This window comes from Melanotaenia boesemani, chromosome 15 (genome assembly GCF_017639745.1).
Source record: "Melanotaenia boesemani isolate fMelBoe1 chromosome 15, fMelBoe1.pri, whole genome shotgun sequence".
In the NCBI taxonomy this organism is placed as follows: Eukaryota; Metazoa; Chordata; class Actinopteri; order Atheriniformes; family Melanotaeniidae; genus Melanotaenia; species Melanotaenia boesemani.
In genome coordinates this window covers 21,167,949-21,240,037 of record NC_055696.1, presented here as the reverse complement: position 1 = coordinate 21,240,037, position 72,089 = coordinate 21,167,949, and positions in this window count along the sequence as shown.

The window sequence follows — 72,089 nt, the reverse complement described above, 5'->3', positions numbered from 1 at the left end:
AATAGATTATATTTTAAATAGTAACTCACTAATGGGCGACATTTCAGAGACTCAGATACATCCAATCAGCATCAGCGATCACGCACCAGTTTCATTCAGTCTGAGAATCAAAAATAATAAACCGATTGGTAAAAGCTGGAGATTTAACACCTCTTTATTGAAAGATCCTGAGTTTATTGATTATTTTAAAAAAGAATGGTCAATTTATATAGAAAAAAATGACATGCCTGAAACTTCAGCGTGTCTCCTTTGGGAAGCAGGAAAAGCAGTAATGCGAGGGAAAATAATTTCCTTCTCCTCACATAAGAAGAAGAAGGAAACAGCAAGAGTTTTAGAATTAGAACTCAGGATTAAATCATTGGAGGAGGCTTACCGCATTTCCCCCGAAGAGCACACAATGAATAATATAAGGAAAACTAAATTGCAGCTTAAAGAAATTATAGATAAAAAAACACAGTTTTTAGTGCAAAGACTTCGCTTGGAGAACTTTGAACATAGCAACAAATCTGGAAAGTTTTTAGCAAATCAACTAAAAACAAACAAGGAGAAAACAACAATCTCCTCTGTTAAAGATCAAGACGGAAACATCAGCCATGACCCAGACAAGATAAATGACACGTTTAGAAGCTTCTATAAAACATTATATGAATCACAGATTAATCCAACAGATGAACATATTGAACAATTTTTAAACAACATTAATCTACCAAAACTAAAAAATGAAAATAAAATAACTTTAGATGCACCTATTACTGTAGATGAACTCCACGAAGCTCTCCAACATATGCCCAACAATAAAGCCCCGGGTCCAGATGGTTACTCAGCAGAATTTTACAAGGAATTCTGGACAACGCTAGCTCCTACATTTTATAATATGTTGTTAGAAATACAGGAAAAACAAAAAATACCGCAAAATATGAACTTAGCTAATATAACACTATTGCTAAAACCAGGCAAAGACCCCACACTTCCATCCAGTTACCGTCCCATATCTTTAATAAATGTAGACCTGAAAATAATTAGTAAAGCTCTTGCCAGAAGGATAGAAAAAATAACCCCTCTTATAATACATCCGGACCAGACAGGTTTCATAAAAGGCCGACATTCATCTACTAACACGCGTAGACTAATTAACCTCATAGATTACTCTACTTTACATAATCTAGAATCCACAATCATTTCTCTAGATGCAGAAAAAGCCTTCGACAGGGTAAACTGGAAGTTTCTATTTGCAACACTAGACAAATTTGGGTTTGGACCTGCTTTCATAGAGTGGATTAAAATATTATATAATAACCCAAATGCATGTGTGAAAACCAACGATCAAACTTCTCCAAGCTTCCGCTTACAGAGAGGCACCAGACAGGGCTGTCCACTCTCCCCTTCACTTTTTGCCATATTCATAGAGCCGTTAGCGGCTGCTATTAGAAAAAATATAGAAATTAAAGGAATCCAGGGCAAAAATATAGAACATAAAATAAGTCTTTATGCAGATGATGTATTACTCTTCCTTCAGAACTCACAAACATCACTCTCTGAGACAATCACAGTTATTAATAAGTTCTCATCAATATCTGATTATTCTATTAACTGGTCTAAGACTACAGCCATGTCCATCAACTGTGACCTACAAAACATCCCTAATATCAAAATACAGACAGGAAACATTAGATATTTAGGTATAAATATTTCCCCCAGATTATCAGATTTAACGAAATTAAACTATGTTCAGCTACTAAAAACAATAGAAGATGATCTCTTACGGTGGAGGCGCTTACCCATCTCACTAATGGGGAGAGTTGCCACCATTAACCTCCTGAGACCCGGGAGAAAAAAAGTTTTTCTTTTTTAATCTTTTTATGACAATTCAAGTATTGTGGTCACAAGAAACATGCTGCAACATTTTTTTTTCAAAAACAATGTTTATTATGTCTTGCTTAATACACATTGTTATGGTGCAGTTATAATAGTGTATTATTATTTGCATGGATTTTTAAAAACATCCTTTCATTTAATGACCACTTAACAAGATTAAGACAGTAAATGAAGAAACATGAAAAACGTGAAAATTGAAATTCCCTCCATTTTGAAAAGACACTGCATGTGCTTTGTTGGCCACACCCCCACAACAGGGGCATCAGAAGAGAGTTCAAGATGTTTTCTTAAAGGAAAAGTATTAATCACACACATACTATAAACAATGCTTGACTTAGAGGTCTGAGACTCATGTCCTTCACAGAGGACAAAAATGAATTGTCGGGTCTCAGGAGGTTAAGATGATGATTCTACCTAAAGTTAATTATTTATTTTCAATGATACCCACTAAACCCTCCACCAGTTGGTTTAAATATCTGGACTCTTTCATATCCAAGTTTCTTTGGAAAAACAAGCCGTCACGTATCAGTCTTAAAACCTTACAGCAGACTAAAGATAGAGGAGGACTGGATCTACCAAACTTTAATCACTACTTTATAGCTAACAGACTGCAGTACATCTCAAAGTGGCTCAAACCCAGTTATCTGGATGAGCCGTGGCTAGATGTGGAGCAGGCTTTGTGTGAGGACTTAGTCATCTCTGACCTGCCGTTCATCAGCTCAACCATTAAACCATATAAGTGCTTTAAAAGCCTTAACATCCGTTTTTCCTTAATGGCTTGGTGGGAATTCTGTAAGATAACCAGATCTTCCCTCTTTCCATGTAGACTTACACCCATCTGGAACAACCCTGACATCCTGCAGAACAAAAAGATGATAAACTTCACTCAGTGGAAGACTAAAGGAATACAACAGTTTGGACAGATAATAGAAAATGGAAACTTTGTATCTTTCAACAAAATTGTCTCACAGTATGGAATCAACAGCAATAAATTCTTAGAGTACCACCAACTAAAATCAATTATATGTAAGAAGTATACCCCTGTACAGTTAGACTTGCAGCTTCCTGTCAGAATAGCAGAATTCTTGAATCTTAATACTCCAAAATTATTATCAAAAATATATAGATTATTTGCAAAGCTAGAAGACAGGATATCTCTCCCAACTTCAAAATGGGAAGATGATTTATCTAATAACTTTGATCAGAAAAGATGGTCACAAATATGTTTAAACACGTTTAAAATGACTCAGAATTCAAATATACAACTAATACAATTCAAAATTCTCCATAGAACTCATTATACAGGACACAGGATGTTCAGGATGGGCCTTTCACCATCAGATATCTGCCCACACTGCTCTGAGAACACTTCTGATAGCTACATCCATGCGCTGTGGTCCTGCACACCTGTCCAAAGGTTCTGGATTAAGGTGTGTGAAGATCTCTCAAAATGGTTTAAAACCAGTTTTTCTGCAAACCCCACACTTTGCCTACTGGGCGACCTGGGTGACACTAACATAGGAATACACTCCATAAACTTGGTCCTCGCAGTCTTATGCATCGCAAAGAAAACTATTCTTGTGAACTGGAAAGATAAGAATAATTTGTCTATCCAGCAGTTTAGAAATCTCCTGTTAGATCACATCAGCATTGAGACAATGTCTGCCTCCTCCAGGAACCAATCAGATGACTTTCATTCCCTCTGGTCCCCTGTGACTGGCTACATCACCTAATGTAGGTGGAGGATTGCGGCGTCGCTGGGATGGGGGTGGATATGGGTGGGGGGTCCCTGGTGGCTTCGAGTCTCCGGTTGTCTCCTGGGTGGGGATCTCGGCCGCTCCGCTGCTGGGTCGGCTGGGGGTTCCGGTCTGGGCGGGCGGCATTGGGTGGGCCCCGGGGTGGGGCTGCCTCGTGGCGGTGGGGGGTGGCTGCCGGGGTGCCTGGGTCGGTGTCCGTCGGCCCCTGGCCGGGTGGCTGGTCGGGCCCGGGGTGGGCCGGGTGGGGGCCCCGGCCTCTGGGGTGTCGGGTCTCCCCCCGCTCCTGGGGGTGGGGGGTCTGCCGCTGCTGGGGGGGGCTGGGCCCGTCTGGATGTGCCGTGCCGGGGGTTGGTCCGTGCCCTGGTGCTTGGTCGCAGCCCCGGAACCTGGGTGGGGGTGTGTTTGTATATAGGTGGGTGTGTGTGTGTGTGTGTCTGTAGGTATGCTGGTGTGTGGGTGGGTGTAGAGGGATGTGTGTGCTGTATGTGTGTGTGGGTGTGTATGAAGGTCTAGGTGTGTGCGTGTATGTGTGTGTGAGTGGTGTGCGGGTGTGTGTGTGGAGGTCTATGTGGGAGGTGTGTGTGGGTGTGTGTGAAGGTGTGTATAGATGAGTGTGTGAACGTGGAGGTCGAGGTGTGTGTGGAGGAGTGAAGGAGTGGGTGGAGGCGTGAGTATGTATGGAGGTGCTTGTGTGTATATGCAGGTATGTATGTGAGTGCGTATGTAGTGGTGAATGTGTATGGAGGGGTATGAGAGTGTGTGTGTATGTGGGCACCGGTGTGTGTGTTTATAGGTATGTGCGTGAAGTGTGTGTGTGGAGGTATGTGCACGTATTGAGGTGTTGGTGTATAGAGGTGTGTGAGAGGGTGTGTGAGTGGCTGGGGAAAAAAAAAAAAAAAAAAAAAAAGAGTATGTGTGCGTTTGCAGGGGGTTAGGACGTGTCCTCTGGGGGGCGCCCTGGCCGGGTGTTGGGGGCGTGGGCCTGGGGTTCCCTTCCTTTGCCTCACCCCCCTCCCACTCAGCAAGAGCAAAGTGGTCCCTTGGGCTGGTGGCTGGCCCCGGGGGGGTTCGTGGCGTGCCTGGGTTGGGGTGCCTGCTCCGGGCCTGTGACGCCCTTCGGGGCCAGCGGGGGACGGGGGCACCCTAGGCCACTGGCGGGTCGTCTTCCAGGGGGGAGGCCTACTCCCCTCTGGACCTACATCTCCTGACCCCTCCCCTCCCCCACTCTTCACTACATACACAGGTAGGGCTGTGGGAGGTGTGCTTGTTGCGCTGGGCGGGGCAGGGGGGTCATCATAGTGGCCCCGTTGCTTCGCCGAGCGGCAGCATGCCTCCCAGCTTTTAATTCCACTTAGTCACTGAGCACAAATAACATTTGCAACATACAAACACGTTTTGGGGGGTGGAACATGCGAGGTCAGGTGGGTGGGACTGCTCAGGTGGCCCCGCCCCCTCCTCAATGCAGTTACTGCCCCCCAATTTTAACCCTCTTTTTTTAATTGCAAACAGCACATAATATATTCCATCACTAGTGGGGGAGGGAGGGGGGATGGGGTCTTCAAGCGCCCCTGTCTCCATGGATGGCCCGGGGGCGGGGCGGGCCAGGTGGCCTGTCGCGTTGGCCCGGGGCGTAGGCGGGCTGTCCCGGGGGGTTTTGGCTGCTGGCCCTGGGGGGAAGGTGCTGTTTTGGGGGTGGGGAGTGGGGGGGCGGGGGCGGGGTGGGGGGGGTGGGGGCCTGGCTCGTGTCTCCTCGCCTCCTGGCTGGGGCTGTCCCCCCGCGGCGTGGGGTGGCGGGAGGATGGTGGTGGGGGGATGGTGTGTGGAGGTGGATGCGTGGTGTGTGGGAGGGGGGGTGGTGTGGGTGTGGGAGGATGAATGGTCGAGGGATGATGTATGTGTGGGAGGATGGGGTATGTGTGGGAGAATGTATGGTGCAGGGATGGGGGAGTGTGTGGGAGGATGGATGGTGGAAGGATAGTGTGTGTGCGGGAGGATGGATAGTGTATGGGAGGGAGGATGGTGTGTGTGTAGGAGAATGATGTATGTGTGGGCCGAGTTCTCCAACACATCCACACAGGTTTCTCTGCGCGTGTTCTTGAATACAGCAGTTTCACTTATATCTATTATCATATTTTTTTTTCCTTTTTTTTTTTTTTTTTTTTTATTATTTCTGTTCTTATTATTATTATTACTCTTACTCTTATTATTATTATTGTTACTATTACCAACTAGCTGTGTAATGACCTACTGGCTAGGATGATCTTAGCTATATATGTTGTAAGTAGTATGGATTACATGGTCTTCTGTATGATGTTTCAAGTCCCCACCCGCACTCCCCACACCCTTTCTGTCCCTCTCTCTCCCCTCCCTCTTCTCTCTACTTTCTTGTCTCTCTCTCTCTCTCTCTCTCTCTCTGTCCCCTCCGGTCGAGTCCAGCATTAAGAGTCTGATTTAATAAAGTTTTTCATGTCATCAAGAGGGACTTTATACATGTAGTATAAATCCCTGCTTGATAGAGTAAAATTGCCCAGCATCAGACGGCAGCCAGACAATCATTCTGTTTGCAACGATGCTGGACAAGACAGGTTAAAAAAAGAAAAAAAAAAAAAAAAAAAAAAAAGATTTGGTGATTTTACTTGTTTTGAATATCTTAGTTTTATTTTAAGGGGCATTCCTAAAATCCTATTTTTAATCATCTACAGACATCCAGGACACTGTAAATTTTATTGATGAATTTTATGAGTTATTGTCGGTTATCTCTACTGATTTTAACCATTTCATCTTAACTGGGGATTTTAACATTCACATAGATAACATGACAGATGGTAATGTCAAGGAATTTTCATCCATATTGGACATGTTTGGTTTGTGGCAACATGTAAAAGAACCAACCCACATTCGAGGTCACATTCTGGACCTGGTTATTTCAAAGGGTGTTGATATTTCTTCTGTTGCGGTCACTGACTTGGCCTTGTCTGACCATTTTTGTATTTTGTTTGATTTACTGATCACTCACAATGTCCAACCAACCTGCTCCTCGGTTGGGAAGAGGTACATTAATGAAAGAACAAGTGCTAAGTTTGTGGAGGCCATAGCTATGTTACCAACAACCAGTACAGAGTCAGTTGATACACTCCTGGGTCATTTCAATCTGAAAGTCTTGAATGTAATGGATGCTGTTGCACCGATAAGAATCAAGAGCAACTTGAGCAAACAGAAAACACCATGGAGAAACACCACTGTTTAAAACATATAGGCAAAATATTAATTCCACACAGTCAAACAAGAAAAGTAGTTTGTCTCTAAATCCCGGACATAATTCTGATGTTATGACGCAATTTAAAATGGTTGATTTAAAAATCTGAAATCAACAACACTCACTCTGGACATGATACCATCTGACTTTTTAAAAAGTTTTTACCTCAGTAGAAAGTGATCTCTTACTGATAGTTAACAGCTCACTGGCATCAGGCATTTTTCCAAAATCACTAAAGATAGCTGCTATTAAGCCACTCCTAAAGAAAAGGACTCTAGACGCCTCTATAATGAACAACTATAGACCTGTCTCTAACCTCTCTTTTATTTCCAAGATTATTGAGAAAGTTGTATTTCACCAGCTTAATGACTTTTTAAATGAAAGTGGAAATCTTGATAAATTTCAGTCCGGCTTCCGACCTCATCACAGCACTGAAACAGCTCTGGTCAAAGTGTTAAATGACATTAGGTTGAATACTGATTCTGGTCAAGTATCAGTCCTCAGTTCTGCTATCAGTTCTGTTGGATCTCAGTGCTGCGTTTGATACTGTAGATCACAGAATCCTGTTGCACAGGCTGGAAAACTGGGTTGGACTTTGGAGCGGTCCTTAACTGGTTCAGGTCCTATTTAGAAAGCCAGAGTTATTTTGTTATGATCGGCAGCTATGAATCTGAGTGAGTGGTCATGACTTGTGGAGTCCCCCAGGGGTCAGTCCTTGGACCTCTTCTGTTCAACTTGTATATGCTACCTTTGGGTCAAATATTACAGAACTGTAGCATTAATTATCAAAGTTATGCAGATGATACACAACTTTATGTGTCTCTGTCACCAGATGACTGCAGTCCAATAGACTTAATGTGTCAGTGTCTGGAGCAAATAAACACCTGGATGAAGGAGAATTTTCTACAATTAAATGAAGATAAAACTGAGATTATTCTGTTTGGAACTAAAGAGAAGAGGGTCAGCATTGGCAAACACCTGGAGACTCGGGCTCTTAAAATCACTGACCGAGTTCATAACCTTGGAGTGTTGATAGACTCAGACCTGAATTTCCGCAGTCACATCAAAGCTGTCACTAAGAAGCTTTTTACCAGCTCAGAAACATCAACAGAATTAAAAGTTTAGTCTCCCAGAAAGACCAGGAGAAACTCATCCATGCATTCATCTCCAGTAGGCTGGATTACTGTAATGGTCTTTTAACAGGACTTCCTAAAAAGAGCATTAAACATCTGCAGCTCATCCAAAACGCTGCTGCTAGAGTTTTAACCATGACTAAGAGATCTGAACACATCACACCAGTTTTGAAATCTTTACACTGGCTTCCAGTCAGTCACAGAATTGATTTTAAAACGCTTCTGCTTGTTTACAAATCCCAGAATGGTTTAGGCCCAGAATACATCTGTGATATGTTCAGAGAATATAAACCTAGCAGAGCTCTTAGATCCAAAGACTCTGGTCAACTAGTCCAAACCAGAGTCCAGACTAAACATGGAGAAGCAGCATTTAGCTGTTATGCTGCAAACAAGTGGAACAAACTGCCAGTGGAGATTAAACTTTCACCAAATGTAGACATTTTTAAATCCAGGTTAAAAACATTTCTTTTCTCATGCGCCTATGCATGAAATCTGCATGTTAACTTTTTTTTAACTTATCTTGCTTTTAATCATTTTAATGTAATTTATTATTTTATTGTGATTATGTGTTGATGCCTTTTACTATTTCTAAATATCTGTAATGCCTGCATTTTTCTGCTTTAAGTGCTTTATCCCATGAAAAGTAGTCCTTTACAAATTACTGAAGTAATATAATTACATGCAACACATCCAGACAGTTTCCCATTAATCCATTTTACAGAGTTTCGGCCTAGAATTAACTGAAGATCTGCTTGTAAAGTTTTTGCTTCAGTTTATTTGTGTGTTGTTGATCCATACTGACTAAGCAGGTGTTCAGGTGCCCTTGGTTTGAACTTGACACTCCCCTCATAAATCAATCTCCACTACAGGGTTATCTAGACATACTGTGGGGCAGTAGTGTGTGTTTGTGTGTGTATGTGTGTCTAAGAGGCATGGTTAAGACTTGCCAGGAAGGTATTAACTTCTGATTGATTCATTTGGCTTTAATCCACCTTGGAGCAAAAAGGTGCAAGTTCGCCTTTCTCTTTTTTTTTTTTCTTTTAAACGAAAAAAACATTATTCACTTACACTTCTCGCATTCTTCAGAATAGAACCTAAAACCTAATTCTTTTGCAGTTTTATATCTCCTTTATTTTATTTTATTCATTTATTAATAGAGCTTTGCTGGTTATCGCGGCTGCAACTTCTCGTTTTTATGTCAGCATTCAGAGAAAACCCGCAAAAGTTGGAACATTTTGGTATTTCCTCTGTAGAAACACCTCCAAATATTTCTTTTCTGCAGACTTAAGAAGACTGCTGCTGTAAACTGATGAAGTGGAAAATGCAGATTGTATTTTCCTTATCTTCACTTGCTCATGCTGAGAGCAATTAAAAAGAAGGAAAAGCAGAGATAAGGAGAAAAGGGGAACATTAAAATGCACAATCTTGTGATGTTAAATTGTGCAGTTTTTACCTTTTGTTGTGTATGTTGTAATGTATTAAGAGGTGGGTGAAATATGTGGAGTGAAATAAACTCATTACAGTTCCAAATATGTAATAAATGATTTCTAAACTGTGGAAAGCGAGATGGAGTTTATTTCTCCTTGATTATAGAGAGAGGTGGATGGATGGATTCTATAACAGCTTCTGCTAGAAAGCACTTAATATTATATGATCCAATGTGTCTTAAAATCAAACAAAATGCAGACATCTGAAATGTCTTGTTTCAGTTGAATGTATCCGTTTCTACCAAGGGGCAGTGAAGTCTTCTGCATTGGAAAGCATTCTCCCCACTTTAAAATAACAAGGAAGAAAATGTGATTTAAAAACAGATGTCCCAGCTTTCTACTATCACTTAAATGCACCATGTATTTGTGAATCTGCAGCCATGTTTACATGGATTCAGATTAAAAACTTCATTGGAATTAAAATGCTTCATGTAAACATATATATCAGAATAGTCTGATCCAATTGCATGCATATGAATCTGGGGTGGGGTTATGCAGATTGTAGTCTGATCACATTTAAAAACAAATATTCCAAATGTTGGAAACATACCTGCAAACTCAAAAGTGTAAAAAACTAAACCCCTCTAGATTTATACATACATATATATATATATATATATATATATATATATATATATATATATATATATATATATATATTCTCATGTAAATTTAACATTCAAGTTTACTATGAGAGGACTATCAAAAGGAAAAGGCAACATTTGTATAGATTAGAAAGCATATTGTCGTGTCGATTCGTGTTGAACTCCATTCACCTCAGTGTTTAACCAGGTCCAGATCTGTTTGCACCCCAGCCCTGAATAAAATGGCTGAATTCGCTCATCCACGTCATTCAGCTCTCAATACCTGGTAACGAGCCATTCCCTTCACTCTGGTGTGTTCGAGAAAGGATGCATCATGTTGGCAGTTTTAACACCCAATAATTTCTCTTACAAGATGACGTCACCCACTTGTCATATTCCCATTTCTTTGTTGCAGTTTTCTTCATTCTGTCATGATCGATGGGTTTTGGTTTGGGCTGCTGTTGGATTCACTGTCATTGTTTAAGTTGCTGTCCCTGTTTCTTGTTTTATTTTGGAGGTTTTTCCCCTTCTGTAGTCTGTTCAACTTACTTCCTGTTCTCGTCACACCTGGTTTCATTTGCTAATTTGCTTCACCTGCTCCTTGTTTAGTTTCTTCTCCTCAGTGTACATTTATTACCCCTTGGGTTGTCGCCAGCTCCTTAGTGTTATCTTTATGTTTGTATGAGTCTGCTTCTTTTCCAGCCCTGTTATTTTTTTTAGTTATCCTGCCTTTGCAGCGTCTTCAGTTATTTTCATTAAAATTTTTATATCTGTCTGCCTTCTACTTCTCCACTCTGCATTTGGGTCTTCATCCTCCACACACCGTGACACATTCAGCTTTCCGTTCTTTACCTAATGTTACTAATGTTGCTTAGCATTAGACAACAGAGTGTAATTTCATTGTTACACTAAAACTAGTATATATAAAGTTCTTTTTAACAAGAAGTGATGGCCGTATCTACAGCCACACATTTAAAGGCAGTAACTCCCACTACACCAACACATTTCAGTTATGTTAGTCTGAGTTAACACGATTTTGTTTATATTTGGTTTAAATTAGGTTGAAATGCTTTAGATGTCTTTTGTTAGCGCGCACATTAGAGCACCATTGTATTTTCATCAATTCTGTTTAGGTTCTGTGTATTTAACATTTATTCTTTTTTCTTAATGGTGCTGGGGGAGTCTTATGAACGCTTGGGGGCAGAAGTGAGCTCAACTGGTAGAAGCCAAGGAGCAGGAAGTGCCATGGGCCTAGACCAAGCCAGCTCCTTCCAGAAGGGAGATCAATTGCCTCCATATCTTTAAACATTTAGATTTGTTGTTTGGATTTTGATGAGTTTGATTGCTTGTTTCATTTTTGGTAATTCCTTTTGTTAAGTAAAAAGTAAAGTAACTGTTTAGGTTTTGTCTCATTGTTTAATGTATTTGTTAGTGTTTGTTAACCCCTCATGTGTTTGACTGGTCTGATCAGCCAGTATTTAAGTGCCCCTTTGTTTCATGTAGGTGAGGTCAGTTTGGTTCTTGTGTTAGTTTGGTTTTGTTTGAGTTATGTGTTAAATAGTTAGTTTGAAGTTTTCTGAGTTAGTGTTATACTTTTGTTTTGTTTTTCACATTTGACCTCTTTTAAGGGCCCAAATTGTTTCGTGAGTATTTTTTTGGGTAAATAAAACCGGTTCCTTTTTAAAACCAACTGTGTCCTTGTTCTTCACCAGCTCGGTCCCTCACACAAGATGACTCACTAAAATGGACAAATTTTATCCTTTTCTATTACATGTAGTAATCTCACCAGCCTGTATACAAGCACACCAAACATCCTATCTTTTTACCTGGGGGGTATTCTAGAGAGGAGGTTTAACAAATATTGTGGTAAAATCTGTGCTTGAGCTAAATCCTCTAACATCTTAACTTCGCTGTTTGTTCCAAAATAGCTGCTACAAATTAGGTATCAGAACCCTGCATTGGAGGTGTGTGAACGTTTACAGCAAACCTATAAAAGGCATCAGTCACTGAGCCCCGAAAAATGGCGAAACGGACAATGGCTTATTTTTCTCAGACCGAACTACAGATCCTCCTTGAAGCCTATGATGAAGAGAAAAATATGATTTAAAAAAAGCAATATAACTGCATCTGCCACTGCTTGCTGTGTCACTTGTTGGATGATTACCAGAAAAAGTCAATGTGTAAGTGGATGTTAAATGCACGGTAGCCTACACTGCAGTTGACGTCTCATGTAATCACTAAATTTAATAGGCCTCGGTTATATTATGAACAGATGTAACCCATCCAACTCCAAGCATACCTGGATTCAAGTGAAGACAAAATATATGAACGTTCTTCATACTGGTGAGAATTTCTCCTCTGCACCTTGAACAAAATTCCTCCAATAGCCTATAATTTTCATTGATAATGGCTATAAAGGGTATACCTATTTCCCAACCAATAAGAAGACGGCGGAGGGGTGGAGACAGGCTTGGGGCGACTGCAACAACCTCTCACCACTGTTGAGGAGCTTGCGGTGTGCATCAACTGGGACTGCCAGATGATGGAGGGCATCCCGGGGGGTACATCATCAGAACCTACATCTGGTAGAATGTTTCTACTCGCTGAAAAACCCAACACTACTTTCTAATACAAGTAACCATACATGCCTAGCCTACTGGATAGTTTGTCGTCAGGATGTGTTTTATACTTTGCTGTGTATACAAAACCTCCAGTGTCCTCTTCAAATCAAATCAAATTTAATTTATAAAGCACTTTTCACACAAAAAGTAGCACATAGTGCCCCAGGATTTGGGGCAGGGCATAGGGTGATAAGATTTGGGATGGTATCATCGATCTCCCAGGAGATGGCCATCAAGTTCACCTGTAATTGGACATAAAACATCAAGTTGGAGTGTTTCATACTTTTATAACACACCCTGTTGGAATCACTGTACATTCTTGCATTATGTACTGAACCTGGCCATCTCGCCTCCACGTCTGTTATTAGGTTAAAAGCATCACATATAATCTGTTAATTACTGAAAGAAAATCTTGTCAAAAAGAACAATTTACAAGACATCCTGCAATAAATGTGATCTATGTAGTGAAGACCTACTTGTACATTTGTGCTGTGGAAGCTTTTCCTGTTCACATAATCCGCCTCATTCACAGGTGGTGTTCTTATGGGCACATGTCCCATCAGTTATGCCGATTATGTTAGTAAAGCCTGTAAAATGCCATTTTAGGTCCATATCTACAACCGTTTCAATGTGCATTTTGACATCTTTAAAAAAGTCATGCTGACCTGCAGGTTGGTGAAACTCCACCTTGATGAGCCTCCTTGCTTTGAAGCTACGCAAGAACCATTTCAGGTATGGCACACTTTGCACAATTTTTTCTGCACCTCCAAAGTTGTACAAGAAGCTTCCATAGGCAGAAGATCAGAGAGCAGTACACAACGTTTGGAGATATGTTAGTGTAGCATGCATAAATTTGGCAATATACTGATCCAGAAGTTTTGTTGGGTAAATTAGTGACTCCACTCTAAAACAATAATGCTCTCCAGATGAGCCAGATAAGTTTGGCATAACCTAAACAAAACCAACCCCAAGGCTATTTCTGTATTAAACCTAGATTAGTCATTTTGGAAAAGAAAATCCAAGAGTATCTTTACCCAGAGTTAGGAACCACAACGAAAAGCCTTCATCAGTGGAGCCCCAGTGGAGCACATGGGGGCTTCATTAGGGCCCCAAAGAGACCCCAATAGAAGAAGAGATATTAATCCAAGTAATTTTGAAAAACCACTACCTTTAATGAAATGCTTTACTACTGTTTGTTTTTATTTTTGGATTTATCTGCATAAAAAAAAGGAAAAATTTGTCTCCAGTAAACATTAAATGATTCAGTTTGTGAGATTGTGTTGCTCGTTGGAAACAATGGTCAAATCCCCAAGAAGCTGTAAGATAAGACGTACAGTTTGACGACTAAAAGCTTTACGCAACTGTGCATGATTTTAATCTTTGTTAGTTTTCCTTGCCAAGTGTGCACTTGTGTGCAAAAATGTCTGAAATACAATTTGTGTATTTCAGTGTAAATTAGCAGTTATTGTCAAAACTGGCAGCTAAACTCTGGCCATTCAGTAATTGCAGCTATGCCAGAAGGTTTTATCTCTATTTTCTTTTGCAATATTTCTGCCCCTTAATGTTTCTACCATAAATTTTCAAGTGATTAACCATAATGCGACTGAAATGGGATGTTTTCTAATTTTTTTTCTATTTTTTTCAGATTAAACTTGGTAATTATTCATTAACCTCCCAATAAGTGTTCTTGAATTAACATTTCCCACTTGTTTTCCTGCAGCTTGACTGGCAGTATAAGAAACATACCCCAGTTGCTGCTCACCAGGATATGAAGCAATTAAAGAACAGTATTTCTCCCACTCATAAAGTAGGTCACAGCTAATTGCATTTGACAATGAAGCGTAGGAACATAGTGAGGTGGAAATTACATGCAAGGCCTGTCACAACAGCTGGATTAATAAACATGAAGACAAAATGCCTGTGGAGTTTGTCTTTGGATATCTTTTGACAGCAAAGATTGCATGTTTATTAGGCTTTTGACAAATTGAAAGCACATATAATGCTTTCCTGAATGCTCCACCATGTATATTATAGAAAAACAGATGGTTGTGAAGCTGTGTTGTATCGGGACTAAGTCAGTACTGTCTCCTTTTGTGTTGCTGTCATATCAGTTTATTGTTTGTCTTGTTAAATTGGAGAATGGGGTTATTAAAAAGGTAAAAATGTGCACAGTTATTACTCCCTAAGCTTTTTACTTTGGTATCTTTTTTTGTTGGTCTTACTGTGACCTGGAAAAAATTAAATATTGTTACCTGTACTGAAATTCTTGGATTCAGAGCCCCTCATATATTGCACAATAGCAAAAACAAGTCTTAAAACACTTTGCCAAGACAAGAAAAATAACAAAAAAAGAAGTTATATGAAAGTAAAATTGAAAATAAGATTGCTGGTACCGAAATCTGCTAACTTTATTTTAAACATTGTGAGCCCTCCAGTGCACGCCTACTCTCCTAATCTACTAGACTACTGTAACGGTTTGCATTTGGGAGTGAGTGGGTCTTAAGCACCAGAAAAAGAAGTGCTTGTATATGTTGGGGTGCTGACACAAGTGTTGTAGCCCGAAGCGGCATTGTCGAGGAGCATGTAATAAAGAACCGACAAATGCCGACAGTTCCCACAGTTCGTTAGAGAGACAAAGTCATAGCACTGCTCATGTCGTGCTGCATCATTGCTGTAAACAGGAAGAAGCTCACAGCTGCTGGCCAAAAAATTAACTAGTAACTGAGAAACGGACCATAGAGTAACTGTAACTGAGTTACTTTAAAGAGTGATGCATTAGAGTATTAGTTATTGACAAAAGTAACGGTGTTACAGTAATGCATTACTAGTAACACGTTATTAGAAATGTGTTACTACCCAACACTGGCAGCGACAAAAGACAGACTACAGGAGTCAGTGATGTGCGGTGAAGTTTATGGTTGGTGAGGCACTGATTTACAATTGTAAGAACTGAAAAGAGCATCTTATTTCAATATTCATTCAACAGCATGCAACTACTGGCAATGCTTCATATCCTATCAGCATTCCTCTTTCAATTACACTCACACCCACTGTTACTAACTCTTCAGTGAGAAAAGTAGCTACTGGCTGTCCTAAAAGTCGCTAGAATCGCTAAATTACATCATCTAATGTGCATAATAGCCTGGTACATAGTAATGGAGGCTGCTGTGGAAAGGAATGTCATGGGAAAGGCAAAAATGGATGAAAAGACAAGCTAAAAATGTTTAAAAAGGCAAAACTAATAAAAATAAAACAAATTCTTTGGTTAAAATTTCCTTTTATTCTAGTTTAATTTTATTAAGTTTAGGTTGTTTTCTAACTAGGAGGCTGCAACATTTGACAACACGTGTTTTCCTCCACACTCTTCATTAATAGACTGTCAAGCTTCGGATGGGTGGACTCAAAAATACTCAGTTTCCCAGGGATGGGTTTAAGATATTTATTGTACAGAGTTGAATACTGAAAATGTGCGCTCCGGCTTTTCTCCGCTCAGGGTCTGTGGACACACAAGACGGCAGTTAGAAGGCAGGCTGCTGATGAGAACTCAAAGAGGGAGTATGAGGTAACGTACCAGCAGTGGAATCCAACAGGGCACAGAATGTTTAATCCAGTGAACAGAGAAGGGCCGCCGGGAGGTTGACTGCGGGAGGAAAAGCTGCTGAACAGAGGAGAGGTTAGAGGAGGGATACAGGTTTCTGGCAGGGGCCCAGAATAAGAGGACACAGAGGCCGGGATGGCTAGTCCTGTCTTGGGGTGCAGATAGTTCAGTCCGTAATCCAAAATCCAATCCTAAAGACAATCCAGGGGTCAGAAAGCCAAGATATCCAAATAATAAATCAGGGCAGAGTACCAGACAGGGAGCAGGCAGAACCAAAATCCAGGTCCAAAATCAGGTCAACGTCAGGCAGGTAGGAAGGCAGGAATATACAGGCTGGAAACGTGCAGGGAAGAACCAAGACGATCTGGCACTGGAGGGATGTCACAGAGCTGTATATATATATAGGGCTTGGTACAGGTGTAGTGCATCAGCCCTAATCAAAAGCTGGTGGAGATGAGGCATTCAGGGCAGCTGGAAAAACTGAGCCCCACACCACAGATCATGACAGTACCCCCCACACAAGGGTCGACTCACGACAACCCACCAGGCTGAGCAGGAAACCGCCGATGGAAGCGAGCCCGAAGCGCAGGATCCACCACAAAACGCGCAGGAATCCAGGAGCGCTCCTCGACACCATAGCCAGCCCAGTCCACCAGATATTGAAGGGAGCGACCCGAGCGACGGGAGCGCAGGATCCGACGCACAGTGTACACTGGCCCACCCCCCACGAACCGGGCGGGTGGAGGGGGTCTGGAGGAGGGCACCAAAGGACAGGAGAAGACGGGCTTAACCCGCGAGACGTGGAAGGTAGGATGGACACGCATGGCCCCAGGGAGACGCAGGCGCACAGCAGCAGGGTTGATGACCTTGGTGATGGGAAACGGCCCCACGAATCTAGGCGCCAGCTTTCTACACTCCAGACGCAGCGGCAGATCCTTTGTGGCCAGCCACACCCGTTGTCCCACCTGGTAAGGAGGAGCCGCCCTGCGATGACGATTGGCTGCCGTCTGGTAACGCTGGGAGGCCCGCAGGAGCGCAGCGCGCGCACGCCTCCAGACCCGGTGACAGCGGCGGACCGCCGCGTGCGCAGAAGGAACTCTGACCTCCTCCTCTTGTGGGGAGAACAAAGGAGGCTGGAACCCGGTGACCACTTGAAAAGGGGAAAGACCCGTAGCAGAGGAGGGTAAGGAGTTGTGCGCATATTCCACCCAGGCCAGGTTGTGGGACCAGGCAGAGGGGTTCTCGGAGCACAAACACCTAAGGCAGGTTTCCAGCGTCTGGTTAGCGCGTTCAGACTGACCATCCGACTGCGGATGGAATCCCGAAGACAGGCTGACCTGAATCCCCAGCAGGCGGCAAAACTCGGTCCAGAATTTGGAGACGAACTGCGGGCCCCGGTCCGAGACCACGTCCACGGGGATGCCATGAAGGCGGAACACATGGGTGGTAAGAAGGTCAGCAGTCTGCTTGGCTGTGGGTAATTTGGGGAGAGCAATGAAATGGGCCATCTTGGAAAAACGGTCTATGATGGTTAGAATGACTGTCATACCATTGGAGGGCGGAAGACCAGTGACGAAATCCATGGCTATGTGGGACCAGGGTCGGTGTGGAATGGCTAGGGGGTGCAGGAGACCGGCAGGCCGCATTCGGGATGATTTAGAACGGGCACAAACAGGACAGCCAGCCACGAAGTCCCGTACATCCTGTCGACAGGAGGGCCACCAAAACCTCTGAGAGAGCAGGTGATAAGTACGCGTAGTGCCCGGATGACATGCCAGGCGAGAGGAATGACAGAGTATGAGGGTCTTGGAACGCAGACGAGGAGGCACAAAAAGGCGTCCAGCGGGACACCCGGCGGGTATAGCAGTCCCAGTTTGGACCTGGCTGATCTCCTCCTCCAGCTGCACACGATTGACACCCAGACGAATGCGGGCTGGAAGGATGAAGTCCCCAACCTCCTCAGCTTCCTCTTCAGGAGAGATGGTCTGACGGGAGAGAGCATCAGGTTTAATATTCTTGTGACCAGGACGGTAAGACAGAGTGAATTTGAACCTGTTAAAGAACAAGGCCCAACGGGCCTGACGGGGCGTCAGTCTCTTAGCAGTATGCAGGTATTCGAGATTCTTATGGTCTGTCCAAACGAGGAATGGTTCTGCAGCGCCCTCCAGCCAGTGACGCCACTCCTGCAGAGCCAACTTGACTGCCAGCAGTTCCCGATTACCGATGTCATAGTTCCGTTCAGCCGGCGTCAGAGTCCTGGAAAAATAAGCACAAGGGTGAACCTTTGAGTCATCCACACTCCGTTGGGAGAGAACCGCTCCGACCCCGGAATCGGAGGCGTCAACCTCCACAATAAACTGCCTGGCCGGATCAGGAGTGCGCAGTATAGGAGCTGTGGTGAACTGCTGCTTCAGCTGGAGAAAGGCAGAGTCAGCATCATCGGTCCAGGTGTATGGTTTCTTTACTGAAGTCAGCTGGTGAAGAGGGTTGGTTATGGCACTGTAGTTCTTAATAAACTTGCGATAAAAGTTAGCAAACCCCAGAAACCTCTGGAGTTGTTTACGGTTTACAGGTGTGGGCCACTCACGCACAGCAGAGACCTTAGCTGGATCCATTTCCACGCCGCCCGCCGAGACGATGCTCCCCAGGAATGAAACGGACGGGCAGTGAAATTCACATTTCTCAGCTTTAACATACAGGTGGTGCTGCAGGAGACGTTGCAGGACAGCACGGACATGAAAGGGGTGCTCTTCGGGGTTCTGGGAAAAGATGAGGATGTCATCGAGATAAACAAAAACAAATTTGTTCAACATATCACGTAACACATCATTAACCAGAGCCTGGAAAACGGCGGGGGCATTGGTTAATCCGAACGGCATCACTAAATATTCGTAGTGTCCAGTAGGAGTGTTGAAGGCCGTTTTCCATTCATCTCCCTCTCGGATGCGAACCAGGTGATATGCGTTGCGGAGATCTAGCTTGGTGAATATGGTGGCCTGCTGCAAGAGATCCAGGGCTGTTGACATGAGGGGTAGCGGATAACGGTTCTTGATGGTTATGTCATTGAGACCTCTGTAATCCACACACGGCCTAAGTGAGCCGTCTTTCTTATCAACAAAGAAAAATCCAGCCCCAGCTGGAGAAGAGGATGGCCGGATGAGTTTAGCGGCGAGTGACTCTGTGATATACTGGTCCATGGCCTTCTTCTCTGGTACAGACAGGGAGAACAAACGGCCTCGGGGAGGTGTGGTGCCCGGCAGGAGGTCTATGGCACAGTCATAGGGACGGTGTGGTGGTAGGGAGGTTGCTCTGCTCTTATTGAAGACCTCCTTGAGGTCATGATACTGGTCTGGTACCTGCGATAAACAGGGGTAACTGGCCTCTGAGGATGCAGCTGGCAGGTTGGCTGGTGAAGAAAGAGAACGGAGACAAGTGGTCAGACAGTTAGTGCCCCAATTAATTATCCTGCCCTCCCGCCAGTCAATCTGGGGGTTATGTAATTGCAACCAGGTAATGCCAAAAATGACCGGGACCTGTGGTGAGTCAATGACGAGGAACTGGATGTCTCATGATGGCAATTGTCAATATGCACCGGGACGGGCTCAGTTCTTGACGTAACATTATGTAACAGATGGTTATCGAGAGCTCGGACCTGCACGGGTTTTGACAGCGGGGAGCAGAGGAGGCCCAGCTGTTCAGCCAGTTCTTTATCTATGAATTCAGTATCAGAACCTGAGTCGATAAATACTGAGAGTTCATGTTCCTGACCCGCTGCGGTGACTTGGATGTGGAAGACTGGACGGGAGACAGATGAATCTACAAGAGTTCGGCTCAGCAGTGTTCTCCCATCCCCTGCTGAGCCCTTCCTTTTACTGGACAGGAGCGAACGATATGACCAGCCTGGCCGCAGTACAGACAGAGTCTTTTAGAGATACGCCAGTCTCGCTCAGCTTGAGATAATCTAGACCGACCGATTTGCATCGGTTCTGAGTCCGGCGAAGACGCAGAGGTGGGGTTGGCAGAGGGTGGAGAGGCAGGCCCAGGAAGAGTGCGGGTGGCGATCGGGATCCGCGTCCTCCCTCTCTCTCTCCTTCTCTCCCGGAGACGCTGGTCAATGCGAACTGAGATGTCTATGAGAGCATTTAAATCTTTTGGTGGGTCTCTGGCGGCTAGCTCATCCTTAATTTGATCAGACAAACCACTGTAGAAGGCGTCAAACAAAGCGGAAGAATTCCAGGTACTATCAGCTGCTAAGGTCCGGAAATCGATTGCGTAATCCGTCACCGTTCTGTTGGCCTGGCTGATGGAGAGGAGTGTTCGTGATGCTTCTCGATCGGGACGTATAGGATCAAACACCCGGCGTAATTCGTCCGAGAAGCTCTGAAAAGTACTGGTGACAGATGACTTTCTCTCCCACTCAGCGGTTCCCCATAATTTGGCCCGACCTGACAGCAGGGACAAAACGAAGGCCACCTTGGCTCTCTCCGAGGGAAAAGAAGAGGGTTGTAACTCAAAATGGATGGAACATTGTGTCAGAAAGGCCCGGCACTGACCTGGGTCTCCAGCGTACCTTTCAGGGGGCGCCATACGAGGCTCATAGCCCGGGTTTGCGGTCGGGGAACGAACGGGAGTGCGGGTTTCCATGGCGTCCGGCGTCATCAGAGCGGAGATACCACTTGCCAAAGTTTTCACCTGTGTAATGAGTTCATTCAAACCCGCTTCCTGCTGACAAATAGCGCTTTCCACTCTAGTTCTCCAATCCCTGGGATCTGAGGAGTCCATCGTTTGGCCAGATCGTTCTGTCAAGCTTCGGATGGGTGGACTCAAAAATACTCAGTTTCCCAGGGATGGGTTTAAGATATTTATTGTACAGAGTTGAATACTGAAAATGTGCGCTCCGGCTTTTCTCCGCTCAGGGTCTGTGGACACACAAGACGGCAGTTAGAAGGCAGGCTGCTGATGAGAACTCAAAGAGGGAGTATGAGGTAACGTACCAGCAGTGGAATCCAACAGGGCACAGAATGTTTAATCCAGTGAACAGAGAAGGGCCGCCGGGAGGTTGACTGCGGGAGGAAAAGCTGCTGAACAGAGGAGAGGTTAGAGGAGGGATACAGGTTTCTGGCAGGGGCCCAGAATAAGAGGACACAGAGGCCGGGATGGCTAGTCCTGTCTTGGGGTGCAGATAGTTCAGTCCGTAATCCAAAATCCAATCCTAAAGACAATCCAGGGGTCAGAAAGCCAAGATATCCAAATAATAAATCAGGGCAGAGTACCAGACAGGGAGCAGGCAGAACCAAAATCCAGGTCCAAAATCAGGTCAACGTCAGGCGGGTAGGAAGGCAGGAATATACAGGCTGGAAACGTGCAGGGAAGAACCAAGACGATCTGGCACTGGAGGGATGTCACAGAGCTGTATATATAGGGCTTGGTACAGGTGTAGTGCATCAGCCCTAATCAAGAGCTGGTGGAGATGAGGCATTCAGGGCAGCTGGAAAAACTGAGCCCCACACCACAGATCATGACATAGACATTAATATCTGATGGTAAGCCAGCGGGGGATCATCCTGCACCAGCTTTGAACGTTTCATTTTCAGCCTGGTCATGAAACAGGTGATCATCTCCTGCTCTGAATGCAGCTACTGCTGCTGCCAGAATCCTCTTCTGATTGCTTTTGGCCAGGAGAGGGGCCTGCACAGCAGCACCCACTCCTCATTGGGAAGAATAAACTACTTTCATATATGTCCGTCTACAAACGTCTCCAATACTAAAAAAGTCACTAGTCCCTGCTCCTGAAGGCATGAACAGCCTTTTTTATGATAAAAGTATGAAAAATATATGACAAATCTGTCAAAATTAACACATTACCCCCATCCACGATAAAGGAAGAGGACAGGGAGCCATTTGTGAATGTAAATTTTGCTGTTATTTATTTTATTTTATAAACTGTTTTGTGATGGTTCACAGCAGCACAATACCCCCTTAATTTGAGTCAGGTGTGTTGAAGCAGGACAGTGACCCTCGAGGACTGATCCCTGATTTATACAGAGGGAGCCAAGAAGTAAATAAGGTGCAGGTCTGGTAGTCAGAAATCAGAAACCTGTTGTGGTAAAAGAGGAAATAAGCTTAACTGGTGATGTAAACTACTTGGACCAGGTGATGTGACAAAAATAGTTTGGAGGTAAAAAGAGGTCTAGCCAGCTAAATGTATAACAACAAAAGATTTATTAAAAAGTGACATCTTAAACAGATCTGCAGCACCTGTGAGGTCTCTGGATCAATGGTAGAGTATAATACTGACCATTGATACCAGTGGGCCTATGTAGGTTCACAGACAAAGAACATTCCTAAGTTCACATCCGACATCACTCCTAAGAATATCATATAGGTAACATCTGGTACTGTTTCCTGTGGTGATAATTGAATTAAAAGGTTCACATGATACCTAAATTTACTTATCTAAATGTGATTATACTGCCTACATGATGCTAATAATTAGACACCACACAGGAAACTCAAGGAACAGACAAAAGGAATGAAGCAAGTCAAGAACTTAACCAGTAAAAGTACTAAAACCCAACTGAGTTTGGAAAAGAGAGCATGCATGGATGTAGAATTTTTATTTTTTTCAATAGGGGGGGGAAATCAGTTTGGAAAAATATGCAGAGTACTGTGAAGATCACCCGAATCTGTTGGTGGAAGTCCGGATGCTCCCGTACAGTTGGGACAGTTTCCTCCTACAGTGCTGTCTGCAGAGGTCCTGGATGGTTGGCAGTTCACTCCTAATAATACATTGTGCCAATCTGACCACCCTTTGTAGACTTTTTCATAATAACAATAACAGCTATCATACCAGACATCTTTGACATCACCCCACACTCTCCATATGTAACACAGAGATCTCATCTTCCTACAACAGCTGAGGAAGTTTGGAATAAACTCCAGAATAGTCACTAACGTCTACTGAGAGTATGTTTACAACAGCTTCAGGGATTTGAGACACATATCAGAGGTTTGGCTATCATTAAACATGAACTGCTGGGCAAAGACATCACATTATTAGGAAAATGAGAACCAGTTGTCCAGTTTATGTCATGAATTCAATTGTTTTTGTCATGTTATGGGTTGGCTGTTCAACCTTTCATCTAATTTACAGATGTTTTCATGATAAATGGCTCCTGAGCCAGGCTGTTGTAAGACTTACCTCCTGTTAATGTCTAACACGATAGAAGCAGAGCGATGCTGAGCAGCAGGTGGCTTCACGGCTCCATTATACTCTTTGACCCGAAAAAACAAAATAATGGCAAAAAGACAGTTGGTTTCTAGGCAGCATTTTTCAGCTCACTACAGCTCTGAAAGACATCAAAGACTGGTGAGACAAAGAGTCGCTGTCGAGGTCCATTTCTGAAATGCTTGTTCACCTCTCGTGACTCGTGACTCACTGGCTCGCTTGAATGTGAACTGGAAAAGAACACGGATAGCAATGATTTTGCACCTGGGGTTCATGGAGACTATGTTTTCCACGTCAAACACAGCAAAGAAGCATTTACTTTAGATTGATTTTTAATTATGATATGGAGGGAATTTCTACAAGGACAGCATGATGTTGATGGCAGAAAATAGATCATTGCGGTTTAAAGCAGATGTAAAAGGGGATTGATTGATTTAATTTGCTGACTATCTAAACCTATCATTTGCAAATACACTTTAACATTGTGACTGCTCAAAATAGCTCTGATTGCAAAAATCTGTCTGCCAAAAAATTATTGAAACCCAGGTGAAATGTGGCCAAAAATGAAGCTCAGATATTTCTCTTTCTTTTCTTTTCAATTTTGATTATGTCCTTTTGGGTTTCTTTAAATCAGCCATTCTGCACATTCAAAACAGAAGGTTGATATCCAGTTGCTAGTATGTGGCACAGCACCGTGAAGTGCAATGCTGCCTGACAGTGATGTCCGTACAGTGATGTGCCAGGATGGAATAGAAAGTACCGATGTGTGGCTTTTCAGCCTTGGGATGCTGCAGGGCAATGACAGCTTCAGAAATTCGGAAATTCGGAAAGTTTTGTACTGCTACTTAAAAGAAAAAGCTAATAAATGACTGTGGAGAAAGTGAAGCTGAGTTGGGTTGATGTGGAGATGGTTTTGATGAATAACTTGTGTTTAGGGAGGTTTTTTTGAAGGGTTTTTGACTTTTTGTCATGCTCATCAAGGTGTTCCCAGCAAGTTTTTTATGGACTTAAGTCTCAATGCTGCTAGTAGTGGGGACTTAAGGCCCATTTCTGATCTATGCTAAAGACAGCCATGGATCCCGTCATTCATCTTCTGTGTCCTTTATGTGTTTAATTTGGTCTGTTCTTGTGGTCCTTGTGGATTTGTACTCTGACAGAGCAAACAGAGTAGTAGAAACTGTAGGGACAGTATTGAGCAGTATAGCTGATGTGTGTAAGAAACATATAAGAAAAAGAAGCTGCAGTCTATTTTATGGTCATACAAACCACTGCCATCTACTGCCCTTCCTCCTTTCATCTCACTTTCTGAGAATGTACATTATCATGAGCTTGTCCAGCATCCCCATGTTTGCTGTTGCCTGAAATCGACATCTGAACCTAGAGGTGAACTCTCCACTGCCCTCTGGTGGATGTATTGCCTAACAACTAAGCCAACATAAAGGACACATGAAAGTATGAAGCCAGTGATGCTTGAAACAGATGTACCCATAAAGGAAGAATAAATGGGCCTTTAGTATGAAAAAATGCCTAGTGGTTACAGAGGTAGGCCTGGGTCTGCATGGCCGGGAATTCAGGTAACTTAAATAAATATGAGCTTTTAAGAAATTTGATGAAATGAAAACTTGTTTTGTTATATTAGACATCACCGTAAACTATGCTTTGTCTTACATAAACTGTTTTTCATGACTTACAACTCATTAATATAAAACACAAATCTTGTAATAATAAATTATCAAAAGTTAATAAAGAAGTTGTCATGGTTTATGGGGTTTTGCTTCAGTTTTCTTTCTGTTCCTTACATTCTGTTTTCTTTGAGTATTATGACTTCTTGTCTTATTTTGTAGAGTCACGCCCTTGTATGTTCTGATCTGTTCTCTTTGGCTCAATCCCAAACCGCCCCCTACACACTTCCCCCTCACTACCAAGTGTCACTCCCAATGAATTCACACTCGCTGCTGTGGAGGGAAATTTAATTGGAGGGGGAGGGTGTACAGGAATAGAATGCCCTCTTCCCTCCAATGGAAAAGGAAAGCACTCATCGCCATGGCAACACAAAGACGCCCCAAATATTTTCTTTTTTAGTAAAATGGCCATCATATAAATTGCAGAGCCGGACCAGCTGCCTTGTTTCTTCCACTGTCCCAGAAACATCATAGATTCAATGACCATTACGATGACAGGACCCACATTATACTTCAATTACTTTTAAGTGATTTCACAATTTTTTTTAACATCATTTGAGATTTCCATTCAAACAAATGAATGAATGTTGCTAATTGTGCTTACTTCATCTCAAACATCAGCATAGAGTAAGATTAACTAGTTTAGTTTTGTTTTCCTAAACCTGTGATTTTCAGTGAGTGTGACAAACACGCAGGACACATGCAGAACTTGAAGGCTGTGAACGTTGCAGCTGGTGCGACGGCGTGTACAGTGTTGCATACTATTCACTCTCCTTATTGGGATGGAAATGGTAAATGGACTTGTACTTTTATAGTGCTTTTCCAGTCAGTTTGACCACTCAAAGTACTTTACACTACTTATCACATTCACCCCTCACACACACATTCACACCCCGATAGGCACATCGGGAGGCAACGTGGGGTTAAGTGTCTTGCCCAAGGACACTTCGGCATGTGGTCAGTGGAAGCTCAGTGTATAAATACACCTTGGTTTCTTTGTTCTGCCAGATCATCTCTGCCATTTTTGTGTTTGTGATAGTCTGCATCTTAGCTTTGATTTACCCAACCTGTTATTAGTCGTCCTGTCAGTGCAGCGCTTTTAGCTGTTTTCATTAAACCTTTTATATCCAATGTCTGTCTGTAGAGACAGGCAGATGAAGCCTTGTGAAGGTTTTGAGGCTTTGGCTTAATTGTACTGAAAAAAGATTTAAAGCTTCCAAGCCTCATACAATAGACCTACCAGTAATATCTGGTGGTTAGCTGCATTTACAGTATCCACAAATTTCCTGCTTCCACCTCCAAACTGAGCTTTCACTTTACCCAGCAGTGGTGAAGCAGACACGTGACTCTGCTGGAACTAGCAGAGTTGTGTGGTGTTTTGCTAAAACTGGTAGCAAAACATTAATGGCTAAACAGGAAGTTTCTCACAGCGACTTCTTCTGCTCCAACGTTCACCCCTCCCCTGCACTGTGCGTCTCTCTCCTCTCCAGCTCGACCATTCTTAAAAGGGCCACGCTGTTCTTTTAACACAAACAGCAAATAGCAAATATATGCTATTTATTGAGAACTTTGTTCATACCTCATCCAGAGTCCATTCAACAATGGCGAGGCTATTTACTGCCACCGTGATCCTCTTCCATGTAATGTTTTTGTTTATTAACTCCGGTTTTTAGGCTGCCAAAGAGCATCTCTTTGTTCTTTTCCACCTCACGATCTCGACTTCTGAAAAGTTTCTTTTTTTTTGGTAAAATGTCTCCTTTCCGTGGTTAAACATCACTGGGCGAGGCCTCTGGAACGAATAATTAAGGGCGTAACATGTAAAAGACAATGGATTTCAGCTGCCGCATTTATCACGCTGGGATTGGTCAGATGCGAACGTTTCATAAACCACACATGGATCCAATTGTAAAATCATTCCTGTGAACAGATGTGCATCTGTCACCAGCAGACAGAGCATCAACCACTGCACCCCCTCCCATGTTAGAGCAATTTTCATTAAGTAATGGTTTGTATTAATCACATTCAGTTTTTTCCCTTAAAATTTAGGGTTCCAATACTGTTCAACCAGCAAAGAACTGCACAATTCCTTGCAGATTTATTTGAGGTTGTTAAGAAAATAGTAGATTCTCTTTTCTTCGACTCTGATATGCACAGAAATGGCACTGTAGCAATGGCAGAGGGTCTACTTGCCCTGATTTATCTTTACTCATGTCAAAATTTAGTTACACGTTTGGCTACTATAATACTGCTTTTGTACGCAAATATTTTATTGTTTTATATTACTACAATATGTGCAATGTTATGCACATAATTATTTGCACCTTTATTTTCTCTTTATATTTTGGTAATGCACAATTAGCCTGTGGCAAGCAAAACATGATTGCGTTTATAAATATACCTGAGCTCATCTAATTGGAATATATTAAGAAAAATGTTTTTGAGTTTGAAAAATGGAAAAAATGACCAGCCATTTAACTAAGATTAAAATTCTACATCTAAAGTCAGAGTACGTTTGCACACATTTTCCATCTAACACCATCATATACTGCTGTTTTGTCTCTGTACACCTCGGTATCACTGATTAACACCTAATATTGTATCTGGGAAGATTCCAGTCATTCCAGTCATGTGTGTTTGTTTGCAGCTCAGATCAGAAACTGCTGGTGAACTGTGTCGTTATAATCTTTGCCCAGTCAGATGTGATTCACACAGTTGTTTCCATTCCCCATGATGTGCAATAAATCTTCTTGAGAATGTGGTGGTGGGGGGGATAAAAGCAAAAACCACCTCAAGTAAACAAAGATTCTTTTGAACATCAATGAAAGCTTTTTTTCCCCCCCAAGTCTGCCAATTCCATCAATCTTTTCGTTTAATTACATCTTCAACATCCAGCTTCCGGCAGGTTACAGCTACTGAGAGGACGCGGGTCCTTTCAGCAAACACAAACCAAAGTACAAGTGGTGCAGCCAGACTGCATCACGGTCAGTGTGCCTTGGTTCATTATCTTCTAGTTGGGTTATTCTTGGTTCTTTCTTTTGGTATGTTACCTGTTCTGCGTCTAGTTAGCATTTGTTCTGTATTCTAAAAAGCTTCACTTCCCTTTCAGTTAGTTTCACTCCTTAATGGTCACACCAGTTCTTTCCTGATCTCATCTGCTGTTAATTTTGTCATTAGTTTCCTCAATAAATATCCTTTGTTCTGAACCAATCTATTGTAAGTATTATTTCCTGCTCAGTGCTATTTTAGTATGTTGGAGCAATTTAATTGTTCAGTGTATTCTGTTTATTCTCTAAAAGTTGAATAAAATCTTCTTTTGTTAGACATCTGGCTGTCTTTCTTCTAAAATCATGTAAATTTACATTTTAAAGTTCAAACTCCACCACCATGAGTCTTTTTAAAGTGGGCATAATAACCTTATTAAATATTTTGTGAGTATGAATAAAATTAAAGGAAAAATACTTCATTAATCCCACAAGGAAATTGCAAATTATACCCAATTATGCAGCCTTCAGCAGCCATTTGAACAAATGCATGTAAAATCTCCTGAGGATGGTTAACCTAGACAACCTGCAAAATTGCATTGTTTAAAATGACAATGCTTTTTCCCTCAAAAGAAACCAAGTCATTTAGATTTTCATTTTCAGTTTACCAAAGAACAAGTGAAAAATTAAATTAAAACAAAAGGTTTGTTTTTGAAATGCATATCCAAAGTGGTGGTCCAAAGGGAATTATTATTTATAACTCGGAGAGAATAAATAATGACACAATGCTTCCTGCTGGATGTAGCCATCAGAAGATGCTACACTGTGGTCATAAAGGGATGGACGTGGTCAATACATCCATCCCAATACTCGGGTAGGCTGTGGTGGTTAAACTATGCCATGTTGGTACTAAGGGACCAAAGTGGGCCAAGAAAATATCCCCCACACCATTACACCAGCAGCAGCCTGAAGCGTTGTTCCAAGTCTGGATGGATCCATGTTTTCATGATGTTTCCACCAAATTCTGAGTCTAGTACCTGAATGTGGAGCTGAAATGGAGACTCATCAGACCAGCAACGTTTGTCCATCTTCTATTGTCCAGTGTTGGTGAGTCTGTGTGAATTGTAGCCTCAGTTTCCTGTTCTTTCTGACAGGAGTGGCACCTAGTATGAATCCAGTGCTTACTTTGTTTCCTTTCAATTTGGCCTTAATTTGAGGTGATGTCATATCCCCCCAAAAATAGCCTGTTTGTCAGAGTTTGCCTTTAAGTAAGAGATGCAGAATCTTCCTGACATAGAATGAGAAACATTCCCCAAGTCTTTTTTTTTTTTTTTTTTTTTTTTTTTTTTGATGAAAAGACTTCCCCCAGAGGAAATTGCTCCCCATTCTGAAATTATTACTGTTTGGGGTTGTGGTGGGTGGAAAGCTAACCTAGAGGTACCCAAGACGAAAAATTCCAGACTGGAAATAATCTGACCATGTCCACTTTAAACAACCATGTTATTAAAAGTACAAATTTACCAGCATGTAGCTTCTGGAAGTTCTTTATTTCCAACTTGGTTTTAAAATTTTCAGCATTTATCCCCTGACGACATGACAAATAACTTCAGTCACAGCAGAGTCTGATGGCCCCTTAATGTGAACACAGTCAGATGGCAGTTCATAATGTTTAATGGTCTGGTAACAACATAATTGTTCATGCATTGTGTAAAATTCTTACAATGTACTATAAAAAACGTATGTTTAATTTCACATGTCGTCAGGTTTGATTTTGGACTTTAATGAACTTGGGAAACCATGCATTGATTCTAAAAAAGCCCAAGTTTCCTTAATATCCTGCTACTTTATTTTCAACACTCACACAGAAATACAGCCTGAAACTAAAGCAAATCCAATAACTCTTTACTATGTGCATTGCAACAATTAATAAAGCAACACCCAGGAGGGACCATGGCAGTATTATATGTGCTTGTTCAGCCTTAGAGTAAAACCTGTGTGGTTTCAGATCTCCAATACACAGACTACTTTATTAAACCAAATCTTTGAAATGAAAAACATCTTACAGAGGATGTTTGAATTAAAATCCCTTCCTCTGAATGCATTAATAATGATTTGCAGCCTCATTTTCCTGTTCTTAGCTGACAGGAGGCACCTGGTGTGGTCTTCTGCCTCAAGGCTGACTGTATTGTATGTTCTGCAGAGAGCTGCTGCAGATTTGTCGGCTGCATCTATGATGAGAATCTCCCGTTCCACCACATCCCAAAGCTGCTCTACTGGACTGAGATCTGGTGGCTGTGGAGGCCGTTGGAGTCCAGTGAACTCATTGTCATGTTCTAGAAATCAGGTGGAGATGATCTGAGCTTTGTGACATGGTGCATTATCCTGCTGGAAGGAGCATCAGAAGGTGCTGCACAGTAGAAGTCTTCTGCTTCAAGGTTGGGCATGTTGTGTGTTCAGAGATGCTATTCTGCAGACCTTGGTTGGAACCAGTGCTGATCTGACTTCCTGTTGTCTTTCTATCATCTCCAACCAGTCTGCCCATTCTCCTCTGACCTCTGACATCATCAACAAGACATTCTGGTCCAGACAACTGCTGCTCACTGGATATTTTCTCTACTTCAGATCACTCTCTGGAAACCCTAGAGATGGTTGTGTGTGGAAATCCCAGTAGATCAGCTGTTTCTGAAATTCCCAGACCAACAACCATGCCACGTTCAAAATCACTTAAATTCTCTTTCTTCCTCATTTTGATGCTCAGTTTGAACTTTAGCAAGTTTTCTTGACCATGTCTATATGACCAAATGTATTGAGTTGCTGCCATGTAATTGGCTGATTAGATATTTGTATTAACAAGCAGTTCAACAGGAACCAGTAAAGTGGCCTGTGAGTGTATATTCTACCAATACTTTATATAGATACCATGGCGGGGGACCCTGGCGGTCTGATCCTCGGCTGCAAAAGCTAGCTCTAGGGACGTGGAATGTCACCTCTCTGGCGGGGAAGGAGTGTGAGCTGGTGCGCGAGGTTGAGTGGTTCTGGCTAGATATAGTTGGACTCACCTCAACGCACGGCTTGGGCTCTGGAACCACTGTCCTTGAGAGAGGCTGGACCCTCTTCCATTCTGGAGTTGCTCCCTGTGAAAGGCGCCGAGCAAGTGTGGGCATGCTCATAGCCCCCCGATTTGGCACCTGTACGTTGGGGTTTACCCCGGTGGACAAAAGAGTAGCCTCCCTCCGCCTTCGGGTGGGGGGGCGGTTCCTGACTGTTGTTTGTGTTTATGCACCAAATAGCAATTCAGAGTACCCACCCTTTATGGAGTCCTTAGAGGGGGTGTTGGAGAGCACTCCTTCAGGGGACTGCCTCATTCTGCTGGCGGTTGCAGGGCTGAGTGGGATTCGTGGGATTATAGGGGCAGGTGCTGGGGTGTGAGACAGGGAAGTCTGTATGTTGTGTGTGTGTGTGTATGTACTTTGGATGATGTTTGTGTGGGGGTATGTTTGTGTGCGTGTGTATGCATGTGTTAGGATGAGTGGGGGTGTGTCTGGGGAGTGAGAGTGGGAGGGTTGGATGCTGTGTGAGTGTTTATATTGTGTGGGTGGGGCTGAGAGGGCATATATGAGTTAGGATGTGTGCAAGGAAACAGGTGTGTGTATGTGTTTCTGTGTGTGGTTGGGGCGGGGTTAAGTGCACTTGTGGGGGTGGGGGGGGCTGGGCGGGCTGTCCCCATCCTCTCATTCCCCGTTAGGGGTGTGGGTACTTTCTAGGATTGGTGGTGGCTCACTGGCTGTGGTCCTTAAGTGGCCCGGTCGTGGGGGGCGGCCTCTCCTGGCCTGTCTTGCCCTGGGGGGCCTCCTGGGGAGTGGGGGTGCCTAATGCCACAAGAGGCTCATCATCCAGAGGGAAGTTTGCTTCCCTCTGGTACATCCCCGGACCCCTCTTACTTCCCGCTCTCTCTGTCTCACACACACGTAGGGAGTTGGGAGGCGTGGAGCCATGCAGGGTGGAACGGAGGAGACCATTCAGTGGTCTCCTTGGATGCACCCCGTGGCGACTCGCCTCTCAGTTTTAATTGCACCAAGACACCAAAACACAAGAAACACAACACACAAACAACACCTGGGGGGCATGGCATGCGGTGCATGTAGGGAGGGGCCACTTAGGTGGCCCGGCTCCCAGCTCATTGCGGTCACTGCCCCTCAATTTTAATTGCACACAACACACACCACCTAAACAGTCAGGAGCGGGGAGGGAGAGGGTATTGGGGACCTCTCACACCCCTGTTCCCCCTATGTGTGGCCGGGGGCGGGCGGGGGGAGGTGGTTGCCCCGGGGCCGGGTCCCGGGGTGGCTGCACTGGTGGGCTGCTGGCTCTGTGGGTGTTGGGATGGCTGTCTGGGGGGGCGTGGTCCTCCTAGGCATGTTGCGGGCCCTCTGCCTTTGGGGGGTGGGGCGGCCGCCTCTGGGCTCCTGGGGCCCTGGTCCCTTCACTTGGACTGCCCTGGGTGGCCGGTCCCTGGCGGGGCGGCTGCTGATCTTGGCCCACTGGGACCTGTGCCCCGGGACCGTGGGGGGCTCTTGCTGGGGCTCTCCTCTGCCGCCCTTCGGGTGGGGCTGGAGTCATCTTCGTGGTGGGGTGGCTTGGGTTGGTGCTCCGGGTCTGCTGCTGGGGGCCTGGGCCTCTGGCCCTGGTCTGCCTCTGGCCTCTGTGGAGGCGTGGTCGCATTTGCATGATCTCACTCACCACTCTTCATCACTGATCACTTCTTGTTTCTCATGCTCTGCATGCTGACACAGTCATTGAGTTGTCCAGTGGGTTTTAATACTAAGTGATAATTTTTTTTTTTAAATTTTTCGTGTGAGTTAGTATCTGGTCGCTGTTATGTCTTTTTGATTTGGTTATTATTTAAAAAAAAAACTCTTAATGACTAGTTTTTTTCTGGTGTGTTCATGTACAGGGGTAACAGTTTGTTGTCTGGTGATGGTGTGGATTGAAGGGTCGTTTCCTTCTGTCTGTGATCTTTTTGTCTCCTTTCTTCTTTCCCTTTTGCTCTTTTTGCTATTTTCCATCTTTTTCTGTCCCCTCCAGTCAGGTCCAGCATGATTACATAGATTCTGTGATTCATAAATGATAAATAAATAAATAAATTAATCACATTATCAAGAGGAGCCTTACCCATAGGCCTCCCTTTGGCAGAGCAAATTTGTTCAGCACGATACAGCAACCAGATTATCATTTTGCTTGCTATGATGCTGGACAGGACAAGTTAAAAAAAAAAAGAAAAAAAAAGAAAGAGTTTCAACTCCCCTCTCCGGCAGAGCTTCAAACACATCCCGGGTAAGGCGGGGGACAGTGCGTCCGAGTGGGCTGTATTCCGTGCCTATATTGTCGAGGCGGCCAGCCGCAGCTGTGGCCGTAAGGCCATCAGTGCCTGTCGTGGCGTTAACTCCCGAACTCATTGGTGGACAAGCTGAAGAAGGAGTCCTATTGGGCCTTTTTGGCCTGTGGGACTCCAGAGGCAGCTAATGGGTATTGGCAGGCTAAGCGGAGCGCAGCTTCGGCGGTCATTAAGACAAAATTTCGGGCACGGGAGGAGTTTGGAGAGGCCATGGAGAATGACTTCCAGACGGCTTTGAGGAGATTCTGGTCCACCATTCGACGGCTCAGGAGGGGAAAGCAGTGCTCCGTCAACACTGTGTACAGTGGGGATAGGGGGCTGCTGACCTTGACTTGGGACGTTGTGAGGCGTGGAGGGAATACTTCGAAGACCTTCTCAATCCCACCAACACGTCTTCCGATGAGGAAGCAGAGTCTGGGGTAGCTGGTGCTGGCTCTCCCATCTCTGGGGCTGAGGTCGCTGAGGTGATTGAAAAGCACCTAAGTCGCAAGGCCCCGGGGGTGGATGAGGTCCGCCCGGAGTTCCTTAAGGCTCTGGATGCCATAGGGCTGTCTTGGCTGACACTTGTCTACAGCATCGCGTGGACATCGGGGACAGTTCCCCTGGACTGGCTTCAAAAAGGGGGACCAGAGGGTTTGCTCCAACTACAGGGGGATCACACTCCTCAGCCTCCCCGGTAAGGTCTATTCAGGGGTGCTGGCGAGGAGGGTCCATTGGATAGTCGAACCTCGGATTGAGGAGGAGCAATGTGGTTTTCGTCCTGGTCGTGGAACAGTGGACCAGCTTTACACCCTCTTCAGGATGTTTGAGGGGGCATGGGAGTTTGCCCAACCAATCTACATGTGCTTTGTGGACTTGGAGAGGGCATCGACCGTGTCTCCTGGGGACTCCTGTCTGGGGTACTCCAGGAATATGGATTGCTGGACCCGCTTGTATTAGCTGTCCGGTCCCTGTACGACCGGTGTCAGAGCTTGGTCCACATTCCCGGCAGTAAATCAGAATAGTTTCTGGTGCGGGTTTGACTCCGCCAAGGCCGCCTTTTGTCACTGATTCTTTTCATAACCTTAATGGACAGAATTTCTAGGCGCAGCCGAGGTGTTGAGGGGATCCGGTTCAGTGGCCTCAGGATTGGGTCTCTGCTCTTTGCAGATGATGTGGTTCTGCTGGCTTCATCAGGCTGTGATCTTCAGCTCTCACTGGAGTGATTCGCAGCCGAGTGTGAAGCAGCTGGGATGAGAATCAGCACCTCCAAGTCCAAGACCATGTTCCTTAGCCGGAAAAGGGTGGAGTGCTCTCTCTGGGTGTTCATGTATCATAGGGTCTTGTTCACGAGTGAGAGAAGGATGGAGCGGGAGATCGACAGGGGGATTGGTGCGGTGTCTGCAGTGACGTGGACTCTGCATTGGTCTGTGGTGGGAAGAAGGAGCTGAGCCAAAACGCAAAGCTCTCGATTTACTATTCGATCTACGTTCCTACCCTCACCTATGGGCACGAGCTGTGGATAGTGACCGAAAGAACAAGATCACGAATACAAGCGACCGAAATGAGTTTTTCTGCTGGTTGGTCAGGCTTTCCCTTAGAGATAGGGTGAGAAGCTCGGTGATCCGGGAGGGGCTCAGAGTAGAGTAGCTGCTCCTCCGCATCGAGAGGAGCCAGATGAGGTGGCTCGGGCATCTGGTTAGGATGCCTCCTGGACGCCTCCCTGGTGAGGTGTTCCAGGCACATCCCACCATAAAGAGGTCCCGGGGAAGACCCAGGACACGCTGGATGGACTACATCTCTCGGCTGGCCTGGGAACGCCTCGGGATCCCTCCGGATAAGGTGGTGAATGTGGCCGGGGAGAGGGAAGTCTGGGTTTCCCTGCTTAGGCAGCTGTCCCCGCGACCCAACTCCGGATAAGCGGCAGAAAATGGATGGAAGGATGGAAATTCTGACTTCTGAGATTTTGAGTCCACCTTTGACACAGGCCATTTTTCATTTAAAAACACCTTCCTATTTAAGGTAAAGATAGAAGTACTTAGTGTCAGGAAAACATCTTGATAATGTTTTAAATGTACAAGCAAATACATTTTTAGGCAAAATTTGCATTGCCATGGCATCGCATCCCACAGCTGTTAGGTTACCAGCTTGTTGTGGGGGTTTCCAGAGGTAGAAACCAGCATGGTAGCCTCCTAACAGAATGTTATAGGTGACCATTTAGAAGTGAAAACTGGTTGTTTACGTGTGCAAACTGTAAATAGTAAGTCCCAGCAACAGTAATTATGTTTTCATTTTCACTTCTCAGTTTGCTTCCAAGTCACTACTGGAACACAGAATAACATAAATATATAAACTTTATGTTAATGTAGACCTAAACTCAGTTCATTTGCTCTGCAAGAATATTTCCATTTTGTAACTGAAACAGCCTAACTACACTACAGTATGCCAAGGTCTCCATTCATCCATCATCCACCCCTGCAACCATGTCATATACAGACAAATGTGTTCTCCACTTGATGAAAGGGCATTTTTTCCCCTTTGTTTCCTCTCTTGGCAATATCTGTGAAATTATCTCTAAATTATTTCTATGCATGTTAAGATTTCTGTTTGGCAAAATTAAGAACACTAATGAATGACTTTGTTGTAACTCAAAATGCATAAGTCAGTGTGTGCAAATCATTATTAATGCATTCAGAGGAAGGGATTTTAATTCAAACACCCTCTGTAAGATGTTTTTCATTTCAAAGATTTGGTTTAATAAAGTAGTCTGTGTATTGGAGATCTGAAACCACACAGGTTTTACTCTAAGGCTGAACAAGCACATATAATACTGCCATGGTCCCTCCTGGGTGTTGCTTTATTAATTGTTGCAACGCACACAGTAAAGAGTTATTGGATTTGCTTTAGTTTCAGGCTGTATTTCTGTGTGAGTGTTGAAAATAAAGTAGCAGGATATTAAGCAAAGTTCATTAAAATCCAAAATCAAACCTGACAACATGTGAAATTAAACATACGTTCTTTTTAGTACACTGTAAGAATTTTACACAATGCATGAACAATTATGTTGTTACCAGACCATTAAACATTATGAACTGCCATCTGACTGTGTTCACACTAAAGGGCCATCAGACTCTGCTGTGACTGAAGCTGTTAGCTCGTCAGGGGATGAATGCTGAAATTTTTAAAGCCAAGTTGGAAATAAAGAACTCCCAGAAGCTACATGCTGGTAAATTTGTACTTTTAATAACATGGTTGTTTAAAGTGGACATGGTCAGATTATTTCCAGTCTGGAATTCTTCGTCTTGGGTACCTCTAGGTTAGCTTTCCACTCACCACAACCCCAAACAGTTATAACTTCAGAATGAGGGAGCAGTTTCCTCTAGGGGAAGTCTTTTCATCAAAACAAAAAGATTTGGGGACATTTCTCATTCTATGTCAGGAAGCTTCTGCATCTCTTACCAATCTCCATCTTTCCCAAATTGTCTCCATAACTTGAATCTGTTCATCATCATGAACAGCCAGGACATCTCTGCTTGGTAAATAAACTTATTATCTGTAGTTGTGCAGCATTTTAGATGATGTCTTTCAGTTCTTCACTATATATTTTTCTGCATATGTCCATGTTAATAGGTGCAGATGTGAGAAGTTTGCTAAAATGTCTCCGAAGATCTAGAGAAAGCAAGTTGTTAACCAGGGCAAAACTACTTATGGCTTTTCTTTAGACACAATATGTGAAGTGCAGGGGGGGTTAAAAAGGAAATATCCAGTGAGCAGCAGTTCTCTGGACCAAAATGTATTGTTGCTTTCCGAGGTCAGAGCAAAATGGGCAGACTGGTTGGAGATGATAGAAAGGAAACAGAAAGTAAAACAAGGACTGGTTTCACACTGTTTGCCACTCCTGTCAGCAAGAACAGGAAACTGAGGCTACAATTCACACAGACTCACCAAAACAGAAAACATAACAGGTCTGATGAGTCTCCATTTCAGCTCCATTCAGATGTTAGGCTTAGAATTTGGTGGAAACGTCATGAAAACATGGATCCATCCTGACTTGGATCAACACTGAAGGCTGCTGCTGGTGTAATGGTGTGGGGGATATTTTCTTGGCCCACTTTGGGCTCCTCAGTACCAACGTGGCCTGGTTTAACCACCACAGCCTACTTGAGTATTGTTGCTGACCATGTCCATCCCTTTATGATCCCAGTGTAGCATCTTCTGATGGCTACATCCAGCAGGATAATGCACCATGTCACAAAGCTCAAATCAGGCCAAAGTGGGTCCAACCCAGTCATAGCAAGGTGTACATAATAAAGTAGCCGGTGGGTGAAAGCCTCAGTTAAAATACATTATGCACAACAGATGAGAAAATACTCTCACATTTTTGCCAAGCTTTACAGAAAAGCTGTTTAGAAATCAGATAATCTAACAGCCCAAAGATCATTCACTGTTATTTTAAGTGCTAATGCTGAGATGTGATGTATTATTCATTATTGTGAATCCAGAGAGCTCCTCTGGCCTTTTCTACTGAGGAAAAACTGGCTTTGCATACTTTTAAATGAAGGCTTTATTATTCATCTCATCAGGAATTTGACAATTTGTTCAGTCATTTTTGTTCCCTTTGACAAGCCAAATAAAACTGAAAGACCCACCAAAGTTTCAGTCTTGAATGAAGTGAAGTAGCCTGAAAAATTAATTAATCACAGACTGTTTACAGGTATACCCAAACGTCAATAAGAACTTATTTATATGTGAAAATAATAAATCTTGTGTAATATTCCCATGAATCGTTTTTCACTTTGAGGGTATATGGTTTCGTCTGTCTGGTGATGTCCTTATTTCCCACAATGCCTCTGCACAAGGTCACAGCTTTATTCAATTTAGACACAGTGAGCAGCAGCGCTGTGGGTTTCCCGAGGCCCTGCAGCAAAGAGACAGATGAAACGAAGGCACAAAAGCCAACTGACAGGTGTGTGTGTGTGGTCCAGGTATTACACCTGTTCTAGGGGGTGAATTTTATTTAGAAAGTCACATTTTGGGGATACAAAACAAGTCTTCTGGAGTAAATCATTAACTTTAATAAATAAAGAATGAGGAGATTATGGGGCTACATGCAGGTTGAAGTTATCTATCATACCCACATTCACACTGATGGATGCTTTGGAGGCAACGCCACCGTCTTTTCAAGGACATGAGACATGACATTTGGTCTCTGGATACTGAAGATCAAATCACCGATTGTCCAATTGACAGACTAACTGCTTTTTCTCCTGAGCTATAGCTGCCGCACCGTGTGTCTGCTATTCTATGAACAACTGCTTTTATTGTGCATATGTAACTTGTGTTCATAATTGAAGCTGGTCCAGTCCGCAGTAGTGGTCACTTAACTGCATCTACCCTCACCCCAGCCACTTTGTTATACACTTGCTTGTTAACACAAATAACTAATCAACTCTACAATTCTATTCTACAGTCATTTAGCAGACGCTTTTCTCCAAAGCGATTTACATCTGAAGGTGGTACGGCAGTAGTACTAAGGGTCTTGCCTAAGGACCCAACTGGAAGGTGTTAATACGCGTCCCCTGTGGGATTCAAATTCTGGTCGCTTACATGGGAGACGGATGCCTTGCCGACTGAGCTATCCAGTTGCTGGAGTTCCAGCAGTCATTCACATGGCAGCACATCAATACATTTAGACATGGTCAAGATGACTTACTGAAGTTCAAATTGGCTGGAGATGACAGAAAGGCAACAAGTTAATTATGAATCTGATGGTCTCAACATGTCTGTGAAAAGTAGTTCCAGGGTGATGTTTAGCATTGTGTAGCATCCCCTCTTCTTTTAATAATTGTTCGTAAACGTCTGGGAAGTGAGGAGACCAGTTGCTGGAGTTTTACAAAAGTAATGTTGTCCCATTCTGGTCTGATGCATGACTTTAACTGCGCTACAGTCCTGGATCTTCATTGCTGGATTTTTTGTTTTGAACCTGTCCATTGATAACAACCTGGCTGGTCCTTCTCCTTTTTAGTTCACAGGACATGTTGTTCATAGCTTTCATTAATAATTTAAAATTTTGATTCATCTGACCATAGAACATCTTTCCACTTTGACTCAGACCATTTTAACTTAGCTTTGGTCCAGATAAGACGGCAGTTCTGGATCCTGTTCACATTTGTGGCTTTCAGGGTGAAGTGTGTTCACAGACATTGATTTCTGGAGGTGTTCCTGAGTCCATGCAGTGGTTTCCAGTAGAGTATCATGTAATTTTTTAATGCAGTGCTACCTGAGGACCCCAAGATCACCAGCATCCAGTTTTGACCTTCAGCTTCCAAGGGCAGAAAGATTCCTCGTGATTCTCAGAATTTATGTTGAGGGACATTTTTCTGAACATTGTCCCCAATTTTTTTATGCACTTTATCTCAGACTATTGAACCTCTGTCCATCTTTCCATCTGAGAGACTGCCTCTCAGAAATGTTCCTTTTATACCCAGTCATGTTACTGACCTGTTCCATGTTAATCTAATTAGGCAATAAATACTCCTTCAGTTGTTTTTCATTTGTGTTAATTACTTTTCCAGCCTGTTTCCATTACATAACGTTGATTGGCTTTACGTCATGTCACAGCACAGAAACATCTCTCCTCAGGGTTTGCAATGATTTGTTTTTAATTGTTGATTCTGGAGCTTCTGCTGTTTTAATTCTTCTTGATCTCACCGCTGCATTCGACACAGTGGATAATGATATTTTATTGTCATGATTTGAGCAGTCTGTTGGTGTGAAGTGCATGGCACTTAAATGGTTTGAGTCCTCTTTATGTAATAAAAGTTTTTTCTGTACATCTTTGGCAGTTTTCTTCCTCAGAGGATTCACTTAAACATGGGGTACCACAAGGCTCCATTTTATCATCATTTCATTGTTATGCAGGTGACAACCAAATTTATTTACCTTTAAAACCTGCTGGAACACAGTGTATAGAAATGTTGAAGAAGTGTTTACAGGGTGTGAAAACATAGATGGAGCTTTGCCTAAATGAAAGTAAAACAGAGGCCATTGTTTTAAGGGAAAACTGACCTGCTGGCACTGTTGGCTCTTTGGACTCATCTAATCGTTCTTTTATAATAAATCTTGGGGTTATTTTTGATTTGAACTTACTTTACAGACAGGTCAGTGCAGTAGTCTAGTCTAGTTTTTATCATCTGAGGCTTATTAACAAAGTGAAGCCTTACCTTTTTTGTGATATCCTTGAAAGGGTCTTTCATGCTTTTATCTTTTTAGACTGGACTACAGCAACTTTCTTTTTAGTGGGATTGATTAGTCAGTCCCCCGCCGTCTCCAGCTGGTCCAAAATTCAGCTACCAGCCTATTACTGGGGACAAGACGGTGTGAGCGCATTACCCCAGCATTACGTTCTCTTCACTGGCTTCCTGTTACGTTAAGTATCCATTTTAAAATTTTACTTTTGCCTTTTAAATGTTTAATTGGTCTGGCACCCCTTATCTTTCTGAGCTCCTGCATATCCATTGTCCTCGTAGAGCTCTGAGATCTGAAGACCAAATGCTGTTGGTGGTCCCTAGGACTCCACTTGTTACTCCGGGGAAGTGGGTCTTTTCATTTGCGGTCCCTTAACTCTGGAAGGGTCTCCCTCTTTCTGGGAGGTCTGCCAGAACTCCTGAAAAGGATTTTAAATATCTTTGAAGCTGTTTTTTAATTCCAGAGAGCGCGATGACTAGTCCAGTCTATGTATTGTCTTATGCCTTTTATTGTTCATTTGATTGTTACTGCTTTTATTAGGGTCCGAGCCATACGAAGTATGGAAGGACCCTATTGTTTTCCAAATGTTTATTATTATACTTCTCCTAAGCGCTTCGAGGCCAAATTTGACCCCCTAAACACCCATGAAAAGTTGTGAAACTTGGCACACACGTCAAGCCCGGTGAAAATCGCAATATTGTAAGGTCCACATACACTTCAATGCAAAAGTGGCTCAACAGCGCCACCTAGAAGTCAAAAAAATACCCCAATGAATGGGGTCCGGGTACGTCTACTTCGACGTAGGAACACGAAACTCGGCACACACGTGTACCACTCCAAGCTGACCAAAAAAGTCAATCGAACACCTGTTGCCATGGCAACGGTGTGCCCGCCATCTTGGCGTGTGCAGAAAAACAATGTGAGGGATGTGTGGTCAGGAATGAAGAAGATCACTGGCTTTGGGATAAAGGAGGATCAGACTGATGGAGGTCTGGACAGAGCGAATGAACTGAACATGTTCTTCAATAGGTTTAGCTCACCTCCTGCTTCAACCCCAACTAGCCACACACCCTCCATGAGCCCACAGCTTTCCTGTCACACCTCCACTCTGTCACCCTGCAGCTCAGTCAAGGACCTGGACACAACCTCATCTCCCTCCACATCAGGACTTCCTGAAACCTCCTCTGCCTCCACCTCCACTCTGTCTGTCTCCTGTAACCAAGTCATGCAACAACTGGTGAAACTGAACCAGAACAAGGCTGCAGGTCCAGATGGTGTCAGTCCCAGAGTTCTCAAGACCTGCTCAAAACAGCTATGTCCGATTCTCCAGCACCTGTTCAACACCAGCCTGAGCCAGAAAAGAATCCCGGTGCTGTGGAAAACATCCTGCCTTGTTCCAGTGCCTAAAAAACCACAACCAGCTGAACCAAAAGACTACAGACCAGTCGCCCTGACATCTCACGTCATGAAAGTCCTGGAGAGACTCTTACTGGCTCACCTCAGCAAGCAGGTGAAGACCTTTCAGGACCCACTACAGTTTGCATACCGTAATGGGCTTGGGGTTGAAGATGCCATCATATACCTGCTTCAGAGAGCCCACTCTCATCTGGACCAGTCAGGCAGCACTTTGAGGGTCATGTTCTTTGATTTCTCAAGTGCTTTTAATACGATTCAGCCTGCTCTGCTGTGTGAGAAGCTGCAGAAATTCCAGGTGGATCCCTCCACAACCACCTGGATTTACGACTACCTCACAAACAGACCACAGTTTGTGAGACTGAAAGGTTGTGTGTCTGAGATGGTGGTCAGCTGCACTGGAACACCACAAGGGACTGTACTTTCACCATTTCTATTCACGCTGTACACCTCAGACTTCCAGTACAACTCTGAGTTCTGTCATCTGCAGAAATACTCTGATGACTCAGCAGTTGTTGGGTGTATCAGTGATGGACAAGAAGCAGAGTACAGAGAACTGGTCGGTCAGTTTGTGAAATGGTGCGGTGACAATCATCTCATCTTGAATACCAAGAAAACAAAGGAGATGATTGTTGACTTCAGGAGGAACAAGAACACACATAGAAGTGTTTCCATCATGGGAGAGGAGGTGGAAGTGGTGGAGGAATACAAGTACCTTGGAGTTCAGCTGGACAACAGACTTGAGTGGAAAAGCAACACTGAGTACATTTACAAGAAAGGTCAGAGCAGACTCTACTTCTTAAGGAAGCTGAGATCTTTTAACGTCTGCACCAAAATGTTGCAAATGTTCTACAGGTCTGTTGTTGAAAGTGCAATCAGCTTTGCAGCAATCTGCTGGGGCAGCGGCATCAGAACCAGAGACTTGAAAAGAATTAACAAACTGATCAAGAAAGCCGGTTCTGTGCTTGGAGTAACTCTGGAGCCGCTGGAGTTGATCATCAAAAAAAGAATTCTGTACAAGCTGACGAAGATAATGGAAGATCCTTCACACCCTCTACACAACGCCGTGACGAAACAACAGAGTGTGTTCAGTGGGAGGCTTGTTCAAGTCCGATGCAAGACAGAGAGATACAGAAGATCCTTCCTTCCAGCAGCTATCAGGCTGAAGAACAAAGCCCTTAATTAATTAATGTGATTGTTTTACTAAAAAATTACTACTACTACAATATTGAATTTCCCTTTGGGATTAATAAAGTATTTTTCATTCATTCATTCATTCATTTTTTTGCCATTTTTTGCACTTTACACACATCATATTTGAACGAACTAGTCTGAGGGGATTCGTGCGATTGACTCCAAACTTGGTGGGGACCTTCCTGACATGTTGGGGACCAAACGCTCCTCAAATCTTTCTAATAGCAGAAAGCGTGTTACCGTGGCAACCGACGGAAAATGACCTTCTCGCCATGAAACACGGTTTGCTCATATCTCCATAGAAATACATGGGATCTGCACCAAACTTGACAGTATTCATACGTGTAACACCCCAAGCCCAGCAAAGAAGTCAATCGAACTCCTGTTGCCATGGCAACAGGGTGGCCGTCATCTTGGATTTCACTGCCATTTGAACGAACTAGTCTGAGGGGATTCGTGCGACTGACTCCAAACTTGGTGGGAAGCTTCCTGACAAGTTGGGGACCAAACGCTCCTCAAATCTTTCTAATAGGAGAAACCGTGTTACCGTGGCAACCGACGGAAAAAGCCTTCTCGCCATGAAACACTGTTGCTCATATCTCCATAGAAATACATGGGATCTGCACCAAAGTTAACAGTATTCATACTTGTTGGGTCCTTAACGCATTACAACACCTGTTGTCATGGCAACATCGGGTGGCGGGGTCCAGGACGCTCGGACCCGATGAATGCCGCTTGCGGCTTTAATTATTATTATGATTTTATTTCACCTGTACAGCAGTTTGGTTACCTTAAGGTAAGTGCTTTTTAAATAAAGTTTTGATTGATTGATTGTATGAACAAAAGCACGAAAAAGGATGTTTTGGATGTTAAAGAATTAAGATGTTTATATGCAGTAGATGACTAAATGGTATCCACTGTAAGATAACCTGCTGTATGATACTTGTTCTAATGAAGTAAAGATTGTAACCCAGTCTGGTGGATGAGAGAGGAAACTTTATGTTGACTTCACTCTACATAAGTCGTGTGTTTAATAGAACAGCAGTGGTTCCTCCAGTTCGCTGAGATTCTGGGTGCAAAGCTGCTTTAAATTCCTAGTGTGTGGAAATCCAACTGAATAACACAAATAAGTTCACTTCTGTTCAAAAGCCCTGGGCAAGGCATTTAACCATCCACATATCCAGCAAGGCTGCTCAGTTTCCAAGAAAGTGCAAACCTGTGGTTGTGCTGAGAAGAGCTGACATTCCCTGGGTGAATTAAAGTTGTAAAAAAGTGTGTGTGTGTGTGTGTGTGTGTGTTTGTGTGTGTACAGTGGCACTGATGTGTGTAACATGTGAGGCGTGTGAACAGGCTGTTTGTGTTGCCTCTCAGAGTGCCGGGCCTGTCAAGGTGAATGAGGGATCTGTCTGTAAGAAGCCCTGCTGTTGGCCTCTGCTGGGCTCTTTGCTGCCCTGATCCACCTTCATCTCCTCTGCTCTTTTGACAGCGAGGAAGAGAGTAGCAGTGACCACTGGGAGCATGGCTCCAGTAGAAACGTGCAAAAGGATGTGGATGAGTATTTTAGCATATTTGTTTTATTTATTTATTTTTCATTCAGTACATCAAAAACAAATTTAAAAATCAAATATCTCTTCAATCAAATTTTTAATAAAAATGGAGCAGCAAGAAGTAAAGTCTATATTATCTGCTGCTTTAACCATCAACACTATGTATACGCATGACTTTTTTAACAAAATACTAAATTAGGCCAAAATGGCCTTCACATAGTACAACCCAACAAAGCTTATATTATTTTAGCTATTTATCCCATCATCACCTTTTTATTATATTTGTTTAACAAGACTGCCTTCATTTTCTTTTAAACATAATTTTTTATTATAACTTGTAGTTTGTCTGTGAATGTGTAGAGGATTGAAATGAAACTCAAATGAGAAATTGAGTTAAATGCTGAGATCACATTTAAAAGGGGTTTTGATTGGTAAGATTGTTGGTGTTTGAGATAAAACCAATGAAGGGGGAAGTTTGGGACCACTGAGCTGTGTAGCGAGGCACCCCATTTCCTCACTCAATACACGCAGGAGCAGAGGAACGCTGGTGTCCGTGTGTTCTTAACTTATTCTCCCCCTTACCAGGTATGAACACTCTCATAATGACGATCTATGCTCGCAAGTGGGTAAATAAGTATTAAACCTACCAATGGTTACTTTTTAATGCTTGATTTGACTTTGTCTTTTAACGTGATAAACTAAGTTGTGTATCTGTGATGAACCATGTGTCAAGTTAGCATAATTAGCTTGAAGCTAACAGCGTTCTGTGCTAACCGAACCACCATCTGTTTAGTTGCTGTAGTTAGTAAGACCCATGGGTTATCTGAGTACTTGTGCTGCCATGTATGTATCGCCATGTATGTATGCATCCATTGTGTTCTGTGTTTCATTTCTGTACTGCTAAAATAAAAGTGCTGTTAATTCTGTTGTGACGTATCGGTTAGCGGCCTGATACCTCTGGAAACGAGCCGAGTCAAAGTATGTTCATTCTGTTTATGATATTTTAGTATGTTCGTTCTGCTAAAAGGTTTGTAAATGTTGGCATTATAGCTTTATTTAGGGTAAAATCTGTGTCTACAGTTATTTGCAATGTATTTAATGCATTGACTCCAGTTAATACACGCAGGAGCCGAGGAACGCTGGTATCTGTGTGTTCTTAACTTATTCTCCCCCTTACCAGGGCATTTACAAATACTCCTGTAATTTGGTTCTAAAGTACAGTTTCATGTAGGGATACTGCAAATTTTATTATTGATCCAATACCAAGTAAAACCAGGGCAACTATCATTGATACAATACTTTTCCTCAAAATTTCACAATCTTTTCATGATTTTGCCTTTAATTATTGATCATAATTATGATAATAATAAAACACAGTACAAATATTTTTGTTAAACATTTTTTATTAAGAAACTGAATGGCTGAAAGGAGAAATTCAAATTTATACTTTTTTGTTTGCCGACAATATAAAATAATAAAAATTAACACAATATTTTTTTTAAACAACTTATTTCTTGTTATTACATATCTGTTGGAGAAAAATAAAGTCAACAGTGTAAATTAGCTAAGCAAAAGAAAAACCTACTATTGGTTGGCTCTCATTTACAATCTCTGCAAGAAAAATTTTGACGCCATCACTGATACTGATAATGTTGGTATCGATACTATCGATATTTGGATCGATCTGCCCAGCCCCAGTTTCCTTTAACTTTTCATCAATGTTTCCTTTACATAATTCATTTCTAAACACTGTAAATTTTCTGACACCTTGAAACTTTTTTCTCTGCTACTGAAAACCATAAACTGTGTTTTATCCAGATTCATTGATAATTAATATCAAACGATTATTTATCTGGGGTCTTGTGAAAAACTGAGTTGCATAGTCAAGTAAATGTAAACTTATCATAATTTACTATACTCATTTCAGAGATGTGACGTTAATGAACGAATCGATTCTTTTGAAAGACTTTAGAATGAACGATAGGAACAGAGTTGCAGCTGTTAGTCGTTTATTTGTGAGCCATTCTTTTTATATTCAAATGATCCACACTGCCTTCATCACATATGCCATTTGAGGAGTCTGATGTCCAACATCCAATGTTTTGAATTATTCTGATTCAAATCTTACCTCATAATTGTTACCAGTGATTATTTCCTTTATAAACATGTTACCCCTGAATTCTAATAAATAAATAAATAATGAAAGAAAGAAAAGAGCCAGTCTTTTCAATGGTTCTTTGAGAGGAACGGTTCCTCAAGATTCGGCTGCCTTCAACGAGCCATAAATTCCATCTCTAACTTCTTAAAACTTTTTGTTTTTGTAATTTACAAGTTATTATGCTGTTCTTTTACTGGTCTGGCCCACTAAAGATTATATTGTGCTGTATGTGGTACCTGAACTAAACTGAGTTTGACACCCTGCCATAAACCATGAAAAAAACATTTAAATCCAGCTTTCTCTGCAATGAAAGTAATGAGATGATGAATCACATGTTAAAAGCTCCGGAGTGCAGAAAAAGGCTGCTTTCAAGACCTGCTGCAGCTGTTGATGCAATCTGTGTTTAAGGTCAGTTTAGAGCAGTGGTTCTCAAAAAGGGGGTCACTAGATAATAGCCTAAATTTATCAAATAAATTTGGGATTTTAACCCAAATGTCATAGTTCATGGTTTATGCTCTTGTTTCTTGTGTTTGATTTTTGTCATGTTTTTGGTTTGATCTTCTTCTTGTATTTAGGGTCATGTTCTGTGTTTTTTGGTTTCTGCTCTACAGTTCACCTGGGGGGTATTCCATGAACGTTGCTAAAGAAAGCTGTATCGGAAAGCCTCGCTTGAAGTAACACCATCTCAGAATTAAGGCTCAAGCCGTTCCACTAACATTTCAGCTGCATCTACTTGAGGCACATTCAAGCGAGGCTTACATAGCCTGGCTATGTGGGAGGTCCTGAGGAACGTAGGACGCACTGACGAGTGGATGGTGGAAAAGAGGAGCTGGCAGAAAAAGAGAGCAAGTTGAGAGCTGTCATTTTCTCTGCAGCTGAACAAAGAATGCTGATGGAGATCAGTGACATGCGGTGGGGTTCATGGGTGGTGAGGCACTGACTCCTCTGGAGTCAGATTTACTATTGTAAGTACTGAAAAGAGCATCTTATTTCTCTATTCCTCCAACAACATACAACTATGCCCCCTTGAGGTGAGATAGAGTGGGATTTCTGTCCTGTGTTTGATCGGGAAATCCTCAAATTCAGCGATTTTTGTGTAGAGTCATACTGAAAATGCTTTTTAAAACACAGATCAGTGGAAAATATCAATATTTATTTTATCTATTTTTTTTCTTCTTTTTTATCATGACGCCTCTCCTGACTGCACGTCACTGCTGTCAATTATTGATTTCACTGTCTTCATTTATTTATGTCTCCTTCTTTGTTAAAAATCTGTTTACATAAAGCAGCTGAATTGTCTCTGTATGTACTGGCCCTTTTTAATTTATTAACAACCCAATAATCAATATGTATCATCTTTGTGATTATTAATTCTGCACTGTTACATCTCAGCAGAAGCAATCTTAACAGCCAAAGTGTACCTGTAGCAGGTGAAAATAAAGTACAATAACATATTTGTGAGTGGAGGTAGCCTTTCAAGAAATGTATTTGTTCTAAACATGTTGAGCTGTAAATATGTTGCACTGTAGATACCAAGATAACATCAGAGACCACTGCTACTGGTGGGGGTCCTTCCCCTGAAAACACATGGGGCTGGGGGCCTGAATGCACTTTGAATTAAGCGTGCCCCCTCTGCAGGGTCATTAATAAAAGGTCAAGCCATGGTAACCAAAAAAGAACTCTGTCTCTATCTAGCTATATCTTTCTCCGTCCATCTCTTTAGATTAGCTTTCTCTTTCTCTATCTTGCTCTTTAAATACCCTGTATGGATAGGGTCAGCTGATCCCAGTTTTACTGTTAGCCAACCAGAGTCAAAGTAGTGATATGATAAGTGTGTTTTTTTTTTTTTTAACTGTTATACAAGAATGAGTGGCGAGAGCGCAGCATTCTATTCTATTCTAAATTTTTATGGGAGTCTGTATCAGACCTTTGAGACACAGTTAAGCTTGAACATTAGCCTGCCCCTGAGCAGGCTAGTCCTGGTGCATAAGTTACCATGGTTACTCAGGGGCATTCACATAAGCCACGTTGATGGAACGAAACTCTGGCTTAAATGAGCCAGACTTAAGATAAGCCCGGCTTTCCCTTAATCCAGCTTCGTGGAACACCCCCCTGGTCTGATTTCTTTATTTACCTCACCTGTGTCTGGTTAGTTCCTTAGTTCAGTTCCTCCCTTTCCAATTCATTATTTGCTCTTGTTTTCTGTTACTGCTGTCAGTTTAATTTGTCTGTTCCATGTCCACATTTTTTGCCACCATAGCCTTTGTTTTTGTAAGTTTAGTTTTGTTATTAAACCTTTTACCTGCGCCGGTTTGTCTCCTGCCTCTTAAGTCTGCATTTGGATCCTATCATCCACGGTTCTTGTGACACTAAATTTAGCTGATTTTGGGCATGTAGATGACTTGTCACAGCAGTGAACCACCAAAAACCACTTTTTCCTCTTTTTTTATGAAGATACAAACGTTTTCCAGCCTTACATTAAGAGGATGGCTGCAGGATGACTCATTTGATGTAACACACAATTAATCACTAGGTTGCCATATGAGGGTGGGGGTCGTGATTACCAACGTATGTTATGTTAATGTTATCTTGGGGGGCTGCTGCTCAAAAAGTTTGAGAACCACTGGTTTAGAGAACCGGTGAGCAGCATGGAGCCATCAGAACAGCATAGCAAGTAGCTGCGAGTCCTATACGCTGCGTGGGAGAACAGCTGATATCAAATAGAAAAGGTGAGAGGTGAGATGCACACACATACAAAATAACAGTTGTTAACTGCTTTGTGTATTTAACTGAGCAAATACACTGAAACTTCTAAACTGTGAGGATTGATGCACATAATTCTCAGGGGAAGAATTGCTGGAGGCAACAGAAATCTCACAAGCTGGGTGGATTCTCAGTGGGTGGAAATAAAGAGTGGGTATAATTTCCTGTAAGAGTTATTGTCAAAGATTGGTTATCTATCATGAGCACTGAAGCTGCTCAACAAAGCTATTATATTAAGGCTGAGTTCACATGTAAAAAGAAGCAGAAAAACATCTGTAACCCCAAGTTTCACAGTGACTGCTAATGGTAGACACACATGATACAAGTAGTGTTTTCTAAAACACTTGTATTGACAATCCAACCGTGTCTGCAGTGATGTTTGCCTGCTAAGAAGCTCAGAGCATTTTTCCTGACAGCTCTGACAGGTGATTTCATCACAGGTGTCTTCTGTTTAATGTGTAGGAGAAGCAGCTCACTAAAGACAAAGAAAATTGTTATTCTGCAGCAGCAACCATTTCATTCTTAAAGTTGACACTAACTAGATGTCCGATCAGGTTTCTCCCCCAACCAAAGACATTTGACAGCAGGTATGCAGCGGTGTCCTCCCCGACAGCTCTGCTCTTCAGTAGCATTGGTGAACACTGCCACAATCATACTGGCATTTTCTCTAACAAGGAGATAACGGCAAATGCTGTTGCATTAAGTAGTGCAGACTGGGGAGTACAATCTGGTGACACAAGCCAAAAACTTTGGATTTCTAACTCACAAATAAATATCAGAGTTTTTAAAAATAATGAACATTTGTTTTCAACACTGCAAACCTGAGTTTCCATCAAGGTACAAATGCAAATAAAAAGGATGGATTGTTGTAAAAAATGCCACCTGATGTGCAAGCTCTAAATGCATTGATTGACATTCTAGTGAGCTTATTAGACACACAAGAACCCAGTTATCGATTGCCATAATGAGTAAATAATCAAGTACGTGCATGCAGAGCAGAATGAGTCAAGCCACATTATTATTTACACTTTTTCAACTGTGTGTTAACACATATCTAACCAGCCAATCACATGACTCAATGCAATGCAGCTCAATGCATCTAGTCATGTAGACATGGTGAAGACGACTTGCTAAAGTTCAAACTGAGCATCAGACTGAGGAAGAAAGAGGATTTAAGTGACTTTGAACGTGGCATGGTTGTATTTCAGAAACTGCTAATCGATTGGGATTTTAACACAGAACCATTACAGGAAGTGAAAATATCCAGTAAGCAGCCATTGTCTGGAACAAAATATATTGTTTATGTCACTGGTATGGGATATTTTCTTGGCACAGCTCCACATTCGGCTGCTAGGGTCAGAATTTGGTGCAAACAACATGGATACAAGGATCCATCCTGCCTTGGATCAACAGTTCAGGCTGCTTGTGGTGTAATGGTTTGTGGGATACCATTACTCTGCCACGTCCATCCCTTTAGGACCACAATGTAGTATCTTCTGACGGCTACTTCCAGCAGGATAAAGCACCATGTCACAAAGCTCAGATCATCTCCACCTGCTTTCGAAAAAATGACAATGAGTTCACTGGACTCCAACTGCCTCCACAGCCACCAGATCTCAATCCAGTAGAACAGCTTTGGGATGTGGTGGAAGGGAAGATTCTCATCATGGATGCAGCCGACGAACCTGCAGAAACTGTGTGATGCTGTCATGTCAATATGGAGCAAAACCTCTGAGGAATGTTTCCAACACCTTTTTGAATCTATAACACCATGAATTAAGGTAATTCTGGAAGAAAAAGGGGTCCAACCCAGTACTAGAAGGTGGAGCTTTGTATTAATTCATCAAGTATCAGCCAAAGTAAAACTTTAATTTGACTGGTTGAGTAATGGAAACAGCATAACATAGATTTACAACATTCCATTTATGTGTGTTGCACCAGGCCCTGCCACGGACACACCTGACGCACATCACCATAGTCAATCCCGGAATTCTAATCAACTACACCTGCAGTCAATCAGATCCTTGGACTACATATATCTCAGCTCATCAGTCATTCCCTGTCGGACCTTGTTTCAACCACGTTGGACTTTCCTGCTTCTTTCTTTGAATTTCTGAGATTTCTCCTGGACAACTCACAGTCGTAAGCTTCTGTCTTCAGAATCCGTTCTTGTAATAAACCTTGTTATTTCCTGAACTGCCTGTTCGAGGTCCTCCTTAACAGAAGGTCCGACCAGAACGAGAATAGAGGATGGATCCTCCCACCAACCGTTTTTCTGGTGATCCTCAGCAATGCAGCGGTTTTCTACTCCAGTGCTCCCTCCACCTGGAAATTAACCCCAGCAGGTACCCCACCGATCGATCCAAAATCGCTTACATCATCTCATTACTTTCAGGACCAGCGCTCCAGTGGGCCGACGCTATATGGCAGCAAAATAGCACTGTGACACACTCCTTCACACAGTTTGCGCAGCACTTTCGGGAGGTGTTTGGGATTCCCTCCGGAGACGCTACCACCCAGGAGGAGCTGTTTCATCTTCAGCAAGGCCACACCCCCATCACGACTCACGTTCTGAAGTTCCGCACTCTAGCTACAGCGAGTGGATGGAATGAATCCGCCCTTCTTACTCATTTCCGAATGAGTCTTGAGCCCTCTCGTCGCCTCCAACTCTCGACCCACGATGACAGCCTGGGGTTAGAGAAATTCATTCAATTTGCCATCCAGGATGCCCACAGGAGAGAGAGCTGTCTCCAGGATATACCACCAGTTGCTTCAGCTCCACCCTTGAATAATCCAGAACCCATGCAGGTGGACGCAGTACGCCTAACACCCACTGAGCGGCGCCGATGTCTCGTGAATGGACTCTGCCTGTACTGTGGGCAGGCTGGGCATCTTATTCAAAGATGCCCCATTCGTCCTCCACGACCACGGGTGAGTTTGGCAATTGTTACCTCCATTCCATCTGATCCCCTCACCACTCCAGTTACATTATCTCTGCCTGCTGGTTCTCTGACAGTCACTGCCCTCCTCGATTCAGGCTCCGCGGGGAACTTCATCTCCGGGTCCCTAAGACGACACCTACAGCTCCAGTGCCACCGTTGTCCTACACCCCTCTGTATTCAGTCAATCACAGGCAAGAATCTTACTCAACGCACCATTCAGCTCCAGACCTTGCCTTTAACACTCAATATAGGATGTTTACATCAAGAACAGATCTCCCTACTAGTGTTGGAGCAGTCCAAGGTCGATATCATCCTAGGACGACCATGGTTGCAACAACATGCTCCAATATTATCCTGGAAAACTGGGGAAATATTGCACTGGGGCCCCACCTGCTACCCTACCTGTTTTCCCAAGCTACCACAACCAGTGCAGGTAACCAAGGTCATACTCGGATCCACTTCCATAGAAAGTCCAGAGATTAGCCCCAACCATAACATTCCACCCGAGTACAGAGATTTACAGGACGTTTTTTGCCCTCAACGAGCAGCCCAGTTACCCCCACATCGCCCTTGGGACTGTGCAATTGACCTGATCCCCGGGGGAAAACTTCCTGCAGGTCGAATATACCTGCTCTCCATCCCAGAGAGCACAGCAATGGAGAAATACATTGCCGAGGCCCAGGCACAACCTTACATCAGCCCTTCCACATCGCCGGCGGCCTCCAGCTTCTTCTTTGTGGGGAAAAAAGATGGGGGACTACGACCTTGCATTGATCATCGAGCCCTGAACCAGATCACCATGAAGTATAAATATCCCCTTCCACTGGTACCATCAGCACTGGAAACCCTTCGAGGAGCTAAAATTTTCACCAAACTGGATCTCAGAAGTGCGTATGATCTTATCCATATACGTCGAGGGGATGAATGGAAGACAGCCTTCATTACGCCCACTGGGCACTATGAATATCTGGTCATGCCGTATGGGTTAGCTAACGCCCCTTCAGTTTTCCAGGGGTTCATGCACGAGATTTTCCGCGACATGATTAACTGGTTCCTGATTATTTACATTGATATCCTCATCTTCTCTCCGGATCTTCAGACCCACATCAACGAGGTGAGACAAGTGATGGAGCATCTAAGAAACCAAAACCTGTTCTTAAAGGCTGAAAAATGTTCTTTTCACCAGTCAGAAGTCGAATTCCTGGGCTGTCATGTGGGACCTGCTGGGGTGAAAATGGATCAGAGAAAGGTTCAGGCGATACTGAACTGGCCAAAACCTATGACGGTAAAAGCTCTTCAACATTTCCTTGGTTTCTCCAACTTTTGCCGCAGGTTCATTCGTAACTACAGCATGGTAGCTTCCCCTTTCACTGCTATGTTAAAACACCAGCCTCGATCCCTCACCTGGACTCCTGAAGCAGACAAAGCCTTTATACATCTACAGCAGGCCTTCATCTCTGCCCCCGTCCTGCAGCATCCTGACCCAGATCTTCCTTTCTGTGTGGAAGTAGACGCCTCTACTACTGGAGTCGGAGCAGTCTTGTTTCAACAATCTAAACGGTCCCATCACCTTCACCCGTGTGCATTTTTCTCAAAGAAGCTAACACCCGCAGAGCAGAACTATGATGTGGGTAATAGAGAACTGTTGGCAATAAAGCTCGCACTGGAAGAATGGCAACACTGGCTGGAAGGGTCCAGTCATCCTTTTGAAGTCCTGACTGACTGACCATAAGAATCTGGCATACCTGCGGGAGGCCCGTAGTTTAAATCCACGACAAGCCAGGTGGGCACTCCTTTTTTTTTTTTTTTTTTTTACCAGATTCAACTTTACTATCACTTACATTCCAGGGTCCAAGAATCGTCGAGCTGATGCACTTTCCAGACTGTATGATAAGGAAGACAACTCCGAGGTCCCCGAGTCCATCCTGCCTCCTCAGATGGACCAGTGGTGCAATCCAGTGGACTATTGACAATCGTATCCAGAAGGCCTTGGAAGCACAGCCAGCACCCCCAGAAACCCCGCCAGGTCGTATCTTTGTTCCTCCAGACTACCAAATGTCTTTGATTGAAGCCACTCACTCCACTCCAGGCACAGGACATCCAGGGATTCAGGCCACCATGGCAGTGCTCCAACCTCGACACTGGTGGCCGGAAATGTCATCCCAGATCCGCCGTTTTGTGGCTGGGTGCACCACCTGTGCCCAGACAAAGAGTCCTCGTCATCTTCTGGAGGGGAAACTACGGCCCTTACTGATACCACAACGACCTTGGTCCCATCTAGGTGTGGATTACCTGACAGATCTTCCCCCATCTCAAGGTAACACATGCATATTGGTGGTGGTGGACCACTGTTTCCTTGGAACGGGGAAAGCGCCAATATGCCAGCAGTGGACGATTGGGTTCGGCAAAGCGAGCGAGTGTGGAGTCAGGCACATCAACACCTGCAACGCTTCACCGCCCAGGCCAACCGACGCCACAGCCAGGAGTGCCAGTATGCAGTGGGCAATCTGGTCTGGTTGTCCACCCGGGATATCCGATCCCGCAACACCTGCCGCAAGTTAAGTCCCAGGTTTATTGGTCCTTTCAAAATCTTGGCGCAGGTTAACCTGGTGACCTACCGGTTGGAACTGCCTGCGTCATACAGAATTCATCCTGTCTTTCATGTTTCCCTACTGAAGCCTTACCATTCACCTATGGCTTCTACCTCTTCCTCAGGGTCTGGTGCGGGGACTGCTGACCTTCCGCCGCCTCCTCCTCCGCTGGATATCGTAGACGGGCCTGTATTCGCCATCCATGAGATCCTGGACTCTAGGCGACGCCGGGGTTGCTTGGAATATTTGGTTGACTGGGAGGGCTATGGGCCTGAGGAACGGTCCTGGGATCCCCATGTCGATGTCTTGGACCCCTTCATGCTCAATAACTTCCACCTTCGACATCCCAGTTGACCTCGACCCCGTCCCGGTGGTCGGCCCCGTCTTCGGTCCCGTCGTTGCCCTGGAGGGCCTCCTGGAGGGCCTCTTGGAGGGGAGGGGGGTTACTGTTGCACCAGGCCCTGCCATGGACACACCTGACGCACATCACCGCAGTCAATCCCCGGAATTCTAATCACCTACACCTGCAGTCAATCAGATCCTTGGACTATATATATCTCAGCTCCACAGTCAGACCTTGTTTCAACCATGTTGGACTTTCCTGCTCTCCCCTTCCCGGTCTCGACTCACCTGACATTCTTTGAATTTCTGAGATTTCTCCTGGACAACTCAGTCGTAAGCTCCTGTCTTCAGAATCCATTCTTGTAATAAACCTTGTTATTTCCTGAACTGCCTGTTCGAGGCCCTTCTTAACAATGTGAGACACTGAATGCATCAGGCCTGTGAGGCAGGCTAAACCGTTATGAGAATTAGGAAGGGCGGGATACTAATTATCTGTACTCATATTCAGAGTTAAAAAAAAAAAACAAAACAGTTGGATTAACTGGGACATTTTCACCAGAGCTTCTTTTTCTTATATATGCTCAGTATTTAAATATTTTTTATATGGGATTTAGTGGTTTGTGTCTAGAGTTTAACAATTTATTGTCTGTTCTTGTTTTTTCCTTTACACCTTTCAGACATATGGATAATTGTTTTCACATTTTTTTCGTGCGTTTTTCCTTATTCTATGTAGCCTTTGTAAGATCCGGCCAGGTACAGGGGATTAAAAATTAGCCCTTTGGCTAAATCTGGCATATTTAGAAGTCTTTTTTTTTTTTTTTTTTTTTTTTTCTTTAACATGCTGCGAGCCTTTAAAAAAAAAATTAAAAAATTTGCCTCAAAACCAGTTTATCCAATAGAAAACATTTAATTCATTATTATTCACTATATTTTGTGTTTTGGATATCTCCTCAAATGAACCACTTACACTTTCTCAGCTGCACTTTTTATTTTAGCTTCATCACCATGTGTTTAACCAATATTCCCAAGTTCTGAAGCATAAGCACCACTTTTACCACTTTTGCATAGAACAAGATTAAACTTTTATGGTCCTCCATCCTTGCTTAAATAAATTAGCATGATCTTTGGGCCTTGGGGGTATTTGACACTTCACTCACTGCATATGTCTTTAATTTAATACCCAGAGTCAAATCCTCTCACTCCACAGGCTCGGCCATGAACTTTAAAGTAATTTCAATATTGCTACTTAAAAAAAAAAAGAAGAAAGATCCAACCGGAAGAGAAACAGATGTGATACGGCGACAGTCTCCACGTGTCAAACCTAAATACTATTATACTTGTTATAATTCATTATTATTTTGATGACAGAGGTCTTGGTCTGAAGGTGACTTCATTATATTACAGGTTATTGCCTCATATATCAAACCTGGGCTGCCCCAATTTTTAGGCAGCAGAAGTGTCTGACTGACTGTGAAATTGACTGCTCTCCATCACAGAGTAATTAGATTAGCCTGCTGGTTATGTATAAAACAAGAGCAGACAGCGCTGTTGCTCTCCTGAGGCTACCGCCAATGACAAGGATGATGATACGGTGATGAGGGCGCACAGGTGTTCTGTGCTGGAAAATATTAAGCCAGTGTTACATGTTATCGGCGTTTTTTTTTTTTGCTGCTGTCGTGCACCAATGTCATGTGACTCGGGTTTGACATGAAAGGCCACATTCAGAGAGAGCAGAGAACTCAGAAGTGAAGTTAAAGGCCTGACTTGCTGGATTACCTTCTTTTGTTTCCCCTTCAGAATGGTGTTAATCCAAGTGTAACTCAGTTCTTGATGGATAGCATGCTCTGACACATGCTTTCTGTGCCTTGGGTAATAAACAAACTATTTTCTCTTCTAACTATCTCTGAGTGCACGCCGTCCTGCATCAGGACAGCTTATTTAACTTTCCTCCCACATCTGAGCAGCATCTTTCTCATACTGTCACACTCACATCTGTTCTGTAATAAAAAAAAAAAAATGGCCGCTAGGGATCAAAGTGCCTCTCAGCAGAGAGGAGGGTTGTGAATTATGGACAAAATCAGGAATATTACAAAACAAGCAGGAGTTTTATTCAACAACTAGCCAGCGGTGGAAAAGAGTGGGTATCTGCTCATTCAGCCTACAGCACAGAAGTCTTCATTCACTCATCCTTTTTCATATTTTACAAGAAAAACTGGAAAAAGGTGCAGCGTTTATCTAAAATGTGCAAATACAAACAGATTACTAGTGTATATGATCAGGAATGGTTCTCCAGGCTCTTTTGAGGGACTTTCTAAAGATCTTTGGATGTTGGCTACCACTATATATGGCAAAAGAAAAAGAGTTTGTCCACTTCTAGAACTTGAAAGTAAATATTTGGTCGCAGCATCTTTATTATTCAAGTAATTAAAGTCGTTTTTATTGTCACTAATGGCAAACTACAGACAGTTCCTCAGGAAATTACAACAGAAAAAACTTGCATGCACCAAACGTTACTTTTACAACAAAATCACTAATAAAAACCTCTAAAATTAAATAAGGAAAGCAACACCCCAAATCATTCTTCAATAAATGAAAATACACAAGTTAAAAACACTGAAAAGAAATAAAAACACTGCACAAAATATGATCATTTGCTAAAATCATGAAAAGATAAGATAACACTTGAAGCCACTTAAACATGCTATTGCACCGGGAAAGGAGCAATATGTAATCAGCATGAACCTTCTCAGGATACATTCACACCAGCATACTCTGGGTGAACTTGATTGGATTAGGTGGGGAATCTTTGTAGAGGGCTTTCTGGGCTGCAAGCTCACGTTTTCTTTATAAAAACACGTTGCCAGACTGATGTCTCACAGAGGTTCTAAAAGTTTCAGGAACAACTTACAGAAAAAAAAAGATCAATTCCCTTTCTGTGAATGCAGGACAGTGTTACGACCCCACCTTGAAAACCAGGGGATAAAGGGGTCGGCAACAAAAACACACCGGATCAAACGTAAAGATATATACACAAAGTTTTATTATAAACCCCAGGTTCTACTTTAAACAAAACAAAACAACCAAAGGTGTCCACAGTTCGGAATATCTTGTCCGGTCACAAAAAGAAAGAAATCTAATTAACAAAAGGTGTCCTCAATTGAGGTTACAATTAACAATAATTAACAATTACAAAAATAAACAGTCCTCTTTACTTATTATCTTTAACAATCTTTACCATTACATAAACCAAAATCTTACAAACTGAAAGCTTCTCTTTGAAAACAAACCAAAAATCAATACCACAAAATAAATCAGAAAGCTATTTAAACTACAAACCAAAACACAGCTATAAAACGTACCAAAAACCAAAAGCTACTCACAAACGGTGAGAGCGAACAATCTCAACTTCACTTAATTTAAACTCAAAGGTTTACTCTAGGGAAAACTAAATGCTCTTACAATCAAATCCAATTCAATTCAATCCAATCAAACCAAACCAACCAACCCTCCACTAACAATCCCAGATGGCAAGCAGAGGGTCTAATGACCAGCTGCCTCGAATGTTGGTTCTTCCTTCCTTATAAAGGGCAGGTGTTCCACGGGTTGGCTTGTCTGGAGGGGAGTCGTCCAATCAGGGAGTCCGAAGAGCAGGACAGCCTCCCTGGTTCACAGCCAATCGCAGAGTTGCAATCACACAGGGCATCAGAAGAGCGGGGAGGCCTCTCAGGTCCACAGCCAATCGCAGTGTTGCAATCCCACAGGTGGCTTTGCATTCACACAGAACCCGGCCACAAGCTGGGGGATGTGACACCCCCTCCCTTAAAATGGAAGTTCTTCGCTCAAACATTCTTTTAACTACACTGGAACACAAAAGAATGTTAACTTCCACAAAATACACATCCCATCATCGTTTCCATCCTTTTCACAATTATTTCACAAACCTCTGCTTTCCGTTTGGTTTACCATTTTAGTCATTTTCATCATCAGAGATTTCAAGTCGAGATAGTGCCCTTTTTATGGCGAATCAGCAGGTTGTGCTCCTGAATAATGAGCGCCCAACGCATCAGTCTCTGATTCTGGTTGTACATTTTAGACAGGAACGTCAACGGATTATGATCTCTAAAAACTGTGGTTGGCGCAGATGAAGATCCCACATAGACGGCGAAATGCTGCAAAGCCAGCAACAGTGACAGTGTCTCCTTTTCTATAGTGGAATAGCGAATCTGGTGCCGGCTGAACTTCCGCGAGAAGAAACCAATGGGGTGATCAGTTCCATGGCTATCAGTCTGGAGAAGAACAGCGCCTGCTCCTACAGCACTAGCATCTATTTCGAGCTGGAAAGGTTTGCTGAGATCAGGAGCGGCGAGCACGGGCGCATGTTGAAGGAGGGCCTTGGCACTATTGAAGGCGTGCTGGCATTCGTCTGTCCATCTGAAAGTCTGTTTTGGGCTTACTAACGCTGTCAGGGGAGCGACAACAGTGGCAAAATTGCGGCAGAAGCTTCTATAGTACCCCGTCATACATAAAAAACGGCGTAACGCCTTTCTATTTTCAGGAACGGGGAATCTACTGATGGCCTCAACTTTGGCCTCAAGAGGGCGCACTTCTCCTTGTCCAACCTGTTTTCCTAAGTAGGAGACAGTGGCTTGGCTGAACTCACATTTAGCAAGGTTTAATGTGAGTGAGGCTCTTTTTAGACAGGTGAATATTTCCTCTAGAGCAGACAGAAGATCTTCCCATGTATCAGTATATACCACTACATCATCCAAATAAGCGGTACAGAAAGGGAGACCGGCGAACACAGTATTTACAAGACGCTGAAATGTTGCGGGAGCGTTACACATGCCGAAGGCCATTACTGTATATTGTAAAAATCTATCAGGGGTTACAAATGCTGAAATCTCAGAGGCGCGATCTGTCAATGGGACTTGCCAATATCCTTTTAACAGGTCTAATTTAGACACATATCGAGCAGAGCCGATTGCATCCACACAGTCGTCAACTCGCGGCATCGGAAAGGCGTCAATCTTTGTCATCGCATTAACTTTTCTGTAGTCTGTAATAAAACGTGGGGAACCATCGGGTTTAGTCTCAACTAGACAAGGAGAGCTCCACGGGCTTTTACTAGTTTTGGCAAGGCCATTCTGAACCATGTAGTCGGTTTCCTGGGTCATAAGTTGTCGCTTCTCCAAGCTACATCTGTAGGGATGCTGTTTAAGCGGCTTATTATCCCCTACATCTATGTCATGTGAGATTACGTTCGTGAGCGTCGGGACATCTTGAAATATCCCAGGGAATTTGTTGATTAACCCGAGAAGAGCAGAACGTTGTTTTTCAGAGAGATGACCTAAAGTAAATGGCAGTTTTGCAAGCATTTCTGAATTGCACAACCGAGGAGTAAGCTTAGCAGCAAGAGTTTCTGACCATTTCTGTTCTACCGGGGGAACTTCCTGGTTTACGATGACTATACCACACAGAACTTCCGGGGAAACCGGATCTTTAGCAGTAAAAGCATTGGCGGATTCCACTTCATTATCTACCGTACGAGGTATATATGCTTTTAACATATTAATGTGACATGTCCTAGATTTACGTCTGCGTTCAGGAGTCGCGATTACATAGTTTACGTCGGACAAACGCTTCTTAACCACATATGGTCCTGAAAATCGTGAGTCTAACGCGGTTCCTGCAAGCGGAAGAAGGGCTAATACTTGATCTCCTTCCGTAAATTGACGTACAACAGTCTTTTTGTCATATCTACGCTTCACTGAAGCTTGAGCTACTTTCAGGGCGTCAGATGCGAATTTGTGGGCTTTACATAGTCTGGCTCTGAATGTATTTACGTATTGACACACGTTAACTTCCGGAGTTGCATCACAGTCCATCAACTTCTCTTTCAAAACTTTTAAAGGTCCTCGGAGGGAATAACCGAATATAAGTTCAGCGGGACTATAGCCGAGTGATTCCTGCGGCGCTTCTCGTGCGGCAAACAAAACAAATGGGATTCCTTCATCCCAGTTTTTGTCCTCTTCTAAGCAGTATTTCCGAAGCATAGCCTTTAGGGTTTGATGCCAGCGTTCTAATGCTCCTTGGCTTTCTGGGTGATACGCGTTACTGGTTACGTGCTGAATGTCTAGATCATGTAGCACCTGTTTGAACAGTCTGGAGGTAAAATTACTCCCTTGGTCAGACTGTATTATCCGCGGCAATCCAAAGGTTGAAAAGAACTTTAACAGAGCCTTGGTTACGGCTTTGGCTGTAACCCGGCGTAAAGGAATAGCTTCCGGATATCTAGTTGCCGCACACATTAATGTTAACAGAAAACAATTGCCATTTTTGGTACGTGGCAAAGGTCCAACGCAGTCAATAATCAGTTTCTCAAACGGTTCACTTATAACAGGTATTGGGTGCAACGGGGCACAAGGAATCTTCTGATTGGGTTTACCAGTTATCTGACACACATGACAGCTCTTAACATGGCGAATGACATCCCGCTTCAAACCAGGCCAGAAAAAATGTTTCAACACACGCCGGTATGTTTTGTTCACTCCCATGTGTCCTGCCCAATGATCATCATGTGCTAAATTCAATACTTGCTGTCGGAACGGCGCTGGTATTACTATTTGTTCCTCCACATTCCAGTCCTCTCCCGGAATAACAACCGGACACCAACGTCGCATAAGCACTTTATCCTTAACATAAAATCCACTGCTAAGTGTTGCTAACCTGTCAGCACTCACCACCTCTTTGAAGCACCTGTGTAACGTGGGATCATTCATCTGTGCGTCACACAAGCGGGAGCGAGAAAGGGGTAAGGAGGAGCAAACAGGGGGCTGCTGAACCTCCCGAACTTTTACGTCAGGGTTCTTTGCAGCTTCCTCTGCTTCCTCCACCAGTTTTCCATCTTCTGTAAAAGAATCAATGAGAAAACTGTTAGCCAACGTGAAATCATCCTCCTCCAAATGTTCATTCTCACGTGCTTGCGCACGGGTTACCACGCAGGTTTGTTTACAGATCACGGGTTGGTCCATCACTTCCAGAGCAGGCGTCACTCTGCCTCCAGCAATGTCATTCCCTAAAAGAATCGAGACGTCAGCAAAGGGCAACTCATTACATACAGCCATGGGGAAAACACCAGTTATCAAGTCCGTTTTCAAATGCACTAAGTGAACGGGTCGGGGCGCATAACCCAATTCCACTCCCCGCAGGATTACGCTGTACCCTGTATAAGACTTTTCACAAAAGGGTAGCGCATCAGCACGGATGAGGGTCTGGGAAGCTCCCGTGTCCCTTAACACTTTTACACGTACAGGTTTTGGGGTATCAGACAGACACACACAGCCATCCATAATGAATGGAGCAAAGCAGGGGTCCAGAGTTGTGCAAACTTCTTTTCCCTTGCTTTTCCCATGAACAAAACCAACTCCCTTTTCTTTGGGAGGTGAAGTTTGGCCTTTCTGCCGATTTTTAAGCTTCAGGCAATTTCCTATTAGATGTCCAACTTTGTGACAATAATAACAGGAGCGTTCCTCCTGAACACGGGATGTGATTGACTTTGTCATCCCACCAGCAGTGTTTTGTTTAGCAGGCTTAAACACTGTTTTATGAGTCAGCACGTATTTGTCGGCAATAACAGCGGCTGCCGACAAAGTGGTCACTCGCTGCTCATTTAAATACACAACCACACTTTCAGGTAGCTGTTTCTTATATTCTTCTAGGAGAATTAATTCCCGAAGAGATTCATAACTGTCCACACCACCAGATGAACACCATCGGTCAAAGAGATTACTCTTTTCCCGAGCAAACTCTACTTACGTCTGGGATTGCTTTCTCTGGTAAGTTCTAAATTGTTGGCGGTAGGCTTCCGGTACCAATTCATATGCTTTAAGGACCGCAGCCTTAACAAGGTCGTAGCATTGGCTGTCAAGAAGAGGGAGCGCTGCTACAACCTCTTGAGCTTTTCCCTTGAGCCTAGCAGCTCTCTCACAGCTCACTAATGATCACTAATGAAGAAAAAAAAAATCTTTAGAAGTTTAGTTTATTATAATTTGTGGACCAGCCAGCAGGATACAGGCTTATGGTAGTTTATGAATGGAAATCTTAGCTCTCAGATGATACTACTACTACTACTACTACTATTATTAATAATAATAATTAAATATTATTGGTATTGCACTCTACGTTTTGGCTACCTCAAAGTGCTACTGAGTAATTATTTCTAAAGTGAATAATTAATATATATATATATATATATATATATATATATATATATATATATATATATACATACTTATTACACACACACACACAGACGTGGACAAAATTATTGGTACCCTTTGGTTAATGAAAGAAAAACTCAATGGTCACAGAAATAACTTGACTCTGACAAAAGTAATACAAATTCTATGAAACTTAACCAATCAGATATTGTTTTTCAACCATGCTTCAACAGAATTATGTTTCAGCTCCTTCCAAAGATGCTCAATAGGATTTAGGTCGGGCCTCACAGAAGGCCACTTTAGAATAGTCCAGTGTTTTCCTCTTAGCCATTCTTGGGTGTTTTTAGCTGTGAGTTTTGGGTCATTGTCCTGTTGCAAGACCCATGACCTGCGACTGAGACCAAGCTTTCTGATACAGGTCAGCACATTTCTCTCTAGAATCCCTTGATAGTCTTGAGATTTTATTGTACCTGCACAGATTCAAGAAACCCTGTGCCAGATGCAGCAAAGCAGCCCCAGAACATAACAGAGCCTCCTCCATGTTTCACAGTAGGAACAGTGTTCTTTTCTTTATGCTTCATTTTTCCATCTGTAAACATAGAGCTGATGTGCCTTGGCAAAAAGTTCCATTTTTGTCTCATCTGTCCATAGGACATTCTCCCAGAAGCTTTGTGGCTTGTCAACATGTAGTTTGGCAAATTCCAGTCTGGCTTTTTAATGATTTGTTTTCAACAATGGTGTCCTCCTTGGTCGTCTCCCATTATGGCTCAAACAACGACGGATGGTACGATCTGACACTGATGTTCCTTGAGCTTGAAGTTCGCCTTTAATATCTTTAGAAGTTTTTCTGGGCTCATTTGTTACCATTCATATAATCCGTCTCTTTGATTTGTCATCAGTTTTCCTCCTGCGGCCACGTCCAGGGAGGTTGGCTACAGAGATGGTCTTATAGCCTTTACCTTTAACATGCTTGTCTATAATTTTTTTTCTAATCTCCTGAGACAACTCTTTCCTTTGCTTCCTCTGGTCCAGTGTGGTACACACCATGTCACCAAACAGCACAGTGACTACCTGTAGCCCTATATATATAGGCCCACTGACTGATTACAAGATTGTAGACACCTGTGATGTTAATTAGTGGACAAACCTTGGATTAAAATGTCCCTTTGGTCACAATATTTTCAGTCTTTTCTAGGGGTACCATTATTTTTGTCCAGGCCTGTTTCATGAGTTTATTTTTTTAAATAATTATGTTGAAGCATGTTCAAAAAGCAATGTCTGATTTTCATTGGTTAATTTCATAGAATTTTTATTTTTTATTACTTTTGTCAGATTCAAGTTATTTTTGTGACCATTGTAAGTTTTTCTTTCATTACCAATGGGTACCAACAATCTTGTCCACGTGTATATATATGTTCATTTAATCTGATAAATAAAGCAACTACTACCATTTGGAAAAGCTTTAACTATCTTGCTTTAGGACATGTATGTCCAGTTCCGGTCAAGGACCTCTACCCTGTAGGTTTTAAACATTTCCCTGCTAATTAAAATGAAATTGTCATTCCCAACAGAATGCCAAGTTTTGTACAAACCTGTTAATGACCCATTAAATTCAATTATTTATGCTAGGGCTATATCATAAATGAAAATCATACATTTACACATTTAAAGTTTAAGTGCAAGAGCAGGATTATAACTTTAGCTCATAACAGACAGAAAACAAGGGTGCTGCAGATGCAGAAAATCCATGAATAAAGTACTAGTAAAAATAAAAATAAAAAAAGGCTGGTGACAGGGCAGGAAAACCCAAAGCACATTGGAAAAGACAAGGAGAGTGGAAGCAGGTGAGAAAACACTGGTAGGTGGGAAAAACGATGAAACAACAAGAAACCAAAGTGCAAACTAGAAGAAAGATGCAAAGAATAGAAGCACAGACTAGAACACCCTGGATGATAAACTGCTCCAAATTTCAGATAACGGAGTCTAGGGATGTGAAAGGGAAGGAGCTTCAGGGACAGAGAACCAGAAATCCATCTCTCAAATGGATAGTAACTTTTGAACATATCTCATTACCATTACAGGAATGTATTGAACCAATTAAGTGCTAAATTGAACACAAATCTATCATGATGTGTGATTAATAAAGGCAGAGTCAGAAGCTCAGAGGTAAAACATGCAATTCAATTCCATACAGCACCGCTCTCAATGGAGAAAACGGCTCATTTCATCCCGTTCAAGCGGGTTATCTTTTATTCCTTAAACCCTTTCATGTCTTAATTAAGTCCTCTTTGTAAGCTCTGCTAATCAGTTGTATTTTGCATTATTTGACTTTGCATTAGCAGATATGAAAATTCTATACACGCAAAGTTTAAATTACTTTTGCACAGAAACTCTACTTAGCCATATTTCCCTGAGGAAAGCTACACTATCCTTAAAAGTTCTCCAGAACTTTCTGAAGCCAAAATGTGTGCATCTGTGTCCCTGTGTGTTTATGAAATGAAAATCAGTGCAGCTGGGCGTGTTGATGTGTGTACAGTACTTCCAGGATTTGTTTTCACAGGAAGCTCACATTAGGAGCAGCGCTAGCCATAACTAGTTCATATATTTAACTGAGACTGCTGCATAATTCAGATTTGCTGCCTTTGTTCAGCACCACTCATCAAAACACAATCATTAACCTGCTATGTTTCCACTCTCTGCTGATGGAGACATCATATTTGCAGTGTTTACATGATGTAGATGTCTGTGCTTGGTCATTAATTTTTCAGCAGTACTGATGCTCTCTGGTACACTCTTGGTTCGGCGTGCTTCTTCAAACAGTTTATCTTAAAGCCAGAGGGTTAACAGACTCATCAGCCTCCACGTCACACTGAAACAGAATGCCTTGCAGTTTTTTGCATCATGCAAACTGTTGTCTAAAATTAAGTACTTGCTGACAGGAAAAACAATTTCTCAGAAGAGAGAAAAGACATTGGTTCCTTTTTAAAAAAAATGCATCAAATTGAACCTCTTTCAATTGCAGCATTGGGGCATGCAGTACAGAAGATTGTTGCAAACACTATGAAGCAGCAATCCTGATGTAGCATACCAAATTCATGGGGTGAAACTCAGCTAAAAGACTCTACCAAGCTTTGTCACCCAAACCAAACACAGTTCAAACCCCACTCAGTTATATGGGGACGTAAGAAAAACATGAGAATAGCTCTGACCACATTAGAGCTTCTGCTTATTTCTCTACACAAACAAGGTGTTACATGAAAGCAGGGAGTCTGCTGGTTACAAAAATGTCTGTCTCGCCACTGTGTGTCAGAAACTCTGCCTGGCATGTTCTCAGGCTGAAGTTAGATTTTCCAAAGTGCCTCTGAAGGCAGCTCACTCATCTTCAGCCTGATTGCTGATCCTCTTCCCCTATCTAATAATTCCTAGATAAATCCGGCTGTAATCCTCTGGTTTCCACTAAAGGTAATGTGGTTTTCTCTTAGAAGGGAGATAACCATTTAAACGCCTATTTCTATATATTTCAGGTGAATTTAGTCTGACAGAATAAGACATCATGATTCTGACTCTTATGTGGTAACCTTACCTCAGCTTTCCTTTGAGACTGAGAAAATTATTTTACTGCATAAAATATTTGGTCAGTCTTGAATCAAACATGTCTCCACAGGTGGGCTACTGCCTGAAAAAGTTTAGGAACCCCTCTTAAGATAGGAGACCTGCTGTGGCTGTTTGGTGAAGGTAGACAAGAGGAAAAAAAAAAGGACTGAAGCTGATAGATGTGTGTTGCTGTGTTGGTCTATGTGGCATAATGAGCTGTGGTGATGATTTAACCTGTGTGTGTGTGAGTTGGGGTGGGCTGGGTGACTGTATGACTCCCAGCCTGACGTTTTGTCCCAGTTCACCCCCGACATGATCCATCACACCTGTGCATGTCACAAATCCTCTCACAGTCCAGCAAAGACATAGCAGACATATGCAGCCTCAAGAGAACAGATAGCCTATACCATCCCAGATTTTCCAACATTTAGATTTTATATAAAATTATAGTCATTATGTCCTTTAGAGTAATGTGTTTGGGAGGTGGGGTGGAGCATTATAGGCCTCTGTGGCACTTCTTAAGCTTTTGTCCTTAATGGCATTTTTTTCCTGACATTACTTTTACTTTTTTATTTCAAGTAGTTTTGAAAACAGTACTTTTACACTTGTTGCACATGATGCATTTTGTGGTGAAAACGTGGACTATAAACCATATTTGTTGTTGTATGTGGAAACTGTGCATGCTATGGCTAGAGATATGCCTAATTTACCAAATGGGATTAAGTTGTACTTCATTGGAAAGATTTGGTGAAGCGTGAAGGACACCATGATATTACTGACGTTGCACCCTTAAAGGAGACAGGACTATGTCTTTGTGTCGACAACTTATTACTCCATTTATTTCCCTCTCAGAAATTAAATTAGTGAATCTGCTAAAGTTTCGGCATGAGGTAACTTGAGGCCAAACTGAAGGCCGAACTTTCTCAGAATGAAAACTTCTATAAAATCCAATGATGAACTTTTACAGTTCTGAATAGAGAACTGATATTTAAATAGGCAACACATATTAAGAAGTTCACCTCACTGAAATGTATTGAAGTGTATAAATATAATGAAATTATTTAAATCTTATAAGGGCTTTCATCTCAAAAAGTAATTATCTGTGAATTTAATATAAAAGTGTGGAAATAACCAGCAGTGAGAGTTTAGACTTATGCTAAACTTTGTCATATGATGCTTGATGAATGTACGTCTTGACAAATGTATGATAAGCTTATGTATATGTACATGTTTCCCAGCTGTGTTCTCAGTGATCTGAGTACTTTTACTGAACACATGGTAAGTTTCTCTTTTCTTAAGTCAAATAAATGCAGTTCCCATAGAAACACACCATCTGTTAATGAACTAGTGACAGCTGAGGTTGCAATGAAGGTTAGAGAGCAAGAACAAGGCTTTTATTAACTAACAGTAAATAGATTCTTTCACAAATATGATTCACAAACTGTCTTTTAATGACTCGGCGCCAGCTGTGGAATAATTTGGTCCAGAGCTGACAGCCCGTGTAGTTTGGCATTACATATGAGATCTCACCAAAACTAAATAAATGAATAAATAAAATAAATGTTAAATTCACTGAGTCATAGTAGAATTTTTTAAGATGGCATAAGAACAAAATAATACAAAAACTACAACAAAATACTTTATTCATTGATGAAAATTTCATCATCGCATGAAAACAGAAGGAAATATTCAGCAGCAATGAGATCCAATAATTGGAAAGGCTGGATGAGCTGGGTAGAGATAGAGTTAGGCTTAATTTCAGAGTGAGGTAAGGAGGATGATTTACATGTTTGAATGACCTGTGGGAAGACAGTGCGACTAGCTCCAATATATTGGTGTAGATTACCAGCTCATGGTAATCCCAGGAGTTCTTTTTGTCTCTCCTCTCCTACAAAAGGCTTCTTCAGTTCTCAACGGACTATTTGAGGAGTTCTGGGATTATAAACTGCAGTTTGGCCATTCATACTTGAACGTCATTGAAGTTTGCCGTGTGTCATTGACCCAGCCAACCATGCAGTGGGTTGTTAGAATTGTTGCCACCTGTGGGTTAACATAAGATAAGATAAGCGAAGATAATCCTTTATTTGTCCCACATTGGGAAAATTTTCGTGCTACAGCAGCAAAGGTAATAGTGTAAAACCAGTGCAATAAATAAATAAATAAGAAAAAGAAGACCTTACCTGCTTGACCAACCTGCAGGACAGGTGCCGAAAAAAGCACCCCCTCTCAAGGAGCCTTACCAAAAGCCTCAACTAACCTGCTGAACTGACCTACTGATACATATATATATATATATATATATATATATATATATGTGTGTTAGTGCTGGGCACATTAACGCATTAATCGCGCGTTAACGCAACGCTTTATAAACGCCGTTAATTTTTTTAATCGGGCATTAAGGTTTTTTTTGCTTTTTTTTTCTGGCCGCTGGCTTTGATGACAGAAACTTGGCGTCCATGTCTTCCTTCCCTGCTGCAGCGGTGCGTCTGATGTAATCAGGAGAGAGCGGGTTTATTAAAATGAAGAGACGTTTTCTGTCTGGAACTTAAGAAAGAAGAAGAAGAACCGACGTTTCTCTTTGTCTGTCAAAACCCATGCAGATGGACAGAATATCGGGATTTTGCGACGGGAAATTGCTCCCAAAAGACAATGAGAAACTTTAATTTTTTTTTTATTATTTTTTTTATAAATGCGGTTTTAATTTACGCAAGACAACAAAGGTAAGATATGCTTTCTGACTTTTACAAACGTTAAGCATAACTCGGGTTTTCTTCTTCTCTGGTTTTGGTGAATCTTGGTCATAGCGAGATGAAACTTCCAGCTGTGGAATCTGAGAGATATGAACTTTCAGTAGAGGAGCCGTTTGTTCGTGTTCATGGGGAGACATCATCTGTGTTTGCATGTTTTTCGGACTTTGTGTAGCTGGTCTTTAAATTATTTGTTGTCTTAACTGTGTGTGTTGGTCATAGAAATTGTTTTGCTGAGCTGGTAGCTGAGATTCTGGACTTTCTGTGGATACCACACATTTAGTTGCACATCTGACGCTACACCCGAAACGAGATGTTAACCCCTTATCTCCCGGTAGCGGAGGATGCAGGTGCAGTCAAGCTAAGAATGAAAGGTTAGAGAATTTATAGGGCAAAAATCTGGATAATGAAGCAGTGAAGGTGCATGGATGGAAGTTATTGTGCATATTGTGAATATTTCTCTCTCCTCACCATCTAGAAGCTGTGAGATTCTAATCCTGCTTTCTGTCTGTTCACCTGATGCTGATATTCATCACGTATTGTTCCTTCTGTGTTTAGAAGGAAGCAGCTTCACAGCTTTAAACTCATCCTGCTGATTTTTTACCTTTCAGTTAGTAAATCCTGAACATTTCATCCTTCTTTGTCATAATTATTTGATTTTATAAATGTATATGAAGAAATATTTTAACTGTTGCTGTTTGTGGAAAAAACTGCTGCTAAATCTGTTCATGTGTGTAGTGCAGGGGTCTGCAGCCTTTCCAATCCAAAGAGCCATTTTTCCCCCAGACAGCTAAATAAAACTCCCTTAGAGCTGCAAATGTTATGAGACTTTTTCAAAAAGGCAACTTAATATATATTTTAATAAAGAGCCACCATAGGATATTTGTTATTTTTGAAGAACATTTTTATTTCCGAAATAATGGCTCCTACAGGGTATGCAAAATTCAAAATAATCAGAATAAGCACTGTATAATTAAAACTTATCAATATACAATTTTTAAAAACTGTATCAGGAGGAAACATGAACAGCCATTGACAAATCAAACACAACAGCCCATAAGATAGCAGCCTTGAGTAAAAAAAAAAAAAAAATGTGTGCAACGCTGCTTCTGAGATAGTGTGCTAGGTAAAAATCAACATAACCAACATACTAAAGACACACATCAACATAACATGAATCCATTTCACAGTCCATGGCAGCCAGGAGTCTAAAGGAGCTCAATCTGGCTAATCATGAACAACCTGAAAAAGCCGACAAACTCTAGACTAGAGGTTTAATTCATTCATTGAAACAATTAGTAACTATATATAGAATTGCACTAAAGGTGCAGCAGTATTAGTACAAATCACTGCAGCTGATTAACAGTACAGAACCTCACATGTTATACTGGACATGATAAAGCAGTGAATATTTTACACACTGAAAGTGAACGTGTCTGATAGAACACAGAGCCAGCAGCTGGTTAAGATACTGATGTATCTCAGCTGGATGCTGATGTGCTTTTCTTTTCAGAAATAAAAGTTTAGTCTCCCAGAAAGACCAAGAGAAATCTCCAGTAGGCTGGATTACTGTAATGGTCTTTAACAGGACTTCCTAAAAAAAAGCATTAAACATCTGCAGCTCATCCAAAACGCTGCTGCTAGAGTTTTAACCATGACTAAAAGATCTGAACACATCACACCAGTTTTAAAACATCTACACTGGCTTCCAGTCAGTCACACAATAGATTTTAAAACCCTTCTGATTGTTTA